At 35.6% G+C, this 64,060-nt stretch overlaps 3 protein-coding genes across 3 annotated transcripts; 2 read left to right on the top strand and 1 right to left on the bottom strand.

Annotated features, from left to right (window-relative positions):
- Positions 1-3,352: 3,352 nt before the first annotated feature.
- LOC138310562 (neuronal acetylcholine receptor subunit alpha-2-like) lies at positions 3,353-19,365 on the top strand. Its single transcript, XM_069251831.1, has 6 exons — positions 3,353-3,480; positions 4,376-4,521; positions 5,232-5,276; positions 5,759-5,859; positions 16,832-17,367; positions 18,458-19,365. Exons 1-6 carry the CDS (start codon positions 3,426-3,428, stop codon positions 18,895-18,897), a joined length of 1,323 nt encoding a protein of 440 aa, XP_069107932.1. The 5' UTR covers positions 3,353-3,425; the 3' UTR covers positions 18,898-19,365.
- Positions 19,366-24,560: 5,195 nt separating this feature from the next.
- Positions 24,561-39,538, top strand: LOC138310449 (LETM1 domain-containing protein 1-like). The gene is made up of 9 exons (XM_069251671.1): positions 24,561-24,696; positions 32,817-33,025; positions 33,811-33,923; positions 34,671-34,750; positions 35,099-35,288; positions 35,710-35,817; positions 36,553-36,687; positions 37,121-37,217; positions 38,563-39,538. Exons 1-9 carry the CDS (start codon positions 24,638-24,640, stop codon positions 38,679-38,681), a joined length of 1,110 nt encoding a protein of 369 aa, XP_069107772.1. The 5' UTR covers positions 24,561-24,637; the 3' UTR covers positions 38,682-39,538.
- A 10,407-nt stretch (positions 39,539-49,945) lies between these two features.
- LOC138310530 (uncharacterized) lies at positions 49,946-59,237 on the bottom strand. Its single transcript, XM_069251783.1, has 10 exons — positions 59,113-59,237; positions 57,142-57,205; positions 56,628-56,740; positions 56,061-56,176; positions 54,708-54,897; positions 53,943-53,997; positions 53,222-53,373; positions 51,980-52,097; positions 50,285-50,367; positions 49,946-50,000 (listed from the first exon to the last, which is right to left on the bottom strand). The coding sequence occupies exons 1-8, from the start codon at positions 59,113-59,115 to the stop codon at positions 51,993-51,995; spliced, it is 798 nt and encodes a 265-aa protein (XP_069107884.1). The 5' UTR covers positions 59,116-59,237; the 3' UTR covers positions 49,946-50,000; positions 50,285-50,367; positions 51,980-51,992.
- Between the last annotated feature and the right edge of the window lie 4,823 nt (positions 59,238-64,060).

The raw sequence follows: 64,060 nt of genomic DNA, 5'->3' as shown, positions 1-64,060 counted from the left end.
TGTAAAAAGATGAAGGACGACGGACAACGGACGCTGCGCTATGATAGCCTTCGGGCCATGTGAGCTAAAAATTCGAATAACTGTACACTGTAGTTGAATGCAAGGCTATGACGTTGAGGGTCGTTCTCTTTGTTTCTTCGAAGGAAGTCTCTGCATGCACGTGATTGGTCAGTTTTGTTTTCTTATGAACGATTATGTACGTGTCTGAACTTCTAATTGTGTCTAAGACAACTTTAGTCAAAGACAGAAACAATGTTAAAACCTTAGAGTTATGGTCTACAAAATGAGAATTCTGCAGTCTTACCATCTTTTCAGTAGTGTGTCAGTTTTTAATTGAACAATTCTTTTTAATGAATTCATTATCTTTCTGGATGCTAGGAAGTTCATCTTGTGTTCATGATAGAAATCTTGTATGGTGAGTTGCCGTATCGAGTCCATACCATCTTCTGACATTTTCAAATGTTTCCATCAGTATATATGTATTTATGTTGTTTTTTTTTATTTATTTTTTATTTTTGTGTTGTTTTTTTCTCACGATGCCATGTAAGTAAATTGCCCAAGTTTCCTTTTCCACCTAATTCACATTTTCTTTTTCGGGAGTGACTGAGTGTGTGTGTCAAATTGGTACTAGGTTGACAATATCAATTGTCATTTTGAGAATGTAGCATAAATCTTGGAATTTCCATTGATATCAAAAATGATTCCTTCCTGCTTGTTGAAGAACGTCATTAATAAAACACATGTAGCGCGCACATTACAGATAAAGTGTTTGGTTGATAAGCCTCACTGTCCTATTAACAGCTATGATTTGGGAGGCTGTGGTATAATTAACTGTGTTGTGTCTCCTTGTTCAACGCAAAAGTGGATATTAAATTTAGTTTTATAGCGGTAATAAAAATATCCATAACATCTATAACATTACACCATATAGGAGCTTGTGTCGCTCATATGCTATCCAACAAAAATGGTTTTAGAAGTATAGACAGCACGCATGTTTTAGAAGTATAGACAGCACGCATGTTTTAGAAGTATAGACAGCACGCATGTTTTAGAAGTATAGACAGCACGCATGTTTTAGAAGTATAGACAGCACGCATGTTTTAGAAGTATAGATAGCACGCACGTTTTAGAAGTATAGACAGCACGCACGTTTAAGAAGTATAGACAGTTAGAAGTATAGACAGCACGCATGTTTTAGAAGTATTGACAGCACGCATGTTTTAGAAGTATAGACAGCACGCATGTTTTAGAAGTATAGACAGCATTGTATATTACGTTTAGACTAAGTGCTGTTTACATGTTTGTCCCTGTATGTTTTGTATATTATCATTTTGTATTACTTGTTTATTCACTTTAGGCCTAGGTTTGAAAGTGTATAGTTGGATATTTCTCCGCTCCGCACCCGACTGTAATAAATCAGTATTTGTAGAAAATTTTATCTTTGGATTATCCTTTTCACAGACTACATTAGAGCTATTTCCCCAATACACTAGCTGTAGCGCTGTGAAAGAGTTCTGATAACTTATATAACACCTGTATCGATGTTAACAATTATCATGTCAAAATCTGAATGTTACCATGTAAATACATCACATACTGTGCACGTGGATAAATAATCCTTAATAGCTAAAAAAAGCCGTTACTACCTCCTGTTCACTTGTATCGAAGGGCACTGTTACCGTTTTAGTAAGCTTGACCTTATTTACCCCTACATTCCAAATATAATCCTATTGACGTTGGTACAAGTGTATCATAAAGATAGTCCCTGTTGTAAATTTTCCATATAAATCAATTTTATTTCTGTTATGTATCGTCATCAAATAGTTGTCAAACTTATAAATGTAAGTCGATAGTTTTATGGAAACAATATATTTCAATCAATAGTTTTATCTTTTTAATTATAGTGTCACGTAAGTTTATCACAGGACACTTAATTTGATATGTTCATGCCTTCAACAAACCGGACACTCAAATGAAACTGGTTTATGATATAACTTACAATATCTTAAAATCATGATCATTTCTAATACTTGCAATGTCGTATAAGGTATTATCAAATGAAATAAAATGTTTACGCTGCTTTGTCGAAACACCGACGGTGCTGTTTACCGCAATGCGTGTGTATAAGTCATGCTTGCGTGTTAATCCAACACTGACATTGACCTATAATACATGAATTTAAGCCCTATTTCTGTCGACTTATCTAATTACACTGTTTATGTTATTAATTTTCACCTGAAACTCTTTTTGTAACGAATGGTACTTAAGGCAGCATGATCCAATTACGAAGCCACAATGCGATAACAAAAACAATAATTTCGACGTTGCTCTGTTTGAACAATTATCTTATAACTTAATCTTTATTTTGCATCAATGTTGAAATATTTATATGAAAGTTACAGAGTAACGTATTTTATTGTTTTATTTATATAAGGTATTAAAGAAGTGTTTATAATAACATAAAAATTAATTAAATAAGAAGTTATAAGAAGTTTACATATCACGGAGAAAACAATTCAGTCAGTGCCTCTGTCGCCGTGAAAATACATTTCTTGTGTTTTGGTTGTTTATCCTATTGGATAATAAATGGAGAACTTAATCTTTATTTTGCATCAATGTTGAAATATTTATATGAAAGTTACAGAGTAACGTATTTTATTGTTTTATTTATATAAGGAATTAAAGAATTGTTTATAATAACATAAAAATTTCTTAAATAAGAAGTTTTTTTATCATTTTTGTGTGCTTTGGATGTAAAATGAAATCTCATGAAATAAACACTTAAGTATTTTCAACGACAAAGCTAAAACAACCTATATCAAAATTAAATAGTCAATCACATTGTTACATGATGTTTAAGTTAATGTATATACGTGAAATATAAATTTAATTATCGTTTTTTTCTTAAAATCTAGTTACCTCTCACCATGGGAGGACGAAAGCAATAGCTTAGGTGAGGCATATCTTATTAGCCATACATATTGTCCGGAATCATCCTGTAGTTTGAGAGGCATCTATAGATGCGTTCAAGGATTTTTTAAATACCGATATATTAACAAAATAATGTGAAAATGTATATAAAGTACTAATAATAGTACATATGGCTGTGTGAATTTCCTGAGTGAGGACACTTGATGTTATGTAATAATAAAATTTTTGAAGAAAAAAAATGATGTGAACCTAAAAAAAAAAAGGTTGATGTACATTGTATTTACAAACACATTGAAGTCGTGACCACTCACAGATGAATGTGTTAACCTTTTAAACCTAATTATGTAACCTCTGACCATAAAGCTTAAATCACAATTTCATTAATCGGGAAATCACGCGCTGTGACGCCATGATATAATCCATGATTAGAAACCGGTTAATGGTTAGTATAACACAGAGGTTTAAACGATCATATTGTGTTTTTACCTTTCAACATGGCCATACCCATACACAGATGGCGATTACTTGGAATGATATTGATCGTGCAATGTATGTATTCTATATTTTTTGTGACATCTTGGTTAGATGAAATAATTTGAAACTTTTTGGGTTAATCCTAATTGCAGTATATACGAAATAGTACTTTTGTGGTTATACAAAATAATTATATTTCATTTAATTATCATGCATTGATATCGGCTTTAAAATCTGTATAGTTATTGTTGTTTTGTATTTTGAAGTTTTTTATATAGCTCTTCGCTATTGACTAATGTCGGCTCATGTTTACTTTATGTTGTATACCCTTGTAATAGTGACACTGTTGCCTACATTATAGTGCTATATTAATGCACAAAAGTGTACTAGTCTGTTTGATCACATTATACTAATGCCTAGTCGCCGTACTGATTATATAATGAATACAGAATCCAGAGACTGTGTCATAGAATCGATTTTTTATTTGTTTTGTTTATATTTTACGGTTCATCGACAGCTGAGCTCATTAAGGACCGCACTTTTTTAAAGGTTCAGGAAAAAATTGGAGTCGAGCTTTAAAAAAATATATAAATAGTATTGCGAATTTATCATCAATTCGCCAGATAATAATTGCTATGAAAATAATGTTAAGTTTTAAGAAAAATTCTGCTATACAAAGTATTAGATAAAAATCACAAATTGTCGAAACGAATTTCTGAAATAACAAAGTAACAATGAGGCGACATCACCTTCAATTCGTTAAATATTAATAGCTATATTAAATTTATAGCAAATTACTAATGTTGGTGGTTTTTAGGGGTTTAAGAACACTCCTATAGTGCAGAGTAAATAAAAAAACAAAATGTCGAAATCGTACATATTAGCAAGAATAAAACTGATTGTAACGAAAAATTCCATAGCTCCTTGTGATCCATTAAGTCAATGTATTCTAGGGTTGGTTATTTTTCAGATGGGATAACAATGGCCTATGATACGTCAGTGGAGACAGATCTCCTCTCCAGTCTGTTTAATTCCTCCACGTACAATCGATTTGTCCGTCCGTCCTCACAAGTTAACGTTACAGTACGGTTTGTTGTGCTCTCACTTAACGAACTGGTAAGTGTGCTACGGCGTTTTTTAACCTCAGTAGACATAATATTAGGGAGATTATCGTACTGAATACTCTTTGTTTTAGAAAGGAGCAATGCTGATCCAGTTAATAACCGTAAGATATCGTATTAAGTATATATTATGAGATGTTATATAAAACATACAGGATATCTGATAAAATATATAATATTGTACTTTATGTTTATATGATAATGTCAGATATCTCATAATATAAGTTTATATGTATGAGATCTCACATGTAGGATATCTCACGAAACATATAAGATATCTTAAACACTACTACAACCACACTTTTACCTTATTTTAAATTAGTCATTAAAAAATCGATATTTTTGGCTCTCACATTTTTTATAGAGGATGAAACAAATATAAGTTACGATTTGATTACATAACCCAATCACCGCTGTAAACACTTTTGAACTAATTCTTCAACTGGAATAGTAGATTATTTTAAAAAAAAATCAGCTGCAAATGAGCTACGGTGCTTATTATCGAGAATGTCTTTTGTGCGATCATCGAATATGTATGTTCGTATTGAAGAATGATGAAGATGAAGAGGCTTGCCCTAATAATGGCAAACGAGATACATTTCATAGGGACATGCTTCATAAGAAAAGTGTTCTTTAGGTTGTACCCGCATGGTCCTGCATATCTGCATTCTTATCAATGTCGAGCTCTTTTTATTTTCATTGCAGGATATAAAAACTCAAACCATGGACATATCCGGATATCTCGAGGTGGTAAGTTCAAAGTCACTGACAATGAATGAATGTAGTATATATCGTTACATCAAACCATGAACATATCCGGATATCTCGAGGTGGTAAGTTCAAAGTCACTGATAATGAATGTAGTATATATCGTTACATCAAACCATGAACATATCCGGTTATCTCGAGATGGTGAGCTCAAAGTCACTGATAATGAATGTAGTATATATAGTTACATCAAACCATGAACATATTCGAGTATATCGAGCTGGTAAGTTAAAAGTAATATTTACAAACCGTTTCATAAAGAATCTGATAAGAGTGTTAACAGATATGACCACGTGACTGTAAATCATATGTCATACTACATGTCGACTTGTACATACTAAACGTTTGTTCCACTACCAGAGTTTATCACGTCAACTAATCCTTATCTACAGATATTCCTGTTGTTCGTTGTTGTTATTTACTTCTTTGTGACCTACGATTTATTTTGTCTGGAACTTTTCCAGGAATGGAATGACCCTCGCTTGGCCTGGTCCAGCTCGAATGTGATTGCATCCACTGTGAACGAGGATACAGTTTGGTATCCGCCCTTAACAATCGTTAACTCGTAAGTTACATTGCTATTCCATATATTACTCTTTGTATGTATGTTATAGAGTTATCTGCCCTTGTCGGTAGGTAATGACTGTGACGTCATGTGTTTTCGAGGCAACGTCAGACGGTGTAGAGAAAGCGACGTTCGTTCACAAAATAATGACTCGCAAGCGAGGTAACTCTGCAATATGCAAAAACTGAAAATTTGTTACGAAAGAAATGAGATTTCATTATCACTGACAAATATTATAATATTTCTAACGTAATATTTTTAGCATTTTTGTCTATGGTTTTATTGAATTAACGTTGTATGAACAGCTAGGATCATTTATGGAAGGACTTTCATGTATGCGGTGTGTTGCGTGGGTGAAGTGTGGTGTGTGTTTTTGAGAGACTGTGATGTATTTTATGGTGGCATATGTCTGCCATCGATTTGCCGACTTACGACTTAATAATGTCGACATCGTTAAAGCATTAAGTCGACATCATATCGGAAGATGTCGACATAAACAGAAGAATATGTCGACTTACCACATGTACATGCCCACATAATGATTCCAAGCTATTTATGTAGACAGTCGGTAACTCGGCGATTAATGTGTTTATGCTCGGGTGTGACACCGACTTGTCAGTTAATGATGTCGACATCTAAACTAAAAGATGTCGACATCTGGTCTTGAATGTGGAAATCAAAGGCCACCCTTTCATAGACCACTGTGTATATGCAGCAAAAGCCATACAGCAGAGATCGACGTTGATTTTGTTAATTCAAGTTTTTATTGATTTGATTTCAAAATAAAAAAAATTGTGATCCTGCACATCCCGGCCATGAAACTGTAGTCTGCGTGTACGTAGCTGTTAGCCCGAGCCAAGGAAGTGTACAACGAATTATTAATATATATAACCGTGGGTTGAAAATTCGTTTCAAAGCTGTGTGTGTGTTTTGTTGATTGGCATTCGTACCAAGTCCATGTAGTACATACCGTAATATACTATATTTAAAGAATGAATGAAAAAAAAAAATTAAAAAAAAATAAATAAAATAAAAAAAGATTTTTTTTATGTTGTATTTTCTTGTGAATCCCGAAAAATACCAGTTACGTAATTTAAAAGCCATAAAGGTCACAGTACAGGTACACAATACACATTGGGAAACCAGCTATACTTGTTAGCTTGGCCTGACCATATACAAAAAAATGTATATATACATAAATATTTACATCCCTCGATGCACTTATATAAAGGCACAACGAATTTTTGTTACGGTCTTAATGGTCAGATTCAACCTTTGGGCTAAAAATCCTCCAGGGACGCGGTTTTAAACTCTCAACTCGCGATACATCTGCATCTATTTTTCGTAGTAAAAACATGCGTTCTTTGTAGTCAAACGTAGTAAAAAAAAAAGTCACGTGCTTATACCTCATTCATGCCATTGGCCGGAATATACAATTGTGTTATGGGTAACTAGTGATCACGTGATTTTGTGTTTACTTCCATATATGGTGATAGTTTGCTTGCCATTTCTTCGGAGAAATTGATTTATTTAAAAATATTTAGACTCCAAAATGTCTTTAATATTGCATGCATGTCATTTTGACTTGCACATATGTACTGTTTTACTAAAAATAATGAAATGAAATGAGTTATAAAACTGACATTTCCACGTTTTATATATAAATGATATAATACGAATTGACCCATTCAATAGGTCTAACCGTCTAATCTAGGATTAGCGAAGATCGGCTACTCCCGGCTAAATTCGTAGAATTCTAAATCTATATTTATATATTTTATTACCTACTTTAGGGTTCAGAACATATATATATAACACAGAGAAAATAAGGCCAAATTATGTATAAATACCAGGTCAGAGAAATCACTCTATTTTGGAAGTAAACACACACTCATGTGATCACTAGTTACCCACTAAAACAATTCCATATTTATTTCGGCCAATGGCATGAATGAGGTATAATCACGTGACTTGTTTTACTACGTTTTACTACAAAGAACGCGTGCTTTGTACCATTATGGGGAAATCCTCCGCGGATCGTGGTTTCATTTCCACCATTTGAAATTGTTAGCAATACTATCATATCATAGTTTATTTTCCATATTATTTCCAAACAAATAGTTATAAGTTTCCGCATAGCCCACTTAGCTTTTTGGGAATCTAATACATACATGTATGTAAACATATACTATGAAACACGGGCTTATGCTTCCCGCCTGGTAAATTGGGACCTAGGACCTAACACATTATGCTTCGGTAGGTTCCGTACGAAAATGTATCATTTTGTTTCTTCATAGATTGAAAGGTCTCAAGGCCCACTACCAATATTGTGAATTTCATGGCCCTGGGGTCTCGGGAATTTTCCCCATGGGATAGGGTCTTTACCATAGTTTATATAGGGAAACACATTTATGAGCATTATTTGCTCAATTTTCATAGGAAACAGATGTAATGGAATCAAATACTCTTCATATATTAAAAGGTTAAATGGATATCATCACTGGCTGATTTCATGGGCCTGACAGGCCAATATATGGTGCTTGTATACAGTGTATGTATTTGTTTCATTCTGTATCCGAACTTTGGTGACCAATCAGAAAAAAAACATGCATGGCTGACAGGTGGCTATGTGTTTTGTTATTCCTGCTATATAGACTTCATTTTTAGTTTTCCCATGTTATAAAACAGAAAACAGGAAAGAAAAAGGTAAAAAAATTACAGAAATAGAGAAAAGATCCATCTTTAATTGGCATGATTTACATCAGTCAGTAGTGGGTACCAAGTTCATTAAACTTTTTAAATGTGCAACTGCAGGGGCGTAGGAAGGAAAGGGTCCTCCTGCACATTTTTTGTACTTCATTTAAGAAAATTTTGCCGCTTTGCGCGCGCATTTCCTAAAAGTTCAAGCACGTAATGTTCAAACCTTTAATAATAAAAATTCAATACACATGAACTAGACTAAAAATGTCCATCAAGGGATTCTACTATTTCAAAAATGTTTCTTAAAATATTAAATTGTTTATATGTCTAAGCAAGACAATTAAATCAATTCATTTTTTTTAGTTAAACAACAATGTGCTGATGGTGTGATGTCGTATGTTGAGATCGAGCAGGGTTGCATAATGATACAATCTGATTAAAATCATATCTTCGATTACGCTCTGATACTGGAGCGTAGAGTATCAGAGCGTAATCGAAGATATGATTTTAATCAGATTGATAATGATATGACGACATTCACAATTATAATTTCTAAATGCAGGTAAATGTAAATCGAAAACTTACCACGTTAAGAACGCATTAAAATCCTCAAAATACACCGTAAAACTCATCTTGGCCATTCCAAATCGTAATATTTTTCGCGGGGGAGACCCCCGGACCCCCAGAACACCAAAGTCCCGCGCATTCGGCGCTCGCAAAATCATCAAAATCGTATTTTTTTTTGCGGGGGAGATCCCCGGTCCCTCAAAACACCAATGTCTCGCGCATTCGGCGTTCGCAAAATCATCAAAATACATCGTAAAAATTATCTCAGCCATTCTAAATCGTAATATTTTTTTTCCGGGAGAGACCCCGGACCTCCAAACACCAAAATATCGACTCTTCGACGCTCGCACGCCATTTTGCATATTCATTAATTTCCTGTTAGCGTCGCCATTGATATGGATGTGTACAAGGATTATATGTAATGATTTATGAGAAAAAGTATATAAAGTATTATGGTTGTGTTGTGGTTGTGTGTAATCTCCTCCTGAGTGACCTATTGCAATTGTCTTTTGGCCGGCATCATCCAGTGTCTGTGGTAAACAATTTACAATCTTCTTAATAACCAAGAACCTCATACATGGACATGTTATTGGGCCATAGCATGCTGGGATGAAGGGATACAAAGTTTGTTCAAATCAGTGATCTTGACCTATGTGCCAAGTCACAGGGCTGAGACATATTTATTTGTTTGTTTAAAAGCAAAACATTATTTATAACTGTGCATATATCACAAAGAATTTTGTGATAAATTTTAAAGTGCTTTGAACTTTGCGTTAATAGTTGCTAAATTTTAACATCAATTATCAGTTAATACTATTGTGTGTAATTTGACATTCCTAAGGTTATATTCTTGATCATATTTACGTTTGTGACATTTGAGATAAAATCCTTATGTGTGATAACTGTGTATATCCTCTGGCAATTAAGTTCTATTCTATTACGTAACCGGATTAATGTCACGGCCATCCTAATTGCCTAAAGGACACTGACCACGGCTGATTAATCTGCCAATGAGCGATATCTGTCAATCATAATTCTGTAATTTTATTGTATGTACATTATTTAAGCATGAAATATTTTATTTGTAAAGCAGTTAGGTCTCCGACTTTGTACGGAACACAACGGCTATATTCTGGACACTCCAGAATAGCCATCCGTCAAGTCAAACGTATCATTATTAAATTCTAAAGTTAAAATTCAACATTCTTTTACGTCATCTTTACATCGTGACTAAACGTACGGAAGTTCCGTATGTTAATTGGTGGAGATAATCCTGGTAGTACCCACTTCTACGCTGGGTACGCTTTCCCGAAACCTCAACTGCCAAGCAAGTATTTCCCACGAGTGACTCAAAGAAGGACCAACTCTATTCGGAATCACATGGACTGGATTTTAACCAAGACTGTGTTCGCCATACTTTGGAGTTAACCAGGGTAACGTTTTGACTGTAACCATTCAGGATGGCATTATGCTATAGATGTGGAGGCCACTTCGCCCCAAACCATCCGATGTGTTGTCCAGCAAACGGATGTTACTGTTTCCGATGTGGAAACATTGGCCACTTTTCGAGAATGTGTTTTAATCGAACCGGACATTGTACTACAAATGTTGGTACAACAGGATATTATCCCTGGACCAGTCAGCGACAACTGCCTATCCATCCTGTTCCTGTCCCGAAAAACTCTTCGGACAGTAAGTCCGTTATTCGCACTGCACCAAAGAAAAAGGCCAAGTCAACATCTAAACGGCGGCGAGATTCTGAACGTCTCAGGAAATTCCGAGAAACCAAAAAGGTATTGTGTATTTTTCCATTCAGTGACATTGAAAATAGTGAACTTCAAAACGATTTCCAGAAATACTCTAACTACAGCAACCAGATAATTTCATTACAGTCAAAACTTGTTCGTACCAAAATTACCATCTCCAAAATATCAGAAAAGTGTGCAAAATTACAAAGATCAAACGAAATTCTAGAAGAGGAATGTGCTCGCGTCAAAAATGTGAATATAACCAATTATGTGTCTCAAATCAAAGAACTAGAAAAAGCATTGGACAACAGAAAGAAAATTATGAAAAGCAAAGATGAAACAATCAGTACATTACAAACAACCGCGAAACAAAAAGAACAGACGCAGCGACAGATTTCTAATTTAAAGTTCAGAATTTCGGAGAAGGACGAGGAATTAAAACAGAAACAAAACATAATCACAAGCCTCCAAAAACAACTAAGTTACTACAGCGCTCCAAATACTACCAGACCGAATGTTTTTCCCGGACCACGAAACCAACCACAAAATAATTCACGACGCCAGCGACCACACATTTCCTATGAACACCGAGCGAATAGACTCCATCAAAACAATGGACAGTTTAATTAAGACGCGGGACGCGTCTTTCCCGGAGCGGAAGGAAGTTATCACAAAGAATTTTGTGATAAATTTTAAAGTGCTTTGAACTTTGCGTTAATAGTTGCTAAATTTTAACATCAATTATCAGTTAATACTATTGTGTGTAATTTGACATTCCTAAGGTTATATTCTTGATCATATTTACGTTTGTGACATTTGAGATAAAATCCTTATGTGTGATAACTGTGTATATCCTCTGGCAATTAAGTTCTATTCTATTACGTAACCGGATTAATGTCACGGCCATCCTAATTGCCTAAAGGACACTGACCACGGCTGATTAATCTGCCAATGAGCGATATCTGTCAATCATAATTCTGTAATTTTATTGTATGTACATTATTTAAGCATGAAATATTTTATTTGTAAAGCAGTTAGGTCTCCGACTTTGTACGGAACACAACGGCTATATTCTGGACACTCCAGAATAGCCATCCGTCAAGTCAAACGTATCATTATTAAATTCTAAAGTTAAAATTCAACATTCTTTTACGTCATCTTTACATCGTGACAAAACGTACGGAAGTTCCGTATGTTACATATCGGAATTGAGGTGACTGTCAGACTTATATATCCTTATTGCCTTCTGCTCATTCTCAACTCTCATCCATTTGTAAACAATTCAAATTTTAACAAACTTCTTCTCCACAACACGGTTTTTCTCATTTTACAGCAAGTACAAACAACAACAATCAAATAACAATCATGAATATTTTGTATTGATATCATTTTTTTTTGCAAATTTTCAGCAAAACAAACATGTTTCAAATTAAATTAATACACATATTTGATTAATATATTTGATCTGCATTCATTATTGAATTTAAAAAAAAATGAAAAAAAAGAATTATATCATAGCAAAGGTACATGGTTTGTCATTTTAATCAAGGGAGATAAATCCGTTTTGAAGGATTTTCCACAAAGTGGAAAAGTTAAGATTAATTCACTTCCCATGCATTATTCAACCAAATTTAGCCTGGTACATTTCCTGGTCAACATCAATTATAATTTCAACACAAATTAATTAGATGATGTTTCAAGTAATTGTCGAGTATATATATACATGAACTTTGACATCTGCCATGGCACAACATGTAAAATCTTCAATTTATCAATGTTTCACAATCAAAGTCTACTCTAAGCCTTCTGTTTCAAATGGTGGAAATGAAATCACGATCCATGGGGGATTTTCCCAATAATGGTACAAAACACGCGTTCTTTGTAATCAAACGTAGTAAAACAAGTCACGTGATTTTACCTCATTCATGCCATTGGCCGAAATAAATATGGAATTGTATTATGGGTAACTAGTGATCACATGAGTGTGTGTTTTACTTCCAAATAGAGTGATTTCTCTGACCTGGTATTTATACATAATTAGGCCTTTTGAAGAAGATATTATTTTCTCTGTGTTATATGTATATGTTCTGAACCCTAAAGCAGGTAATAATATATATAAATATAAATTTAGAATTCTACGAATTTAGCCGGGAGTAGCCGATCTTCGCTGATCTTAGATTAGACGTTTAGACCTATTGAATTGGTCAATTCGCATTATATCATTTATTTACAAAACGTGGAAATGACAGTTTTATAACTCATTTCAGTTCATTATTTATAGTAAAATAATACATATGTGCAAGTCAAAATGATATGCATGCAATATTAATAACATTTAGGAGTCTAAATATTTTCAAATAAATCAATTTCTCCGAAGAAATGGCAAGCAAACTATCACCATATTTGGAAGTAAACACACAATCATGTGATCACTAGTTACCCATAATGCAATTGTATATCCCGGCCAATGGCATGAATGAGGTATAAGCACGTGATTTTTTTTACTACGTTTTTACTACAAAAAATAGATGCAGATAAATCCCGAGTTTGGAGCTAAAACCGCGTCCCGCGGGAGGTTTTGTAGCCCAAAGATTGAATCTGGCCATTAAGACCGTAACAAAAAATCGTTGTGCCTTTATTTAAGTGTATCGAGGGATGTAAATATTTATGTATATATATGGACAGGGCAAGCTAACAAGTAAAGCTGGTTTCCAAATGGGTATTGTGTATCTGTATTGTGACCTTTTTGGCTTTTAAATTACGTAACGGCTGGTATTTTTCGTGATTTGCAAAAAAAAAAAAAAAAAAAAAAATAAATAAATCTTGAAAAAATCACTGTAATATAGTATAGTACGGTATGTATCACATGGACTTGGTACGAATGCTAATCCACAAAGCACACACACACAGCTTTTAAACGAATTTTCAACCCACGGTTATGTATATTAATAAATGATTATGGCCAAGAGGATGGAAATTCGTTGTACAAAGCAGAGTCCTTTTGCACTCTAACTTCCTCAGCTCGGACTAACAGTTACAATGTGTACATATACGCAGGCTACAGCTGCATGGCCGGGATGTGCAGGATCACAATTTTTAATTTTGAAATCAAATAAATAAAAACTTTTCTGAATTAACAAAATCAACGTCGAACTCTCACTGTGGGTACCCGTACACGGGATATTGGTATCGACGAGGCGGTGGCCTGTCACAGCAAGTGGAAGTTTTGCAATATTTTCACAGTTCTTATGTAATTAATGTATCTGAAACTATTGGTCAGTTCAAGCTAAGTATATATCGCGTCCGTATGCGATCTGTCAACCCCCAGCGTCATATATTTATGGAGGAATAGACAGGAATCCAGGGTCACCTGTAGGGGGGGTACCGCAATGAAAACGACTGTGAACTATTATTCGTGATATTGAATTACTAGATTGTTCCAGGTTATCATTTTAGGGTTGTATAGACGGGTTATGATAAAGAAGTTTATATTTAGGCCAATTTCATATTGTCGTGGCCATGGATGTTTCAACAAGAAGACTGAAACTTTTGGTTTTGTACGGGGGCTTGCTAAACTGGTGTACGGGGACTTGGTTTATGTGATAAAAATGGTGTACGGGGGCTTGGCATAATTAAAATGACAAAATTCACAATATATTAAAAACAAATAGCGTTTAGTCGTCCAAAAGACATGTAAAGTTTTCTTCCGACGTCTATGTCTTCGTAGATCTCATGTAAAGATGTCCATGGAATAGTAGGCCTTCCAGACGAAGATGATGAATGTTGGTTGGTCTGTATATTCTGTATACAAGATCAGTTTGTTTGTTTGCTGGCAATTTTGTTAAATTCTTTAATGGAGGGAATCATTTTGAGGAAGGAATTCCTGTACTTGTATTACACAACCATAAAGCGCCGATTTCGATAAGAAATATAACTTCATCTGGTGGGATTCAAGTAATTCTACTTTTGAATTGTAAACCATGGCTACGAATACATATTGTCATAGAGTTGTTTTGACATCGCGTTTGTACAAGAAAAACTCCAATCAGGTATTTTCCACAATGCTCCAACACAACGAAGGTGAGTAGAATATTTTAGCATAGTTAATTGTAATATGTAATGATATTTACGGTGCAATGTTTGACAGAAAGTCTGTGACTCTCAGCAGCTGCAAAACTCGTAATTACAATTTTAAATATTGACGATGTATCATGCCAAAGAACTCTATAATTCGAGAATACAACACGGAACTCCAGTTTAATGCACACTTGTCCAGATGTCACCCTTTACTGATATGGTTCCGTTTCTTACATTTTCCGTTTTAATTTTGCATCCTATCCTTATTTGTCAGATTTATTGTTTATCATTTGCTGTTATTTATCTTTATCTGAAGAAAATGTTTTAATACGTTAATACTTTTAGTTGCCCAGACTTAAAATTAATTGAAAAGAACAGCTTTTGCCTGAATTGATCAAAATCAAAATAATTAATCATTCTACATAGCGTATCGTTTCAATCAGTAATTTGATAATCATATAGAACGCTATATATTGATATCTAGAAAGGAATATTTGGCTTAAAAAGCTCCGTTTCTCAACTCGTCAACCAATTCGCCGTACAATCTTCAACCATGCTTCCGTACAATCAAAATCCAAGCCGCCGTACACTTGATTGTTAACAACATGCAAGCCCCCGTACACAACGTGATTTTCACTGATTTATTTCGCAATCTTCATGACCTCAAAATTTGTCATCGGGGCGTGAGTTGCTTTCCTATATTGTGAATTAGCCATGGTAAATGAATTCCGTTTTCAGAAAAGCATTAAATATTCATATCAGTGATTTATTTTGAACCGCCTTTTTCACTGCGGTACCCCCCTGAATGTGACCCTGGATTCCTTTCTATTCCTCAATAACCATATGACGCTGGGGGTTGACAGATTGCATACGGACGAGATATATACTTAGCTTGAACTGACCAATAGTTACAGATACATTAATTACATTAAAACTGTGAAAATATTGCAAAACTTCCCCATGCTGTGACAGGTCACCGCCTCGTTGATACCAATATCCCGTGTACGGGTACCCACAGTGACTCTGCTGTATGGTGCCTTGCTGCATATACACAGTGCCCTATGAAAGGGTGGCCTTTGAATTCTACTTTCAATACCAGATGTCGACATCTTTAAGTTTAGATGTCGACATCGATAACTGACAAGTCGGTGTCACACCCGAGCATAAACACGATTAATCGCCGAGTTACCGACTTTCTACATAATTATCTTGGAATCATTATGTGGACAGGTTCATGTGGTAAGTCGACATATTCTTCTGTTTATGTCGACATCTTCCGATATGATGTCGGCAACTCGATGGCAGAAATATGCCACCATAGATAGCTAATGAAAATAACTGTGTGTATGTGTTTGTAGCTAGATGATATGGTGGCATATTTCTGCCATCGAGTTACATTGTAGTTTAGGTCGACTTAGGGTAACTCAACTTTGACTAGACAGTTATGTCGGCAAGTCGAGTTATAACATGACTTTTTGATATAGTTATGTTGACCAGTCGAGTTATAACATGACTTGTTGAGATATTTATATCGATAAGATGAGTTTTAACACGACAAGTCCAAATATTCATATTGGAAAGTCGAGTTACACTATCGCGACTGACTATCGTGGATCTCGTCGTTATAAGGTTAGTCAATTTTCCAGGATGTAAGTCGACTTTCCGTGATGTAAGTCGACTTGCCGACATAAATATCTCAACAAGTCATGATATAACTCGACAGGTCGACATAATTATCTCGGTTAACTTACGTTACATAACTCGATCTAAAATAACACGATGGCAGAAATATGCCACCATAGTATTTCTATTCTATTTCCATGACCTTGTATATAATATGATATGAGAGAAAACGTTTTTTTGTTTTATATTTTTTTCAGTATCGATGATCTGGAGATACTTTACGACGGAATAACGCCTATCCGTATGTTCTCCTCTGGTAACATGGAATGGCTTCCCTTGAGAAAGTTTCAGCTACACTGCGATACAAACCCATCTTTCTACCCCTTCGATACACAGGAGTGTCCTATTGCCATCACGGCCTGGTCTTACACCTCAGCACTGATAAATCTAGAGGCAGCGTCAGGCGACGTCTTCTCTCTAGACTTTTACCATAAAAACGGAGAGTGGGAGTATGTCAGTTCATCATCCACAACCGTGACCGTCCAGCGCGCAGGTCACGATACCACAACGCTTGTCATTACCGTCAAATTCAGACGCCGGCCACAGTTCCACGTGATCAACACCATCATGCCAATCATGTTACTGGGAATTTTGAATGGGTTTATTTTCGCGCTGAGTGTCGACTCTGGAGAAAAGATGGGCTTTGTACTCACCGTCCTGTTGGCGTATGCCGTGTATTTAACATTGGTGGCGGATCACATTCCAACCACATCGGACAATATGTCCATACTCAGTAAGTGCGTAGATAATCTATCACGCTATGCGACAAAAACACCCTTATAATGCTACAGTTAATGTTTTCCTATGGGAGTTTTCTTTAGTTAAAGAATGTTTGTAACACAAGGTCGAGATAATTCTTGTTTTCAAATTTGGTGATATGTTGCACAATATGCCCTTCGCGGAGCGGAAACACAATAACTACTGTGTGGATAAGAAAACAAAGGTATCATTTATTATCTTCCTAAATGGCTTTCTTCCTAAGGTCTCCCTTAACACCTCCTCAAGTTTGGCCGTTGAGTTCAGCGTTCGCTCCTGTGTTTGATTTTTTATTATCATTAACGTCCTATAAACAGCCAGGGTCGTGTTAGGACGGCCTTTCATATGCGGTGTACTGCGTGTATGAAATGTGGGTGTTTGAGTGGAATGCTTGCCCTTTTTATAATGCTATATCACTGAAGCATGCTGCCAAAGACATCGAGCAACATATCCCATCGGTCACATTATACTGACAACGGGCGGACCAGTCGTCCTACTCCGTATTTGATGATCTATAAGCAGGAGCAGAAACTACCACTTTTATTGAATTTGGATGAAGGTTAGATGGGTTCTCTCACCTGGCCGAAACACATCAGTCTATAAAAGTAAACGTCTCTTCTCCTGCTTATCGCTCAATATACGGAGTGAGTTGACTGGTTTACCCGTTGTTAGTATAATGTGACCGGGTGGAGTGGAGGGGGTTGCTTGGCGTCTTTTTTTTCAATTCTTTTTTCTTAACATTCTTAAGTGAGATAGCACTAACAAAGGGAGACAACAATAACATACTGCAGCCCCCAAATACTTACAGACATTCACACATTCAACACATTGCATGCAGGGGAGGTCGTCATTAAATGTCCTTAACGGTCAGTAAGACGTTAGGCCTGATCAACCAATTTATTGATTAGGTGATACAAGTGTACAAGTGATCATAAATTAAAAGGGGGGTAGGGGTCAATGGAGAGGTATGGGATGTTCAGACAAATTGATTAGGGCTCTTGAACTGTAAGAATCGGTAATAACGAAATTTGTATATTATTTAATGAGATATTTTATCTTTTCCCCAGGTGTGCTATTGTTGATGATTCTAATACTCTCGGTCCTTTCTGTCATCGCTACTATCTACGTCATCAGATTAAGTGGTCGCCCAGATGACGAACCAATATCGTCTATGTCTAAAAGACTGACGAAACTGATTGCTCGCGCCTCGCTCTGGAGAGGATGTCGACGTCACAAAAAACGAGCTGATGTAGTGCCCGGGAATGTCACAACATCAAAGGATAAAACAGACGACCAGGAACGAGAAAAGACGTGGGTTCAGGATATTTCAAGTGATCATGATGAAAAAGGGGACGACTGGGACAGCCTGACGTGGAAGGAAATAGCAGAGATAATTGATCATTTTTGTTTTCTATGGTATTTTATAGTGACAGCTATAGTAAGTGGTACTTGTCTGATCTTACTGATAAGTGGGTACGCAAGCTACCAGACATCATCCACCAATTAATAAGACTCTGTATCAAATCAATGATATGGTATACTGTAATCCACTTTATCGCGAGAGTTCAAACGCGACTGCAAAGTGATGTAAACGTGCTTATTCTAGTGGCAGTTTTATTTTTACGCTTTTCGCGCTCTCTTTCAAGTGCTAATTCATGTACAGTGCTAGAGCTTTTAAAATGACAATTTCAGTATTGAATTACCTTATTGCCATATTTCATATCTCAGCTCATAAATCATAATTTAAGATTTTTCGATTTGCGCTAAACTTTGACTGTGCTAAATTTAGTACATTGTTGTATTGTACAAGACGTTATATGATGTCTGAAGGTCTGTTAAAGGCCTTGGTTGCGGGATTTTGTATTTGAGAATATATATTAATATAATATTAACCCCACCCTCTTTTAATTGATGATTAATATTAATATTAACATATTATACACGAAATATTGTGGAATAAAAAATTGGTTTACAATTACTAGAGTAAATCTTTATATCAGAGAATCTTTATTTCAAATCGAAGTTTCGCGGTAAATAAATGAGGGTACAATTAAAATGAAGCAGTGGTCGTGTGTAATTTAAGACGCATTTATTTGATTATTTTGCCCTGCAGGTAGGGCGTAAGAATTGTACATGCTGCCCCTATTGCATGATCGTAAAAGGCGACTAAATTTAGAATCTATATTTTCTCTTCTTCCTAACTGACTTTATCTTTCCTAATGCCTCCCTTGGTACCGCCTCACTTTTGGCCTTGAGTTGAGCGTTCGCCCCTGTGAGGAAGGCTGAGGGTTCTGTCCCCTGGCCGAGACACACCAAAGTCTATAAAAGTGGTAGTTTCTGCTCCTGCTTAGCACTCAGCATACATGGAGTGGGACGACTGGTTCGCCCGTTGTCAGTATAATGATCGCGTGGGGTATGTTGCTTAGTGTCTTCGGCGGCATGCTTCAGTGATATAGCACTATAAAAAGGGCAAAAGTTCCACTATACAAGAAGACACAACACGTATACCGCAGTCTCCCAGAACACGCACCTCCAACAACATACACGCAACACATCGCATACATGGGAGGCCGTCCTTACATTACCTTAGCTGTTAATAGGACGTTAATTAATCAAACAAACAAACAAACAAAATTGATATTAGTTACGTTACAGGCAATGTTTACTGAAGTTGTTTGGCTTGTTATCATTTACGATCGTCTAATACCTATAGTTATTTAAGGATAGCGTATTCGCGTGTTTTAGGAGACTGCAGTATGTCTATATGTTGCTGCTCCATGTAATACTGGAACTCTTGTCATACCCAACTGAAGCATACTGCAAAATCACCGAGCAGAAGCCGTGTAAACCAACTCGAGGACAAAAATGAGCGATATTTTGGGAGATCTTAGAGAAAAATATATCACAAGAGAAAAATGTTATCCAATATGTAGTCGCATTTTATACCCCATGGTTTATCGAATTCTGACAAGCTCAGTTCAGTTCAGAAGCAATATGTCATTTCTAACTGATTATCAAAATAACTTAAACCCCAAATTTAAAGAAAAAGATTTTAATATGAGATTGCTATACTTATGGTAATAAGGAGACATTCTGTAAATCCTTATTTCTTCCTGTCTGATATAATGAGATAAAATTGTGCCTAACACTTGCCGGTGTCGCTTGCTGTGAATATAACCTAACTGCTACCTGAGTTAGGCAACCGACAAGGGGATCTATAAACTACCCGTAGACAGCTTCGTCACGTGGGTTACAACCCACTAGTCTCTAATCCACGACGTCCTCGGGTTGGTGGATCTACAGTGATAATCGATCACTGCTCGCTGTTAATTTGATCCCCACTTTTGCTAGTCTCATTTGACCATGACTAACATGATGCCCTCTCTGCCTTCTCTGATATGTTCTTTATATCTTTAACAGTTTGGATCTAAATGACTGGCTGTCGATGGGTCGTTAAAATTAAAAACAAATAAATCCTCCTTGCGCCCGCCTGTCAGACCTCTTGTAACAGTCGCCATGTTGATTATGCGGGGAGAACTGGCACAACCTCTACTGGGAACAATAAAGTGGCCTAGCCCACTCACTGCACTCTGTTTGCTCTTGGTATTTGGCTCACTTCCTCTCAAATCCTTCTTCCCATAGCGCAGTCGATCCCACCTTGATGACCATGGCGATCATATCACTAGGGTTGGCCTTTGGCTACAAATGTTTGAATGATCGTTGACTTTTCTCTTGAGGTTTTTACAAACTACTAGTGTGAGTATCCGCTGTTGCTAGCCTCTTCAGTCGTCGCTCTTTCTCAAAGATAATGTTAGCTAAGCCAGCTTATACTCGATCATATTGTCAACATTTTAATGAGAGCTACACTGTAGACAAACAGGATATTATAAGGTTTTAGAGACTTGATACGGGAAAATATTGTAACGACTTGTTTCGCTACGACCGTAATCATTAGCGTAGAGTAAGAATGATACAATTAATTTGTTTTGCTCTGGGTTCGACTGCCGCGTTAGCTTGCAGATTCCTATGTCTCGCTACAATATTCAAAGGTACTAGTGAGTATGGACAATGGACGACATCAAATTCATTTAACAGTTTATTAATATTTAACATGTGTAAAGGTGACAACAAGAAAATACCCGCGTGGCTCAGTGGGAAGTAGTGTGTAATGGACAGTTTTGCTGCTAATATTCTTACGTTTTCGCTATCAGAATTAACTCCTACCCATCAATGAAAGACCGAGCACGTGGCGCTACACACCGGGCCGATTATCGATAGTTTAACCTCCAATTTCACAAACACCGTTCTCCAGCGAAGATTCTCAAAATATCTCCTTAACGGTTAACTCCGAAACTCAACACAGGAGGCTCCCACTCTTTTCTCAACACAAGAGTGAAGACTTTTACTTACTATCGAAACCCGTCTAAAAGCGAGACATGCCAAGTCCGACATTGCACAACTTCACAAGTATTTCAAACTCAAAAATATAGCAAAAATATCGACTGACAGCGAAAAATACACACACAGTAATGTTAATGCATTTCCATACTATAGGATAACAGCAAATTAGGGAAAGGATGGGCGACAAATATATAAAAATTACATAGGATTCAAAAACACAATCCTCACCTCTCAAGGCCCGGTAGAAAACTGAAAGCCTCGGCGCAGTCCCGAGATCTCGTGCCCAGCAAATTCCCGCCAAAGTCCGGGTTAATATAATTTCCGGAAAATATAGCAACGAAGCGCACCACAGCTTCGTTACAATATCACCTCGCCCGATACAAGTTTATTTTGGACCAAATATTTTTTTCCGTATTAGGTCACTAACAAAACTGTGTAGCTAACATTGTCCATCTGTCGCAGTACAGGGTTGAAACCGATTTTCTACATATTCCCATCTACCCAGGTTGGCATGGGATGGCACTGTGCTATATGCTGAATTGCGGATGAATGAGATCCTCATGGGTTCCATCTTCAAAAGGTCGTTCCACATGAGATTGTGTTCTGCATGATTCCAGTTAGTTCCTGGTTGAACGCTCGCCCCTGTGAAGTTCCGGGTCTGTACCCTGAGACACATTTGCTCGTTATCAGTATAATGTGACTGGGTTGGGTGTGTTGTCCGGTGTCAGTATAATGTGACTGGGTGGGGTGTGTTGTCCGGTGTCAGTATAATGTGACTGGGTGGGGTGTGTTGTCCGGTGTCAGTATAATGTGACTGGGCGGGGTGTGTTGTCCGGTGTCAGTATAATGTGACCTGTGGGGTGTGTTGTCCGGTGTCGGTATAATGTGACCGGGTTGGGTGTGTTGTCCGGTGTCAGTATAATGTGACTGGGTGAGGTGGGTTGTCCGATGTCAGTATAATGTGACTGGGTGGGGTGGGTTGTCCGGTGTCAGTATAATGTAACTGGGTGGGTTGTGTTGTCCGGTGTCAGTATAATGTGACTGGGTGGGGTGTGTTGTCCGGTGTTAGTATATTGTATATTTGACAACTTAAAATCCTTACCCAGAGCGGATGAAAGATTCTGTTTGTCTCTTACCTCGAAGTCATGGGACAACCTTGTGAAGTATGGGAGATAACTCGTACTCGATCCACGTCGTTGTAGAATATTGAAAGTAACCCCGGCATTTTTGTGTTGACGGCCTGGAGATTTTGGGTTACAATGGATTTTGTTCGCAACAGGAAAAAGTCTTTTAGTAGAAGGTTTAATGAATATTTCCAATTTGATTAATTTATATTCCTTTCTTTCAAACAATTTAACATACATGTGCAGTGTATGTGGATACTTTCAGTATTCCTTCTAATCAATTACATATAGCACTATAAAAAAATAAACTTAAAAGAACGAACAAACATTTTACAATCATTTTTCTTATCCCACATTATAAATAGTGCATAAACACACGATTAGAACATATCAAGTCAACTATTAATATCATCTTCAAATTAACATGTGTTATTATAATTAAAACACGGATAGCATGCATGTCAAAGCAATAGTTTACAGACAGAAGCATGGAAAGCTAGATTTGATTAACTTTGCAAAAGATGTGTAGAATTGTTTGAATGTAACTTTCTCTTCAGGTAGAGCAATAAAAGGGGAAATGCATCTAAATTTGACTGTAAATTGAATTTTAATATTTCAAAATATATTCCTTTTATTGATGACAAATGATGCTAATCTTGAACGGATATTACCAAGATGCATTTTAACAAGGTTTGGCCATTAAATACATATCGATGTGGAAGATTCGTGTGTGGTTGACTCTCCCGGTCCTTTATCTAAAAATACATTAGGAATGCATCAGAAGCACCTAAAACAGGATTAACATAGCGTTGGCCGTAATGTGCACGCCTAATAAAAAATATTAACTTGTTTTCTTTACGGGTGATAAATATGAGCTTGTGTCTTCTCGCTTCGCCGCCAACATTTTAAATGTCACAGAATAGAGATACATGTACAATTTGTATGAGGAGATGGATTTTTGTGTATATGTACATGTATTTATATATAACAATATATATGCACGTTCGCCTAGGCCTTGTCTGTTTTTCGATACCTTTTCAAATTTATTGAAATAAAATTTCGAGAATATTACACTCAATCCCATTGACTAAAGAATAGATCTACATGTATATTTTTAAAAGATATTTATGTGTTTTAATTAAAATAGGGAATGCATGTACATATAGCTCTTTTGTTAGATAATTGATACTAAGTATGAAAGACAAATAACAGTTTTTATTTAAGATAAAGTAGATCTACATACATTTGCATGTACGTATATTTGCGTCCAGATTTTAAAATTTACGAGAATACGATAATAACAGAAACCCAGATACTTTAGAAGTATATGAAAAAATATATATGTATCCCAGTAGTAAGAGTAGGAATAACAAGATTTATAAGATGCTACACTGTATGTGTGCACATGCATGATATACAAGCCATTTCCTTTTCCACTAATAAAACTAAAAAAAAATAGTGCATTTTGTAGCCCTACATTAGATTGATTTTCAATAATAAAAGTACGTGAATGACATATAGATTATATAAAGACGTTACAGCGCCATGACAAAAGTATTTTCAATTACATTTTAGTCTTTTATTTTAAATACTTTACAGTACTGTATTTAGTGATAAATGCCCTCATGCACTGGCGTCGATCACGAGTTCCTCCCCCTTGTAGATAACTCTTTGCGGTGAAGGTTAAAAAAGTGTGTGCCGAAAGTCCTGCAGCTGAGAAACATGTTGTCTCGGCAAAGTTTGCTTTTGAATCCTTTTACGTGCAGGGCAACCATTCTAAGGTAAGCATGTTTCTTTTGTGAAATTGTCTAGGATCAAAATAAGAGAATGCCAACAATGACACAGCTTTACCTTCGTCGGTAGCCATGCTGTAATTTTGACCTTTGCAGACTTATACCGGCGTTTATTTTTGTTATACAACTCTCGTTTGACTCTGGATCTGACAACTGTACGACATGCAGCAAAACTTTTATATATTCAACTTACTTTTTTAAATGTCTGTATTCAATTGTAAATTAAATATACCGACACACAGTAATAGTTCAATAATTAAAATCCCAAATCGGCATACACCCCACCAGCAGGTTTGGCACATGTAAATTTATTGCTAATTATAAATTTAAAGCAAAGCCTCATAAGAGCGCAGCTACATGTAAAAGATTATAACATCATAACTCTGTATTGTCTATTTTTTGTACGAGATTAACAATAAAATATTTCACTGACATGTGCATATTATCGATAGCTAGAAAGAATACAAAATAATCCAAATGGAATAGTTCAATATACTTCAATCTTTTTTTTATCAGATGCAGAGAAAACTTGTAAACATGCCATGCTATCAAAAATACGCGCAAATCTGTGCCGTCATCTTTGGCGTCAGGTTTTGTGACGTCACTGCTGACGGTGCCGTGCGCTTGAGAACATACACAGTATATATTGGACCAGTACATTTATTGTGTTGTTCTTGTATACAGTGTAAATTAAAACTTCTCACAGTAATTTTAAAGCGTATACTGATAACACGTTTAGTCTAGTACAGAAATTTCAAATCTCGTCGTGCTGATAATGAGAATTAAAACACGGCTGCCTATGTGGAGGCGCAAGACTTTTCCCACGGGACACAATTTCAAAGTCCAAGGGGTACTGGAATGTATTGGAATCTGTATGCTCACACAGGTGTTATGGTAAAAAGAGCTTCGCTCTAGGCCATGCAGAGAGCTGCGCTCTTATTATAGCGATATATAGCTAATATAATTGTAGGCAAAGCCTATCTGAGAGCGCAGCAGTTAATCCATTCTTTTTTTTTTTTTTTTTTTTTAAATTGTGTAACTAAATAGAAATATGCCAGGTAAATAAAGGATTTCCAACGGTGAAAGAGTAATCTCCCCTGACCCATCAGTCTAATCGATGTTGACATGTGTTTTGTTTTTATTGCTTATTGTGTGCGCTGACTAACTGTACTGCTAGAAACAATTAATAGAATTATTAATTATTAGAATCATAGCTTTGCTGAATTACCGGCATTGAGCTTATAACAAGAAAAACAAAATTGAGCTCTGGATACTTCTACATTTTCTGCAAAAAAACGTGACTGCCGCTACAAAATATATCTCATCATTGTTCTCTGTTGCCAGACAGAAAATTCCGAAGCAAATGGTAACGTAAAAAATGGCTTTTAAAGCCACACTATACGTAACTATCAGCAAATATTCAAGTTAAACTCGACTCTGATATTGTTCGTATTTGTAGATGTAGTTAAAATTAAGATATATTAAAGAATATTTATAATGTTTTTTTAATAATTTTGGTACAACAGTTGTTGAAAGTCGATGCATCTAAACATGCTTTCATTTTAAACTGGTCTCCATAGAAGTTACGATTATTGCCGAACGGAAGTCGGAAAGTTCATGACCCATTTTCGGAAGAGTTCGAACAGACGTTACGTAGTTACGGTAGTCACATGACGTTCTCGGCAACGACGTTACAATGTCGGCTAACTTCGGCTTGTTTGACTAAGTGGGACCCACCTAGCGATGTTTAATATTTATTTATTTTTTATCAAAATATTCCGAATCATAATCGCTCATCTTGACTTCGATTTAGTCCTGTCTCTGCATGATTTACAACAGGATTTTTTTTTCAACATTCTTCTAAATCATGAAAAAAATAAGAAAGATACGGATATTGGTAACGTAAAAAACTTTTAAGTTAAGATTCAGGACAACATGTTAATGTTAGATTCAGGTATAAATTGGAATGTTTATCTTTCACTAACGTTTTCATTTTGAAATTTTCCAAAGTACAACTATAAGTTGTATGTAATCACGCGAGAGTGTGATTTTGTAATCACGCGAGAGTGTGATTTTGTAATCATGCGAGAGTGTGATTTTGTAATCATGCGAGGGTGTGATTTTGACAGGGATCAATCTAGCTCTGATTTATTACCGTTTTTAGGTAAATTTCCCCTCAAGGAATGAATTCCCCTCTGGCCTTAAATTCCCCTGAGGATTTAAAAATTCCCCATCTGAAGCTAAAAAAGGACCCTTTTTGTAACACAATTTCTCCTGTGACTTATTTTCATTAATTTTTAAACCTTTGTTTGCAAATTTCTCCATATTTATCATACAGCTACTGCATATTTTATGATAAACTTAAATTTTTAGCTCACCATCATCAGATGGTGGGCTATTCAAATCGCCTTTCGTCCGTCGTCCGTCCGTCCGTTAACAATTCTTGTTACCGCTATTTCTCAGAAAGTACCCAAGGGATCTTTTTCAAATATCATATGTAGATTCCCCTATGGCCCTAGTTGTGCATATTGCATTTTGGGACCGATTGGTCAACAAGATGGCTGACAGGCGGCCATCTTGGATTTTGATAGTTAAAGTTTGTTACCCCTATTTCTCAGAAAGTACTGAAGGGATCTTTCTCAAATTTCATATGTAGCTTCCCCTAGGACCCTAGTTGTGCATATTGCATTTTGGGACCGATCGGTCAACAAGATGGCTGACAGGCGGCCAAATTGGATTTTGATAGTTACAGTTTGTTACCCCTATTTCTCAGAAAGTACTGAAGGGATCTTTCTCAAATTTCATATGTAGCTTCCCCTAGGACCCTAGTTGTGCATATTGCATTTTATGACCGATCGGTCAACAGGATGGCTGACAGGCGGCCATCTTGAATTTGGATAGTTAAAGTTTGTTACCGCTATTTTTAGGTCATCTGACCCGAAGGGTCAGGATGACATATAGTCATCATGTTTCGTCCGTCGTCGTCTGCCGTGCGCCGTGCGTTAACTTTTCACATTTTGAACTTCTTCTCAAGTTCTACCGGTGCGATTTGGCTGAAACTTGCATGAAATGATCCTGACATGGTCCCGACAAAGTGTTGTTATTTTTCGGGTCGATCCGAAATCCAAGATGGCCGCCACAGCCGCCATCTTGAAAACACATTTTGAACTTCTTCTCAAGTTCTACCGGTGCGATTTGGCTGAAACTTGCATGAAATGATCCTGACATGGTCCCGACAAAGTGTTGTTATTTTTCGGGTCGATCCGAAATCCAAGATGGCCGCCACAGCCGCCATCTTGAAAACACATTTTGAACTTCTTCTCAAGTTCTACTGGTGTGATTTGACTGAAACTTGCATGAAATGATCCTGACATGGTCCCGACAAAGTGTTGTTATTTTTCGGGTCGATCCGAAATCCAAGATGGCCGCCACAGCCGCCATCTTGAAAACACATTTTGAACTTCTTCTCAAGTTCTACCAGTGCGATTTGGCTGAAACTTGCATGAAATGATCCTGACATGGTCCCGACAAAGAGTTGTTATTTTTCGGGTCGATCCATAATCCAAGATGGCCGCCACAGCCGCCATCTTGAAAACACATTTTGAACTTCTTCTCAAGTTCTACTGGTGTGATTTGACTGAAACTTGCATGAAATGATCCTGACATGGTCCCAACAAAGTGTTGTTATTTTTCGGGTCGATCCCAAATCCAAGATGGCCGCCACAGCCGCCATCTTGAAAACACATTTTGAACTTCTTCTCAAGTTCTACCAGTGCGATTTGGCTGAAACTTGCATGAAATGATCCTGACATGGTCCCGACAAAGTGTTGTTATTTTTCGGGTCGATCCATAATCCAAGATGGCCGCCACAGCCGCCATCTTGAAAACACATTTTGAACTTCTTCTCAAGTTCTACCGGTGCGATTTGACTGAAACTTGCATGAAATGATCCTGACATGGTCCCGACAAAGTGTTGTTATTTTTCAGGTCGATCTGAAATGCAAGATGGCCGCCACAGCGGCCATCTTGAAAACACATTTTGAACTTCTTCTCAAGTTCTACTGGTGCGATTTGACTGAAACTTGCATGAAATGATCCTGACATGGTCCTGACAAAGTGTTGTTATTTTTTAGGTTGATCCGAAATCCAAGATGGCCGCCACAGCCGCCATCTTGAAAACACATTTTGAACTTCTCAAGTTCTACCGTTGTGATTTGGCTGAAGCTTGCATAAAATGATCCTGATATGGTCCTAACAAAGTGTTTATATTTTTCGGGTTTATGCGAAATCCAAGATGGCCACCACAGCCGCCATCTTGAAAACACATTTTGAACTTCTTCTCAAGTTCTACCGGTGCAATTTGGCTGAAACTTGCATGAAATGATCCTGACATGGTCCCGACAAAGTATTGTTACATCTCTGGTTGATCACAAATCGAAGATGGCTACCATGACACTATATCTAATTAATTCCTATATGTTAAGGCCCTTGGGCTTCTTGTTTGAAATAAAATTTGTTGAAAGAAATTGAAAATGATCCTGACATGGTCCTGACAAAGTGACACCATATATAATTAGTTTTACTATTGCCAAGGTAGTCAGATGACCGTTAAGGCCCTTTGGGCCTCTTGTTCAGAAAGTACTGAAGGGATCTTTCTCAAATTTCATATGTAGCTTCCCCTAGGACCCTAGTTTTGCATATTGCAATTTGAGACCGATCGGTTATCAAGATGGCCAACAGACGGCCATCTTAGATTTTGATAGTTAAAGTTTTTTACCGCCATTTCTGAGAAAGTACAGAAGGGATCTTTCTCAAATTTCATATGTAGGTTCCCCTAGGGACCTTGTTGTGCATATTGTGTTTTGATACGGATTTGTCAACAAGATGGCTGCCAGGCGGCCATCTTGGATTTTGGTAGTGTAAGTTTGTTACCACTATTTCTCAGCAAATACCACTATTTCTCAGAAAGTATTGAAGGGATCTCAGCCATCTTGGATTTTGATAGTTAAAGTTTGTTATTGCTATTTCTTAAAAAAGTACTGAAGGGATCTCTCGCAAATTCTATATGTAGGTTCCCCTAGGGCCGTAGTTGTGCATATTGCATTTTGTAACTAATAGGTCAACAAGATGGCTGCACAGCTGCCATCTTGGATTTCATTGTTGAAGTTTGTTACCACTATTTCTTAGATAGTACTATAGCGATCTGTCTCAAATTTTATATGTAGTTGTGTTTGAAAAAGTTTGAAAAGCAGGGAAAAGATCCCTCTTTCCATTGTCAGACATAGATCATTCTTTGGTGGGCGCCAAGATCCCTCTGGGATCTCTTGTTCATTATTGAGCTTAAAATCTTGCTTTACTAAATCTAAAAATAAAATTAGTTATTTAACAGTACTTTTTCGTCAAAATGAATTTTAGACTAAAATAAGAAGATTCAAATTCTCCTATATTTTGCCAAGTTTTTCCCCTATTTTGAAAAGGGGGTAGTTTCCCCCAAAACCTATAGATTGATCCCTGTTTTGGATACTGTCTTTGCAATGCTGCATCTTATGTTGACTTCCGGTTTCCGGTTTACGAGAAATTTTTCCAACTCTACATATATTGGATGATTTACATAGAATAAAGTTACCAAGACACCACTATCACGAGAGAGTTCGCTGCGCTCTCTATAATAGCTATTTATAGTTATACAAAACTAGCGAAAAACAACATTTCTGGAGAATAAAATGCTTCCGCTCAAAATCGACTTCTGAAACTTGCAGTGGCTGTTTATAACAATCATTCAAACATATTGAAAGCAGTTTTGATGAGGTATAATTAAGCTAATTAAGTTAATTATTGCTCTATTGTTTCGAACGAAAAGTGGTTGCATAGTGTTCAAATTATCCTTATACACATTCCCTGCAAGTTTCAGGAGTCGGTTTTGTGCAGAAGCATTTTTATCTCCAGAAATGTTGTTTTTTGCTAGTTTTGTATGGCTATATATCGCTATAATGGCAATAAATTTACGTGCCCAACCTGACTATAGGGCTTGAAATCTGGAGTTCTCTTTCTTCTTCTTTAGGTATGACCATCTGTTAAAAGTGACGATTATAGGTGAGGTGATACAGCTCAGTTGCGTGAGGGAGGGTGTTATATACAGTGTTTTTTTTTTCTCTGGTGTTGGAATATATAAAAGTAGATAAGTTAAAAACATGATGAAAATGAAGTGTTTATTTGTTGGTGGGGGCTTCAAGGGCTACATTTGTTATGTTTGCCTTGAAGCCCTCCAGTGTAGTGTTTTGTACTGTTACCACAGGGAGGAGATTCCAGTGTGTGATGGTGTATGGGAAGAAGGAATATACTTAAATGTTTCCTTTGTGGCTGCGATATGTGTCTGTATAGATAGGAATGTATGTGTCTAGTGCAGGTGTCTACAGGTGTTGGAAATTGTTATGGGTTGATGGCAAGGAGGTGGTGTGTGATTTTATATATTAGGATAAGTCGTGATTGTAGACGGCGTGTTTGTAGTGTTGGCCATTGGAGTGTGTAACATGTCTGAGACTGAAGAAGTGTTATGATATCTGTTGTGTACTTATCGTGCTGCTCTGCGTTGAGTTTTTTTCTTTTTGTTGTATTTGGCTAGTATTGTGTGGGTCCCAGATAGAGGAGCAGTACTCTAGTTTGGGTCTGATGAGTGCTTTATATGCGTGTTCTTTAATGTGTGGTGAATTGATTGTGAGGTTTTGTTTTAGGAAACCTAGTGTTCTGTTTGCATTTGTGGGGATGTTGTTAATGTGTTTGTCCCATTGGAGGTTTGTTTTGTAATGTGAGGCCTAAGTATTTACTGTGTTCGAGTGAGTGGTCATGGAGGGTGTAGTTGTGGTGGATTTTGTTGCGTTTGGTGGTAGTGGAGATGATGTTGCATTTGTCAGGGTGAAATTGCATTAGCCAGTCGTGTTCCTATCGTCCTGCGTTGTCAAGGTCTTGTTGTAGTTTCTGTGTGTCTTCTTGTTTATGTGTGGTCTTGTTAAGTTAAGTGAATCATTCTGTGTATTTAAGGCCTAACAATAATTTGTCACAACCAGTGTTCGGTCATCTATTTCCGTATTTTTGAAAATCGTCATAAATTTCTGCCATGAGTATTTGCTTTCTTTAATTTGCATCAATTAGTTCTTTCAACGATGAATAAATGAAATTTCCATTTCGGGACGTATGATCACAGGTACCTGTGGTATGATTTTAAAGCAGATGATCAGGTTCATATTGCAGTCTTGCCACTACATATTTTTCTCCTCTCTTGTTACAAACTTGGTGCCTAAACTTTAATTGGTGCCTATCTAAAATACTCATAGTAGTGGTATACTACAATGTATAAGGACTTTTATGTCTTCGACGTCGAAGACTTTTAAAAAAGAAGGAAGGTCCAGGCCAGGGTGTGCCTTGATTAGACTGGGACAATCAATGGAGACCAGGTAACTTGGTCGGTTAAAGCATTCGGCTAGTGTTTTGAGGTTCGGGTTCCAATCCCAGTTTGACCGCTACATTTTTAGCTCACCTGGCCCAAAGTGCTGGTGAGGTTATGTCATGGCGCCGCGTCCCTCGTCGGTACGCGTCCTTCTGTCGTCTTTCCGTCAACATTTCTTTAAATTGCTACTAGTCATAGAGTTCTGCATGGAATGTAACCAAATTTGGCCACAAACATCCTTGGGGGAAGGGAAACAGAACTTGTATAAATTTTGGCTCTGACCCTCCGGGGGCAGGAGGGGCGGGGCCCAATAGGTGAAATAGAGGTCAATCCTATAAATCGCAACTTGTCCTAGAGTTCTGCATGGATTGAGACCAAATTAGGCCACAAATATCCTTGGGGGAAGGGAAACAGAACTTGTATAAATTTTGGCTCTGACCCTCCGGGGGCAGGAGGGGCGGGGCCCAATAGGTGAAATAGAGGTCAATCCTATAAATCGCAACTTGTCCTAGAGTTCTGCATGGATTGAGACCAAATTTTGCCACAAACATTCTTGGGAGAAGGAGAACAGAACTGGCATAAATTTTAGCTCGTTCTGGTGAACGAGCATTGATACACAATTAAACCATTCAAACAAAACCAAATTACTGTGTTGGTTTTTCAGGTGCTGCAGTGAAAAAGCAAAACATGTCGCACCAGTGCCTAATCCACATGAAATACATGAAGAGCATGACCGACCTCTGCCTGTTAAAAAGAAGATGAGCACGAAAGTCACGACCTCCTTACTTAATGTCATATTTAAGAGGTTTGAGAAACTAATGGAAAGGACTGTACCGCCTAGAATATTTAAGAAATACACCTGGGTTAAGAATGGTATGTGTTGGTGACATGTTAAATTTGTCAATTAAGTAAAGCTATTAAGTATCTCCACAATGTTGATATATTGCTATATGTAATGTACATTTTATTGTTGTTTCTTTAATAAAGTTTTCACCTTTATACATGTCATGATGAAGGTTTGCGTGACACAATCAAACAATCAGTTGATATTATATAATTACAGTAATTAAAAAAATGAAAAGTATGTAATTGTATAGAGTATATTTGTATGTTCAAAGATGGTGAAGTCTTAATAATCCTTTTTCTTTATGAAGTCATTTTAATTGCTTCTTTTAGTGGATTTGTAAGGCCAAAAAAAAAAAAGTCTGTGTAGGGTTACATTGGCAAAAAAATAGGGTCAGCCAGGAGATTTTTCCCCCTTTTTTTAGTGTCTTTCACTCTAAAATGATGGCCAGAACCAGAGTCTGAGATCAAAATCACAACTTTTAAAAAAAAAATTGTAGAAAAGTGGAAAAGAATATTTGGGTCGGGGTAAAAAATTAGGGTCGGTCAGGTAACCCTAAACACATTTTTAGGCCTTATTACGCTTCCTGTGTGTAGATGACATTGTCATTTTGATAAAAAATGGTTGGTTTGATAGAGGATGCATGCTCTCATAGCAAAATTGAGTGAAATCAACTCTTCACAAAAGGAAGGATTTTTTTTTGGTTTCAACCAAGTATATTGCACCATAATAATACATAGCAGAGAAAACATTTCTAATAGTCTGTTAGTCTGGTGTATGTAAATTTGATAACCTAGTATGTATCTATTAAAAGGAATGCTTGATCTGAAAGAAGACACAAGAATTTATTTTGATGTCAGCAAACGGATAGCTAATGGCGACGAATTTAGCACATTTTCCAGGAAAGAGCTATCAGTCTTTAATCAGGTATGTTGTATGCCTTTAAGGAAGGAAGGATGTCAGATTTTTCAGCATTTTCCCTAAACAAGTCCAATTATCATAATTTGTGATGCAGGGTTGGAATACCGACCAGGTACCTGAATAGGTAGGACATCCGGCTAGTGTTCTGAGGTCCTGGGTTTGAGTCAAAAGTATTCCCACTACATTTCTCCTCTGCTGCTATAAACTAAATGCACTCAAGAAAATACCAACAATGATAGTATAAAGGTCTTGTGTGTCCTACTGGCAAACACTTTGAAAAGAAGGGGGAAGTAGAGTGGGACTAGATAGGTCAATCATCAATGACCAGGTATCTCAATGAGTAGAGCATCCTGCTACTGTTCAGAGGTCCTGGGTTTGAGCCTATAGTCACCATGTTTTCTCCTCTACTGTTACATCTGTAAATTAGAGTCCATATTTCTTTGGTATAGTTACCCCAGGTAATTACAGTCCATATTTGTGTGTTGTAGTTACTCCAGGTAATTAGTCCATATTTGTGTGTTGTAGTTACCCCAGGTAATTAGACCATATTTGTGTGTTGTAGTTACCCCTAGTAATTACAGTCCATATTTGTGTGTTGTAGTTACCCAAGGTAATTAGTCCATATTTGTGTGTTGTAGTTACCCCTAGTAATTACAGTCCATATTTGTGTGTTGTAGTTACCCCAGGTAATTAGTCCATATTTGTGTGTTGTAGTTACCCCTAGTAATTACAGTCCATATTTGTGTGTTGTAGTTACCCTTGGAGATGAAGCAAGCCATCCCACTGATTGTTTTATGTGCTGCCCCATTTGGATTGTTTTTTCTACCAGCACTGTAAGTATGATTTGTTGTTGAAATTTTGATGTTAGTCAAAACATGTTTTCAATCCCTTTTAGTAGAGGTTGTATTTTCAAGTAATATTGATAGCCAAAATCAAGGTTATCATAATTTCCTGTACAAGATAATATGTATACATACATGTATAATATAATTTTAATACATGTATAATGTTTTCAAAATAGTCATAATTATATGTAGGCCTAACTCTGGTGAATACTAGCTGCCAAATACCTCTTGACTAGGGAGAACTTTACTTTAGCTTGATCGGTTGAGGGTCAGACTAGTACACTAGTTTGATCCCTACTGGAGGCAATTCTTATGAACGATTTTTGTGTATTGCAGATTTTTATTTCCTAAGTATACACTAACCAGTCACTTCCTGGCTGACGCAGAGCTGCGACACGTCCAGACGCGGCGACTGTACTGGAGACTCCACTGTTTTCCTATGAGTATGGACTGTCTGAAGATACAGATTCGACTGATAACTGACCAACAACAGGCTTATAATGCCCTCAGATCTATTATTGTCAAGGTAGAAAATTCAAATCTCAGTATTATTCCCATCAAACCAGGTGAAAATTACTTCGATCATTTGACAAACTTCTAAAAAAATCTAATTTAATTTATAAAGGCATTAAATTACTATTAAGAGTTATTATTAATTAATACTGTTGTCAATTTCTTCTTATCAATGTAAAATTCCCTCCGATTTTTTTTCTTCAATACTTTCATTATTAGCAAATGCTGCACATATGAACATTCAAAAAGTTTCTACATTTCTGCAGATTAACCATATTCTGTTGACATTTCTCAAACCCGGATCCTTGATAAATATAATGTTATATTTTTTCAATAAATGCATTCATTTTGAACCTTGTTTGGCCAAACTCATTCTCCTCAATATTGGTTTTAGCTGAGTTGAGAGTAACTTTCTTACCTTATTCATTTTGCAGACAGAAAACGGTGCTCAAGTTTATGCAGAGGACATTTTACCAGCTACAAGAGCATTTTCCATCGATCATTCAAATAGCAGATATTGGAGCCTTAAAAGACTTTACTGGGTATAGACTGATTGTTTTCTTAATCTTACAGAATAAGCACTACTTTATACAAAGTTAGTATGTATGTAGAAATTGTGAATCCCAACCTGACCGCTACATGTTCTCCTTTCCTGCTTCATAGTTACAGCTAGGTAGTAAAAAATTTGTAGACTTCATTCTTTAAAAATAAATACAATATCTTATCCAAGAAGGTTGGCAATAATGTTGAGCCTGAACATAGACTTCACTGTTATCCTTTTTGTGTGTATAAATCATATACCCGGTATTCATTACCTGTTCCTTCCACTGCAGTAGTAAAATCCAAAATTGGTGAGGTACTATAGTCGACTCTGTTTATGTGCATATTATGTGGATTTGACATGCATCACCTTGGTCAGGAAATTTTGATCTGTGTAATAATGAGAATCTGTTGAAGTTTATTTTGATTTACTAAAATTTAATGCTTTAGTTTTAGCCACAAATCACAAAAATAACTGATTATATGGTATACAGATTTATAAGACATTTCCTTACAACAAATTCATGGTTATGATGTAGTAATGTTATTCCTTTTCAGTGTTTCTTTTAGGTGTAAGTGTATAATGAACTATATAACAAAGTAATTTTAATTTGTTGGTTCCAAGCGGTTCGTTATAACCATGTTTTACTGTATATTTATGAATGTAGGAATTTTATTGATATTAGATGATAGTAGACGCAAGTTTTATATTTATTTTATCGTCTTCTTTTCTCTAGTGGCAATTGGCGAATTCATTAGGAATGGGTCGGAACCGTGGAAAAGTTTACAATCAGCTCATGGCAATACACTATATAGATCGATGTATTGTAAGAGAGGGCCTAGAAAACATCTCCGACCGTGATCTACAAACGGTAAGCAACATGTACGGATATACATGACAATAAAATCAGACCCAATTACCAGAGGTTAACAATGTAAAAGATCAACATTCAACCCTCAGGAATACGCGCATTTTTACACTGTTAGCCTGTGATAATTTGCATATTCTCTGTTTGCCTTGAGGCATGTTATGTAAGGGGGTTGAATGCTGATAAAGCTTTAACTATTTGCCTGTGATAATTTAGGTATTTATTGACTAATTAGGTCTCTACCTTGTTTTGTAAAGGTTTTGAATGCTGTTGCACTAAGTTAACATTTGACTTAATTAGCTCTTTTAATTTGATAATTTTGGTATCAACCAAGTGCTATGTGGGGGATTGGTTACTGCTGACTTTTGTTTGTATTTAGGCAGGCTATGTAAGAGGGTGAATAACTGAATAACTTTTTACTAATGTTTGTATTTAGGCATGTTATGTTCGAGGCTTGAATGCTGACGGTCTCACACGAGAGGAGCAGGAGGATTTTATGAAGGAGTGGCTGGAGGTCAGCCTTCACACTCACAGTAAGTACACATATATCACTGATCTGTCTTATCTTGTTTCTAGTTTTTTCTTTCTACCCACAATAAATTTGGTAGGTGTTAAGGCCAATGTAACAGTGATATAAAGTCCATAACAATTGTGGCGTCCGGCGTCCGTCGTCCGTCGTCCGTCCGTCATCGACTATTTATGCAGTTTATGTCTAATATAAAATGATTGAGGCCATGGTATTTCCATATAAACAGGATATGGGATAGCACCCATAAAGATGTCTTCCTTAGTAGGGTGGGGATTCAAATATTACCTCAAACCCTCCTTCTCTGACTAAGAGAGATAGCACTCTGGGTGGTGGAGTTTCTCAAAATGACAATGATGTGACTGACCCCCGCGGGATGTGGGGCAGTTGCCAGGTACTGACATCTTTTACTTATAGGGTGGGGTTCAAAATTGTACAAATGATGGGGGGTGACCCCCAGGGGGGCCTTCAAAAGGGGTCAATTTGGTATTTCCATATAAATGACTTCTTCTCTGAAACTAGATAGCAACTCTAATGAAATGGTAGTATCTTTATGGTTGGGATTCAAAATTGTACAAATGATGTGGCTGGGCCCCCGGGGGGCACTGAACAAACCTATTTGCACGTTCTTCATCTGAAACCATGCAGGGATACCACCCATAATGCCAATGGTAGCATCCTTCAGAGGGGATTCAAAAATTGTAACAAATAGATGGGGCTGACCCCCCGGGGGGCCTGAGGGGCGGGGTCAAAAGTGGCCCCAATTTGGCTATTTCCATTAATTACTTCTTCTCTTGTAAACTAAGCATGGTATAGCACCCATAATGCATTGGGTAGATCTTTATAGGGTGGGGATTCAATAATTGTGCAAATGATGGGGCTAACCCCCAGGGGGCCTGAGGGGCGGGGTCAAAAGTAACATAGATTTTTTCATCGCTCAAATGCATATGGTTACATCAATTGATTAAAATTTGTCAACTAATGGGGGCCTGAAGGGTCTTTAGACAGGTGAGCGATAAACAGGCCCTCTGGGCCTCTTGTATACTGTATATACCCTGGCATGTTAATAGGATGTGAAATTACACAATTCTGCAACAAAAAGTCTGATCATAGATGAAATCCCTTATTATCTAATAATCTTTAGACTAGAGTATATATATATTCTGTATATGTAGGTAAGTATTGATTGTGACGTCAGGGTAACGTATATTCAAATAAAACAACATGAGTTTTGCTCACAATGATGTAACAATGGATACCTATCAGCAAGGGAGGTTACTCTGTAATATGCAAAGACTAAATTGAAGCAGGTGCCCATTTTAACAATGATTATTAATTATCTCTGTCTACAGGTGGAAATATAAGTATGTTACTACACTCCGTAGTGTTCCTAAATTATGACGCTCCAACCAATGTTAAACTCATGCCCCGGTGGTTTTGGAAGAAGCGATTACGAGTATCGGAGCACTGATGTTCACCTGGAGACATAGGACGATGTGTAAAGGCAGAACAATTAAAATGAGAACCAGTTTGTGTCTGCAAGTGAATTCACTACTGTGATAAAGGTTTATAGACAAAAGCAAATTTGCTTCATAATGTACAATTATGTGAACATAATTTACCATTACAATGTGAACTTCTTTCTGTGAAAGCTTTTGCAAAGTAAAGAATTAACCAATCACTTCAAGAAAACTACCCATCTCTTCACCCCTGAATACAACTTTGGACAGGACCCAGTTGAAAGTGAATCAGTCCATTAAGGAAGTTACAGGGGTGAATGGGGTTATCAGGAGCAATGTAACTTGACACTTTCTTAATGTGGACATGCAACATAACTTGGGAATATGCTACATGCCAAAATATCCTGAAAGGTTATGATTACAGAGATAAAGCTTGTCTATATTATATATATATATATATAATAAGTCATTAGCACTATTCCGTGTTCTGATTTTATAGCTCCAAAAAGAATCAGTTGGAATTCCATACATTTTGGGTAACTTATTATGGTCATACTGTATTCCTATTCCCAAAGACCTGACATCTCTAATCTGCTGGTTTGAAATACAGAATACCATATTTGCTATAATTAGTGCCCCTCCCCTTTTCTGGATTGGAAATAAATTGGTATAACTAGTGGTGATGCATATCATAAAATCTAGAGGAATTTTATCATATTATGCTAAGAGAGATATCTTTGAGTTATGAAAGGACTACCGGTATGTGTGGACGAAAGGAAGAGAGAGAACTGTTGGATGTCAATCGTGTAGATTTGTTTTGTGTGATATTTGAGCTGTTATCAATTAAACAATTTAAAAGTATCAAAAAGTTTTTGTTTTCCATTGTTTAGTCTTTCAATTAACCTCAATAGCATATGAGGATTCTGCATAGGTGCAATATCTCTTCCAATGTGACTGGTACCATTCTTCTTCAAAATCCAAAAAAAGCATTAGATAAATACACCCTTCTACATTTGGAATTAAAAGTCTTAGCCATCCTTGCAAGAGACAGAATGATTGACATTCCAAAATGGTGGAGCGGATTGTCCTCGTGCAGAATATATTTTAACGAATAACATCAGCTAGGTACTTAATTCATATTGATTGTACAATAGTAAAATTAAAAGAGGAACCCTTCTAACTGTAACAACTGCTTTTCAAGTCGCCTGAAATGCAAGGGCTACACCTGGGCATCAACTGTAAGCGTCAGTGTCGGCGTCAGTATCAGTGTCCTCGCCGTCAAGGAAACGGTTTACGTGCGATAACTTAGTATTTATTGTCTGATTTCAACCAAATCTGGTGTATTGCTTTATATAAATGATATCTCAGAGTGGTTTGGTACTGGGAAAAATCCATCAATATTTGCAAGCGCTACAGGACATGATAACATCACCTAATTATTAACAATATATTCTACTGTAAATAACTATTTTTTGTGATGCTGTGCAGGCGACCTATCCACTTCTGCGGAATTATTGTTGTCTAAATATTTTTATGTTCTACAAGTTTGATTATATTCGCCAATGTCCTACCATAATTTCCTCCTCCAGAAAAATTCCAGGCGTGTTGACCTCTAGTCATGTCGACCCTGAGAAATATGGATTAGGTCTAGATCCTTATTATCACTACGTTTGAGAAGAGGATCTGACAACATCCCATTAGGGGTCACGTCCAGATGACCTTTAGAAATGGCAAGTTGGCACTACCAGAATCTTGACTGATAAACACTGCTGTTTTTCATGTACATTTTCCGTAGGGAATTGATATCGGAATGACCACTTTATCTATAACCACAAATAGTTAGTAAAAGCTGTCCGAATTATTTCCGTGTATGTAGTCATCTAACCCAAAGAGCACAACAATCAAGCTTAATGTATATGTATACTGGGACAAAATGGCATTATCAATTGACGTAGCAATGCATAGACAATGTATGTGATCTGAAGTACATGTTGTAAAAAATTAAGGTCATCCGAACATGACCCTTTATGGGATGTTGTCAGATCCTCTTGAACAGAGTGGTTATAAGGATCTGTATTTTAATCAGATTGGTCTAGATGAGATACAACAGATATCATTAATAAGACTTCATGCGCTTATAAAGCAAATAGATATTTCCTTTACAAGGGGTCACTTGATCAGGTAATTTACCTTAATGTAAATAGAAAATTTCTATTTTCTCAAGAGTCATATCGCATTACTCCAAGATGAGCTTATGCCCCGTCATTCTTGTCAAAAAATTACAAATTTGATTTTTGGTTGTATTTGTTTTGTCTTAGGCTAGTATGTGAATACTGAGAAAGATTCCAATTCTCATACCCACGAGATGTGCATTTACATCTACTTGAAACCATTGCATTTTCGCAATTAGGAACAAATTTTGTGTAATTTCATGAGAGTGCTCAAATGCGAATTAGAATTTTTCGTCAATAATTATATAAACGTATCATATTTATTTTTTAATGAAAAATTGTCAATACAAGCCCTTGATTACAAACCTACCTGTATTACTATGTTATAATAAACAGTTGTTTATTGGGGTTGAGGGCAACAGATGATTTGTTGGACCCAAGACAAACTGTTGCCCTGGGAGGTCCAACAAATCATCTGTTGCCCCAAAACCCAGTCAATAACTATTTTGTTATACCCCATTGTGACGTCACTTCAGTCAAACAGCACATTTTAACAATTCTTTGGACCACTTGACGGAACAGTTCATTTATTGGCATTTTTGCCAATAGAGTTTATATAGAAACTATGTTATAGGAGTATAACAATACTATTTGTTAATATGGTGGACACTAAATAATGTATTTTGATAAAATAAAGTAGTTTACAGTCCGCGGAGTACATGTATAGATGGGCACGAGAGAAAATACTAGACATGCTTTTCATCATTCAGATTTTAATCACAATAATCACTTTTACTCCTATCACACATAATCACTTTTACTCCTATCACACATAATCACTTTTACTCCTATCACATGGTTTACAGCAATGATATTAAATAGACTTTCCCAGTTTTTACTGGATCTGCATCTCCTTCGTAATTAAGTAATTCTGACTTGTGGCCATTGGGAATGTCATGCGCTTATCCAACAGTTTTCTGTAAAAATAAGAAGTTGATTATAGTAAAACCAGTTCTGGCAAAACCTATATAAACATGAAGGCATCAATATCTCTGACAAGCTTTTTTTAACATTCCTTTGCTTTCTGTAGGTCTAATTTGAAAATTATATATAATAAACAAACCTTTTCTATAAAGGCAGACACCAAAGGGACAGAGCCAAATTGTCCTTTATATACTGTTGTCCTTTATGCAGAGGTTAAATATATGTATTTTCTCACGTAGCTGACCATGTAAGATAGAGTTGTCCCTTGAAAGACAGCTATGTAAGATCAATCTATCTTACATAGCCGTGACGTCACAATTGAAAAACAATGAGATGAGGTCATATCACGGCAAAGTTGGCGTCATTTTTCTTCTATTTCGATTGATTTGTCGGATTTCTTTACCTTTCATGATCATTTTTTTAATTTGCATTTCAAACCGTTTACCTAAGATTTTTTGTTTATATTTGTAATAGAAACCGAACTTTGATGAGCTCTTTTGAATGGCGCTCTTATTTTTAAAATTGATCCATTATTTAATGGCTGCCTCACCTTTCGTGCAAGTAAATCGACAAGCAATGTGAGAAAATAACCCTTTCATATTTAAATTATGTAGGATAAAACTATTCCACCCTCGACAAGCCTTGGTTCTGACCCAAAATTCTGTACCCTCGGATGGAATAGTTCTATCTATATATGTACATATGAAAGAGTCATATAATCTATAGTAAATTGCCTAAATTGGGATTGATGAGTCTGTCCTTCATTAACAGGTGTCCTTTTTATTGCAGGTTTGAATGATGCTTTATATTGGGTTACAAAAGATGTACATAAAAAATATAAACTTAAGTGTCCACTTTCAACCACACTGTAGGGGCTATTTCCCTACATAAATTATACGACTCAATAATTTATTTCATGTATTATCTGATTTCCAACCTGAAAAATAGATGACAATGTTAACATACGACCAAATATGCTGGTTTCATATACATGTCTATGAATAAGCTGGTGATACACCTGATACAATTACATAGAATTGACATTTCTTGTGAATTATTATAGCTAATACTGCAATGTTTGATACATGAAGATTACTTGATTTTTAACTAGAAATTGAACTACGAAGTCAATACAAATTGTTACCTTATAGCACTCTCTCTATCAGGGGGAATACTTGTTGACATCATACTCCTTGTTCTGTGTGTGGGGGGTTTCAACAACAATGGACTCTGATTCCTTATTGAACAAATTCAATTTGTCTTGAATTTACAGGAACTACGAAGTCTACATTTGTTACCTTTTAGCCACTCATAGGGCTTGTTGACATCATATCCTGTGTGTGGGGGGTTTCAACAACAAATGTCAATAACATAAAAAACATGTTACCAGCAGAATCGGAGTAGGTCGATCATCGGTGACCAGCTGCAGATAGCTCAAACGGTAGAGCTTGCCAACATGTTTCAAGCATTAAGAGTACATTTATCAGGGGGACATGGAAACCTGTAAGTTGTTTGTTGTGTATTTGTGGGCAAAGACTTGGAGGGAGGGAGGACTGTAGTGGAATATGACTGGGTTTATCATTTGTGACCAAATAGCTGAATCAGTCCCCATTTACAACTTATGCTAATAGAAGAAATTAATGACTTCACAAAATATATTATTATGACTTCGATATAAGAGGAAATGCGGAATGAGAAGCCAAAATTACATTAAATTTATCACATTCTACATGATATATATTGACTTTGCTATTGTAATGTTACATTATAATGTAGAGTATATATCTTGCTCTATGCTTGATAGGTATGGCATATGATTGCGACCATAGGCTTCATCTGAAAGACAATTTTAGACATTTAAGTACATTCTTGAAGATATCCTATATGCATTCAGCTAATAACCATTTAAGATTACAAAATTACATGTCTAATCCATTATTACATTTCGGTAAGTATATGTCTTGGCTTTGCTTGGATAGGTATGCATATGAGCGACCGGCTCATAGAAAGACATTTTAGACATTTAATTATATCTTGAAGATCTATATGTATAGATCCACATCAATTTAAGATTAACAGACGTGTCTTCTGTATTTTATCTTTTCTAGTCTTGACTCGCGTCAGTCTGCCCAGTTGGCTTGAAGGAGTAGAGGGCATTGTAGCCCTTCACTGCCTGGGGTAACTGATTGAAGCCTTGAGCAGTCTTGCGTTTGGCGAGCATTCTTCGGAGCTGGTCCCTGTTTAGAGCCCCTGTGAGGCGGGCATACACAGAGTTCTCTCCGTCCTCTTTTAGCAGTGGATGAACCAACAATAGTCCAGTTTCCGTGACAACGTCAGTGAACCTTAAAATTAAAAAAAGATGTTTTTGACTAACAGGAAAGTTTTATCAGCAATAATCTGCACTTTGACATATCCTATATCTTCTCAAATTGGTTACATTACTTATAATGCACTGTGAAGAACACTTTCTCAGTACATGAAGTGCACTGTAATGTTGGTTAACTTTGTATCTTAAGAAAACTTTGGGATCTGCATGTTATGCTCTTTGATACTATACTTACAGGGAGAATCTAACAGTAATATGCAACACTGGTTTTCTTTATCTTGTTCTTTCCTTTTTTTTTTTGCAAATACTTGAAATTAACTTGAATGCAAATATAGCAAAATTCCCCATGAATAAAAGCTACAATAAGAAACAAGAGATCCCAGAGGATCTTAGTGCCCACCCCAAAGAATAATCTATGTCTGACAATGGAAAGGTGGGGATCTTTACCCTGGCATTTTCAAACTTTTTTACAAACATAGCTACATATGAAAATTTGAGACAGATCCCTACAGGATTTTCTAAGAAACAATGATTACCAAACTTCAACGATGAAATCTAAGATGGCGGGCCTGTTGGACCATCTTGTTGACCGATCAGTCCCAAAAGGTACTTATGCATAAATTGGGCAACAAGGTGAACCTATGGTATGGAATTTGAGAGATCCTCTTCAGTAATTTTCAAGAAATAGCAGTAACTATCAAAATCCGAGATGGCTGCTTGGTTGGGCCATCTTGTTGACCATCAGTTTACAAAATGCAATATGCCACAAACTAGGGACCCTAGGCGGAACCTACATATGAAATTTGAGAGAGACCCCTTCAGTGCATTTTGAGAAATAGCAGTAACAAACAGCAGTTAACTATCAAAACCCAAAAAAAAAATATCAAAGACCCGCAAGACGGAAGCAGAATCAGCCATCTTGTTGACCGAGAATCAGTCCCAAAAAATATAATTATGCTCAACTAGGGGTCCCTAGGAAAACCTTACATATCAAATTTGAAAAAGATCCCTTCAGTATACTTTCTGAGAAAATAGCGGTAACAAATGTAAACTACCAAAAAAGTCCAAGATGGCTGCTTGGCGGCCATCTTGTTTGACCAGATTTAGTCTCAAAATGCAATATGTCACAACTAGGGCCCCAGGGAAACCTACAAACCGTCATCTCAAATTGTAAAAAAATCCCAATAGTACTTTCTCTGGGAAATAGCGGTAACAGGAATTGTTAAAGTGACAGAACAGACAGACCACGGACGAAAGATGATTGTGAATAGCCCATGGTGGGCTAAAAATACAGTCATTATATTATAGACTTTCAAACTTATAGCAAATGTTCATTTCCAATGCTGTACTCACACTCTCCAGATAGATTTGAAAAGATTTCTCCGTTCCTTCTCAAGGGCGGCCATCTGTTCGTGCCACATTGTCATATATAACTCACATTGTCATTTCTCATCAATCCAAGAAGCTTCATGTAGGAGATGATGAAACTTTTCCTCATCTCATATACCCAACTGTTCATCCACTTAGAATGACCTTCCCCTGCATCGCTTTACCCATATCGTAAACCACATAGTAAGATTAGCACTAGAGAGTAAGGAAAGAGCAATATTCATAAATTATCTTGGAATCGCTCTGTTAAATTCGTAAAACACACATAGAATATTAGCACTAGAACAGTTAGATAGGCCTAGAGAGAATTTTTATTTATACAGAAACATATTCAAATGAATAATTATATAACCATCATTTTTCTAATTCGTCCCTTTTTAGATCCATTAACATTATGAAAATGGAATATTCTCGAGGTTTGATAATTTAGAAAGTTGTTAAAACAGAGATAAGATATCTAGTTAAATGTACCAGAAACATAAATAACGTATACATGTTTCCGCTTATCTACATATGTATTTAGCCTGATTTCAGTTGTAATATTTCCTATTATATATATAATTAAATCGTCAACATAACTGTATAGTGTATATATATTTGAAAAATTCTCGTAACCCCATTTCAGGAATACATATATGTCCCCTTTTTGCTATAACCCCACTACCAAACACCCTCACTGCCGTTGTCCTCGTGACGTCACATCCTGTTATTCCTCAAATCAGCGTGAGCGGCCGATTCCCTGATTAGCAGTCGATATACAGGTAAAAAATCGAGCACTTCGGAGGGCTGTATCTCGGTACTGAAGCGGCCGATTCTGATGCGGTTTTCAACATTCTTGTCAGGAGATCAAACAGAATAACATATCTAAATATTATTTTCCGTTCCGTGTACACTTTAAGTCATTCGATGAAGTGAAAAAATTAGTCCTGAATCACTGCAGTAAATATTTTTTGTAGTTATTTTGTTTTATGTTTCAAGATTAACTTGTTTCACTAATTGGTAATGACATAATATGGAAAAAAAATATGGTCAAAAAAGAAACTTTATAGGGCTTTGTCTCGTTAGTACAAATTTCTGTTTGACCTAATACTTTTCCATATTAAGTCACTAAAAAATAATGTAAGTGATAATGTGGATATAAATTAATAGAATACGCTCTACAAAACATTGGTCTGTTCAGTGTTCTGCCCTAGAATACGCCCTACAAAATATTGGTCTGTTTAGCCCTAGAATAGCCTCTATTAAACTCTGTTCTGTTCAGTGTTCTGCCTTAGAATAGCCTCTATCAAACTTTGTTCTGTTCAGTGTTTTGCCCTAGAATAGCCTCTATTCTGTTCAGTGTTCTGCCTAGAATAGCCTAGTCTATTAAACTTTGTTCTGTTCAGTGTTTTGCCCTAGAATAGCCTCTATTAAACTTTGTTCTGTTCAGTGTTTTGCCCTAGAATAGCCTCTATTCTGTTCAGTGTTGTGCCCTAGAATAGCCTCTATCAAACTTTGTTCTGTTCAGTGTTTTGCCCTAGAATAGCCTCTATTAAACTTTGTTCTGTTCAGTGTTGTGCCCTAGAATAGCCTCTATTAAACTTTGTTCTGTTCAGTGTTGTGCCCTAGAATAGCCTCTATTAAACTTTGTTCTGTTCAGTGTTCTGCCCTAGAATAGCCTCTATTAAACTTTGTTCTGTTCAGTGTTCTGCCCTAGAATAGCCTCTATTAAACTTTGTTCTGTTCAGTGTTCTGCCCTAGAATAGCCTCTATTAAACTTTGTTCTGTTCAGTGTTGTGCCCTAGAATAGCCTCTATTAAACTTTGTTCTGTTCAGTGTTCTGCCCTAGAATAGCCTCTATTAAACTTTGTTCTGTTCAGTGTTGTGCCCTAGAATAGCCTCTATTAAACTTCTGTTCTGTTCAGTGTTCTGCCCTAGAATAGCCTCTATTAAACTTTGTTCTGTTCAGTGTTGTGCCCTAGAATAGCCTCTATTCTGTTCAGTGTTCTGCCCTAGAATAGCCTCTATTAAACTTTGTTCTGTTCAGTGTTGTGCCCTAGAATAGCCTCTATTAAACTTTGTTCTGTTCAGTGTTGTGCCCTAGAATAGCCTCTATTAAACTTTGTTCTGTTCAGTGTTGTGCCCTAGAATAGCCTCCATTAAACTTTGTTCTGTTCAGTGTTCTGCCCTAGAATAGTCTCTATTAAACTTTGTTCTGTTCAGTGTTGTGCCCTAGAATAGCCTCCATTAAACTTTGTTCTGTTCAGTGTTCTGCCCTACAGTAAAACCCTGTTATATCGCCACCTTCTGTTTTCTAGATTTTGGCGATATATCGAGTTTGGCGGAAATCTTAATTAGGTACAAGTAGACCTCCGGGGCTGTACTGCAACAGACTTTATAGTACTGTACCGCCACTTCGTATTTTGTAAAATGAATAGTTCCAAATCAAAGTAAATTTCGATAGTAGGCTTTCAACAAATATGTCAGTTTTATGTGTGTAAAATACGAAAACCGAACTTGTTTGTGTTACCAAGTATTGTACCATAATTGCCAGTTAGCTGGGATTTTCTCGGTTACATGATATTTTTATCCTTGGAAATCCCGCCCAGAAACAAAGAATAAAGTTATGAGCAAGCGCAGTGCGGTCATGACCTCACTTCCGTGCACATGTCTGCAAATATCAAAACAGGTACTCCGGTAATAAACGGCACTCGGACGACGATTCGATCTTACGAAACGGCAATTCTTCTGCATGTACGTAATTTTTATATCGCTCTTGAAATTGCTAGTTGCATTTGATGGTCCAATATAAACGAATGGCGATATCGAGAAAACAGACTTGTGGGTTCCTTTTCGTCAATAGACAACTAACGTTAATAGTACATAAAACACATGTACAGAAGTGAGTTTTATTCACCACAACTTGCGACACCTACCTGTAAAACAATAACAAAGGTGTTCCGATATTATTAATTGATTTCACTGTGTACACACGGTCATACATGCAGCCATAGTGTGCGTAGCTGATTACCTGTCAGTTTGCGAATGAGCACCTTACGAAAACAATGTTTCCCTATTAACAGAATTTGGCAATATTAACGAGGTCATTATAGTGTTATTTTAATCATTTGTTCCGCGAATGTGATGACAGATGGCGGAAGGTGGGTTTGGCGGTATAACGGGTGTATTCATATGGAGGGAAATCCGTACTGAATAAATTCATGGCGATAAGTGGGTTTGGCGGTAAAACGGGTGGCGATATAATGGGGTTTTACTGTACTTACTTCTGGTTTCTTTGACAGTCTGGAAGGCGATGTACTGCTCCACAAGGTAGCGGAGTCGTTTCTGTGGCACGACCATTGCCTTCTTGATCAAGGACACAGCCATCTATAAATAGATCAAGTTTGAAATAAACAAGAAGCCTAGATGGTTTGAATTAATTAAGGTTAAAAGGTCAGAGGCAAAGGTCACGACCATTAATTGGCTGTGGTTTTTCCCAAAGTAAATATTTTTTGATACTTCTGATGCCTATCTAAATTACTGATTGGTTGAGTTTGAAGGCAAATTACTCACACCATTATATTCATTTACTAAAGCGACAATTTAACATAGGTCCAAGATTGTTGTTAATCTTCTCAAGAAGGATGTGTGCGCTCCCACTTGTGTTAATCAATCTATACATTGTAACAGTTACTACATGAAATATTGGGAAAAAATACTGTTTGCCAACTTTCTTTCACAGCTACCAAATTTTGCAATTTGTGCACCAAGTTCACCGTGATTAAGTATTTCTGCTATTATGTTGTTATGAAATCTAATTTCAAAGAAACAAAAGGGATCCTAAATGTTTCATAAAATTATTTCCCTTCAAGCATAAAACTCACTGAATAAAGATCCCTGGAGATTTTGTTGTCATCGAAGGCTCTTTGTAAAATGTCTAGATTCTTCTTTTGATCACCAATGGTCATCTTCAACTGGGCTTCGTTTGTTTTCTTACTCTGGATGAAAAAAGGAAGAATGAAAGATGTGTAATTATTACTCCTGACCCTTTAAATTTGTTCAATTACTACCAAATTCTTGTCATGTTTCCGTTTTCAATGTGTGATGATATAGTGCAATGCATTAAGTAAAAGTCCCTATCATTTATCTTTTTACAGTTTAAGCAAAGAAAAACCACTACAAGTCAATAATATTAAATAATTATAGATAATACCATACAAGCCTTAATCTCAGTTTTGAGCTAGATTTTCTAAGAAACCATGACACTGACATTGTCAATTAACATGCGTAAGTATGGTAATACCTATATCATGTCATCTGCTTTCCACAGGTAACATAAATGACTAACAAAATGTGTCTATAAATAGCAACAATGAGGATTAAAGAAATCTACCTCCTTAAGGTCCATCCTGATGGAAGTCACCATGAAATCTTCTCTCTCCTTGATTTGCTCTTCTAACGAAGACTGGAAATCGGATTGGCTGAAAATTGAGATTTATGTTACAATAAATGTCATGTATCAGATTGACTGCATGGATCTTATTATTACATTAATGTTTTTACCAATATTCTAATTCTAAACACTATCGAAACATTAAGAAATTCATTAGATCTACCATAGTTCAAAGAATCCTCGGATTCGTGAACCATGGAATTTGACCTCCACAAATGAGCCCTTATTGGAAATTATGAAATTTATACTGACCTCACAAATTAAAAACAAGTATAATTGATGCACTCAGTAACTGAGATTTCCTATACATACAGAACATCCATATCCTTCTGTAGGCGGTTGTACATCTTCCACACCATTCGGTATCGTTCCAACAAAGCCAGGTACTTCTTATCCTGTAACCAAGGAAACAAAAATGTTTCAAACAAAAAAGTAGCAAGATACATATTTTGGGGAAACCAAAACATACCTCAGATTTCACGTAATCAATATTTAATATTAAAAATGGATTAGATAAAGAATATTTCATATTATGAAATATAATTATTCCACTATAACGACAGAGTGGTACTTCAACATTGATTGATAGCCCTTCAAAATTTTCTTCACGTAAAGTTTGAAGCCTTCTATTATATATTATTATACGTCATGTTTATAATAGTATCTGTGGTTAGTTGAAACATGTCACATGACAGGGAAATAAAATGTCGTATTTCCCTCGGGGGAAATAAAATGTCGTATTTCCCTCGGGGGAAATAAAACATTGTATTTTCCCGGGGCAGGTGACCCTATGGTCTTTCACACAGAGTTATCTCCCCTTCCGACTGTACAACAATGACGGACAAAGTTTTTAACTCGTAGCGAATTTTCGGTATAATAAACAATTTATGTCCCTAGTGGCAGTGTGATATGAAGGTTAATTTACCCTCAGATGTAATATTCCTTCAGGCAAGCACTCTGGAAATTTAACTCCTTCGGGTAAATAACCTTCATATCACGAGGGCCATAAATATTTTACTCCCAACTTCAAATGATCTTATTTCATTGCATAAAACAGTTTTGTATAGGTCAAAGTTAATTGTTAATATTTTTATAGCTGTCAGTTTCTACCATTTATGGTTTCAAATATTTAAATAGAATGTATACATATATACAAGTTTAAAAAAACTGTGTTAAATTAGACCTGACAGTGCCCACAGTAACACTAGAAATATCTGTAAGCCTCATTACAAAATCTGGACATAATAGAACAAAACGGGACTTTCACCAATGTCGAGGGACAGGGCTTAAACAAAGTCCAGCCAACTTCGAGTAAAGAACAAAGTCTACTGTATTTCTAAACTGAATGTCACCAGGACGGCATAATAGGTTGGTAAAGCCAGGTTTCTGATTTATACAGGTTTCAATTAAAAAGGAAAATTCTGTAAAATTACACTGGTCAACAGATGTGTGGATTAGACAAGGGTCGGTTTGGACAGGTTATACTGTACTATAATCATCATTACACTAGTTTTACATTATCTATAACTATATACCAACTAAGATTTTATAATATTATTAGAATAGTATAATACGTTTAACAAAATTCATATTGAGGTAGGATAGATAACTTTTTCTCCCACCATTCATTGTTTTGTTACTGGTTTTAGCCATGAGGGTATGACAGCTCCAGTAAAACAATTACGTGACGGCATCACGTCATGCGGTGTACGTAACCGTGACGTGTATCAATATTGATATGCCATTGCCAGAACCAGGTTCATGTCACAGTGAAAATGTTTCTTTTAAGGCTATTTCCTCAACTTTTTCTTGTGTACATGGGACAAAAAGAATCATTCTCTACCTATTAGGGTGTGACAACGAAAACCCAATCCTCAGGGAAATTCATGAATGTCCAACCACCCTCTGCAAGCCCTAGGTTGGAGGTTAATTAATTACCCCTCTGGTTGGGATTTCACAGTCATACCCTCTTGGTAAGGAAAGATTCTATTTGTCCTTTGCACTTACCGAGGAGGACAGATCAGAGATTTCCTCGAACTTTTCTAGTCTTTGTCTGGCCTTCTTCAGTCTGTAGGACAAGCGGCGATGTCTCCATTTTGGCCGTCTGGACATGTTTGACACGTGCCTACAACACCACAAAACATTTATAATAGATAATTTAAAAAGATATCTGTCCTTCATACACAAAACATTTATAATAGATAATTTAAAAAGATATCTGTTTTTCATTCACAAAACATTTATAATAGATAATTTAAAAAGATATCTGTCTTTCATACACAAAACATTTATAATAGATAATTTAAAAAGAGATATCTGTCTTTCATACACAAAACATTTATAATAGATAATTTAAAAAAGATATCTGTCTTTCATACACAAAACATTTATAATAGATGATTTAAAAAGATATCTGTCTTTCATACACAAAACATTTATAATAGATAATTTAAAAAGATATCTGTCTTTCATACACAAAACATTTATAATAGATAATTTAAAAAAGATATCTGTCTTTCATACACAAAACATTTATAATAGATGATTTAAAAAGATATCTGTCCTTCATACACAAAACATTTATAATAGATAATTTAAAAAGATATCTGTTTTTCATTCACAAAACATTTATAATAGATAATTTAAAAAGATATCTGTCTTTCATACACAAAACATTTATAATAGATAATTTAAAAAGATATCTGTCTTTCATACACAAAACATTTATAATAGATAATTTAAAAAAGATATCTGTCTTTCATACACAAAACATTTATAATAGATGATTTAAAAAGATATCTGTCCTTCATACACAAAACATTTATAATAGATAATTTAAAAAGATATCTGTTTTTCATTCACAAAACATTTATAATAGATAATTTAAAAAGATATCTGTCTTTCATACACAAAAACATTTATAATAGATAATTTAAAAAGATATCTGTCTTTCATACACAAAACATTTATAATAGATAATTTAAAAAGATATCTGTCTTTCATACACAAAACATTTATAATAGATGATTTAAAAAGATATCTGTCTTTCATACACAAAACATTTATACAGAGATTTGCCTGTTACTAAATATACACAACATTTACACAGATATTTGCCTTTTACTAAGTGCATAAAACATTGATACAGATATTTGTCTTCCATGCACAAATACCAAAATGAGAAAAACCATTTATAAAACAGTAAGTTTTCACTAATATGCAGAAGACACACCCCTATTGAGACTTTACCTTTGACTCTTCTTCCTTCATACGGTCGACTGAGCGTGGCCTCGTCAGCTGTTGCTGTTGAGCAAGCTCTTTCTGGGCCTCCAGAGCTCCTTTGACAACCATACGCATCGCCAGGAAGGCATTCGCCAAGGTCAGCTCCATTTTGTGCATGTCTAAAAGTCAATTACAAAACTAAATCACTTATGGCTATTTCAGTTAATTGTTCAATATATTATAAAAATACAAAGATTAAAATGTTTCAAAATTCTCAACAGTTAGCAGCCTAACAAGTTCATACACAGACAGAACCTGCATTGGATTCAACAAACTCTCTGTCCAATATATCAAATAAATATATAGAAAACTTTCTCAATTAGAAGTACAGTCGAAACTCGTTATCTCGAAATTCAACAGACCAATGAAAATAATTCAACTCATCCAGAATTCCACTCAAACGTAATGTTATTAGGTTTGATCAGAACGTGGTTTTTGTAACAATTTTTTTAAACTGAGAAAAACACAATTTTAGTGGTTTTAAACTGCTATCTGGATATAACTGTTTAGTATTACTTGTATGTGATTCAATCAATCATCAGCATTTTATGTATAAAATTTTCGCGACCGTATTGCACATGATGTGTCATGTAATCGCCAAAACATAATTTCCCACAAAAATAACCAGCTAATACAATACCTGGTATTTGACAAAATCATTGAATCATTTTCATAATGATAGACTTACATTCAACAACATTTCCCACCAATAGAGCCAGCATTTCTCGTGGATCAGGCACAAGCTATAGCAGGTGTATCAGAGAGGAAGGAGAGAAAAGAGGAGAAACAGATGTTAGTATGAAAGGAAAGAGGAAGAAAGCATTATTTAGTAAGAAAGGAGTCACTACCAAATTAATGTAACAGGGTGCAGGATTTACAATCGGAGCCTCTGGATTACTAGTCTGACGTTCAAACGATTGAGCCACGGAGAGGTTCTTTCTAGCTGAGAGATATATTGCGGTTAGTTTTGATCAGGGTCACACCAACACATGGTTCCTACCAGAGGACTTTGCTAAAATTTCACATCGAAAGTGCATTATACAATGTATACTGTACAAAAATGTGTATGACCAAATAAAGGTATCCTCAATACTCTAGGGGTTACCATCACTGTCATTGTGTCTATCCTTGGACTATATGTCAGCAAAAACTGAAGCGTGTGTTCAACAACAGATGAGGCAATAAATTTAGGTTGCTTAGTCATTTGATATACATCAAAATAATCAAATGATAGTACAATATATGTTATACGACAGTGATAGTAATCCCTGGAATATCAAGGATGGACAGCAGGAAGTAGTGAATGTTGGAAAGTTAATATCAAGTTGAAGCACACAAAAAGATAAATTATTTGCTTAAACAGGTTAGAAAAAAAATCTAAAAAATAAAATAACTAAGGGAAGACAATCAATTAAAAGCACTCTACATATCAGATGAAATAATGAATTGTCACCTTCTCTGGGATAAGGGTTGGTAACTGTGTCAGAGCAAACGCAGGCTCCTTCAGATTCTCCTTCTCCAGGATGTGTATGACATGGTCGCGGAAGTGTATAATGGCGCGAAGAACCCTCAGGGTGTCCTTCTGTATAGCATGGAGATGGTCTTTATGGTTGTTCTCCACACGACGTACTGCTGCTATATTTCTGTAAAGATAGGATATTAGTCATTTTTAAAAACTAAATATGTCTGATTGATCAGCTGCTGATTACACTCAGTCTATTGATTTACTGATTATATTCATCTATTATACTATAATTGTACAAGGATTAGTGTAACCATTACCAAGCTTTATTAAAATCCCTCCAGTAGTTTAAGAGGAGTAGCCATCTTACATTATCTGCATGTGTAATAATGAACCTGTTGGAGCTACAACAAAATAACAATTCAAAAATACTGTATTCGACCCAATAAGTGCCCATGTCCCTATAAGCGCCCCACCTCCTTTTTCAATTTCAATTGCCATATGTTAAGACCCAAACTTCACAAATCTGTATAATTTTGCAATCTTTTCGTCTTATTAAGCACCTTTTTATTTTTTTCAATTTCTGAAACACACTGGGCGCTTATTGGATAGAATACGATTGATTAGAGTCTGGGTTAGTGTTATTTTGGACTGAGAAGGCCCTATAGTGGCTGAATATATATTCCATAGAAATGATTTTTGATTTTACTTTGAATTCATTTTGGCCTTTTATTTCGGATTATCAATATACTAGCTTTATACCGTTTTTACCTCATTATGGGCTATTTTCAATATTAGATTAAATCAGATGTCAAAACCTTCCGCTTTCTACTGCTTCTTAAGATTTCCAAAATTGGCTTTGGCGAAGGTTTAAATTACATAAATCTTTGATTCCTTGCAATACTCTGGTAAAAGTCAAATGCAATTCAGACAAGGTATTTCCCAGTTACCACTCAAACCTGTACCCACCTGTACTTATTTCTCATCTTGATTACTCACACCTGTACTTATTTCTCACCTTGATTGCTTACACATGTACTTATTTCTCACCTTGATTACTCACACCTGTACTTATTCCTCCCCTTGAACACTCAAACCTGTACCTATTTCTTACCTTAATCGCTCATACCTGTACTACTCTCTCACCTTGATCGCTCACAAATGTACTTCTTTCTCACCTTGATTGCTCACACTTGTTATTATTTCTCACCTTGATCACTCACACCTGTACTTCTTTCTCACCTTGCATTTGATTGCTCACACCTGTACTCATTTCTCACCTTGATCACTCACACCAGTACTACTTTCTCACTTTGATCACTCACACCTGTACTCATTTCTCACCTTGATCGCTCCTTTTTCAGGAAACCCTTGAGTTTTTCTATCTCCGTGTTAAACTCGTTCTTCATGCCTGACAGTAGTGTCTTGTAGTAGGCAGAATCTTTTTCCTGGTCTTGCTGCTTAAAATAAAACCAGTCTTACACTGTGTAATACACTGCATACCAAGCATTGTTATAAAATATTTGATTATTTTAATATTATACCTTATAACTTTGGATTCAACGTAAGGGAAAATATTATACCTTATAACTTGGGATTCTACTTCACACAAAAAGTATTTATAAAACAATTACCTAGAGCGGGTCCCCAAAAACACACAAAATATATATTATAATATCCTATAAAAATTATCTTTTACCGAGGCCTATTTTTCACTAAATAAAACTTATAAGGCTTAACAGGGCCTCTATATTACAGTGTAGCCTTATGCCTTACCGGGGCCTCTACTTTATAGTGTAGCTTTATGCCTTACCGGGGCCTCTACTTTATAGTGTAGCATTATGCCTTACCGGGGCCCTACTTAGGAGCATACCGGGGTCCTCTACTTTATAGTGTAGCCTTATGCCTTACCGGAGCCTCTACTGGCATTTCAATCATATTAATAGTATCTGGCATGGCCTCCATCGCCTCCTCTGCTGCCCGCTCAGCTTTCTCAAGGTCAGACCTCAATATCCTCACTTTTTCTACAAACAAAGAATTTTTAATTTCTGTAAGATATAAGTGTTTTAAGAGATTTAATAAGAGATTTAGGTAGGGATCAAACTCAAGCCATCTGGCATACTAGTCTGATGCTCACCTGATTGAGCTAAAGTTAAGTTCCCTTTCCGATTTATTGCAGCTAGTATTCGCAGATATTATAAAAGAAAGGCCCCCCTTCATATGAAATCTTATTGGGATGTCATAGAACAGATATGGATAATACTATATGCCCCATTATTTCGGGTACATGAAATAGAACAATTTTAAGGAAACATGCATAGCACAGTTTGGATGTTATAATTTGATCAAGATTTTATACAGATATAGAGTCTAGCAATGTTATTCAAAGGGGTGATAATAACAAAAATAATGATCATAATTATACCTTGTTCATGTTTCAATTGTCGATCAATTTCCCTCAGTTTTTCTCTAAGAATTTCTATTCTGTCCTGAAAAATAAAGGGAAAAAAGGGGTGAAATTTCAATTTTAAATTTGTGACAAGCTATTTTTATCAATTCAAAGCTTTTAATGTTCATCTACAGTCAAACCTCGATGACTTGAATACTTCGATGGATCGAAATTTCCTCGCTGTATCTGACGTTTTTGTATGGCTCCCGAATTTCTTCACTATATAACATTACTAACTAACCCATGTATGAATCGAGTTTTATGAATCGAAGTTCTCGATGTATCGAAATTTTTTCATGGACCATTTGTTATAGAATCATAGGTAACTGACACTCGATGATTCGAATAAAAAATTTACCTGTACAGATCAGGTGTTCGCCGATACCCCGCAGCATGCTGTCACACCTAGCTGTCTCGCGACGGCCCTTCACCGGACAATAGGGATTATGACAGCTTGTGTTGCTAGCTTGATATCATCAAGATAATTAATATCACTAATCAGACCGATACCCGGTGCTTTGTTTTTTACAAGCTGCGTTATTAAATCATTAGTACGGCAAAGATACGGTTAGTCGTTTTTGATATTCGCCGCCGCCATTGGTAGCGGTTTGTAGAATTTACGGAAAGGTAAATAGCGAGCCACATTATAAGTAACTCATACTCAAAAACTGTTACATTGCACAACTTTGGCATAAATACTGGAGCAAATCGATCATTCTAAATCGAAGTATTTTGTAGGTGTTGTAGCGCTTTCGGTTCCTCCTTTTTAGTTTCGTTTTTACAACGTGTTTTCGTTTTTATATTCATTCCGTAATATTAACCATCGCTTAAATAGTCACCAAACGAACACTTGTACATGGGTTAGGCCTAGTACACGTAAGTCTTGTTTATAATATACGTATGTATTGCTAACAATAGCAATACATGTGATTAATTGCATACTTCATTTTTATTTTGTTTTGCTTGTGGTAAATACAATGATTATAAAGTTTATGGAACGGAGACGACATGTACAACTACCACAGTTGGTCATGGTAAAAAAAACATCGGTCTAATTTCAACCACGAATAATTCGAAGTCTCGATGTTTCGAAGTTTTTCTGGCGGTCCCTTGAACTTCGATACATCGAGGTTTGACTGTACATAAAATCATGTAACTTTCAATACTATGCTAAAATAATAGTTGTATCTAAATTACTTTAGTTTCAAAAAACATGTATACAATTGAATTACAATCAAACCTCTTTTAAATGACTGCTGAAGAAGACAGACAGACTACAACAGGTTATTTTTTTATGTCACCAGTAAATGTAAGTTTTTTATGTGCCAAGATCCAGTAAATTTTTTTTTATGTGCCAGATATCCAGTAAATGTAACAGAACTATTTTAAAATGCACAAGAAACCTGATATTGGATAATAATATATATATATGTAATATCATTCATAATTGTAATCCAATTCCATATAGAAACCACTGACGGTAGTACTAGTTTAAGAATACAAAAGATATATTTGAAGATATTTTCCCACAATATCTGTCTTCAAAACTATCAAAAAATCAAGATGAAAATTATAATATATTATCTTGCAGTACTTTACTGTGACCAAGTTATCGATAGTGTTGCGAGAGCGTGCCAGGCAATAGTGACAGCATGCTGATGAAGTGATCAACCGAAACTGTTCACACTATTTTTGCGTCGACAGTAAACATTTCTTCAAGTGATCAGATAGGTTTTTATTGATTGGTAAGCATAATGAATAGATTTCTCAACCAATCATTTCAATCAGAAAGGAATGATGCAGCTAATTTTAAAATTTCCCATGATTCCAAAATCACATCTTGGTTATGATTTAATATCCGATCTGGCGCCTTTTCACAATCACGACCAGCCAGCGTCTTATTGAACCAGCATAATCATTCAAGTTAATTAGGTTTCAATGACTTACCATTGCTTCCTTCAACTTGATTTCTGTTTCATCTAACTTCAACTGAGTAGAAGAATCAACGACCTTGATGACCTCTGTAAGGTAAATACATCTATAATTATACTCGTTAAATATTAGCAGTTGTTGTAACACGACTCATATCTAATTATAAGATCAGGTCTAACTCAAGGCATTTATTCATGGTCATCCAGGCACTTGTACATAGATTATAAAAAACTTAGGTATCAAGCGTTTAGATGATCTGAGGTCTAACTAAACAACAAGTACATGTAGTAACTATAGGCCAACTTCCTGAATATCTAAACAGCTATAGGCACTACATGTAGTTAATAAAGAATCTTAAATGAGTAATCATTTTATATAAGATTAAATCATTTTATGAAATGAGTCTAGGAAGTTTTTATTGGCATAAGTTCGTTTAAAAGGACCTCTTTCACGAACAATGGAAATTTGCCCACGAACCAATTTTATTAAAACTAAATGTTACATGTAGCAACATTAATGCAAACCCTTGAAATACGTTTAAAAAATTCAAAAGGTCCCAGGGGCCTGTGCTGTGGCCAAATTAATGTTGCCCAGTAGAGGTGTATGACAGGGTTCCCTTTTTTTATCCAAAAAGGTATCAAAATAATGTTTTATGTCATAAAACTGTATTATTTTCTGAAGAGTATAAATAATTACATATTATGATCATAAATATGTAGGCAAAATGTGACAAATAAAATTTTGGCTACATTTTAAAGACATAAAATATCGAAATTTTGGGTGTTATTTTCGGCCATGTCAATTATTAACAATGGTGATTCACCCACTTCCAGTTTGAGTGCACCAAAAATATTTTCTAAAAAGTTGGCTCATTACCTGAAGTAAATATTGTGAAAATTTCAGAAAAATTGTTGGACCGGTAAATTTGTCGTTTAAAGGTTTTAATATAGCAAGGTCTATTTTTAGTAACGTTACATAATGCTATGGATATGCTTATCTTGGATCATTAATCAAGAATCTAACGGTGTCAACATTAATGTATAATCCAATACTCATCTGTAACGCTTGATATGATTTCAAATTGATTTATTTAGTGATACTTTGCAGAAAAATTAAGTTTTACATAATCAAAATTACAAAACATTTGGGTGTTTTATGACCACAATAAGCTGTTTTGCATTTGAAGTAGCTTCACTAATATGTCCTGTTCTAATGATTTATTTTGTAATTATAGAGCATATTTACAGTGAAAATAGTGATTAAAATGGGATTCTGTAACTGTGTGGTTTGAGAGGGAAGAGTTACCAGGTGATATGGGTCATGTTACAAACCTACAGTAGTTCAATTATTTGCAGGGCTAACACTTCTAATAGATTAACATTTATGTTGATTCATGCTAACAAATGGAAATCTCATCACTTTTACATATTGTATTGTTTTAGATTTTAAGTTTAATTTGGTCGGGGAAACTCATTTATGTATCATTTCAGATTTAGATACATTAATGGCAAATACTTCTTTAATCTTAAGATAACTAACTGAATGTAGCAGTTTTAATAATAAAAATAGACGTTATCTGTAAGTAGATCATCAAAACGTGATTGTATCTTTATTTTCAATAATCATATTTGAATTCCATGTTAGTATTATTATATAATTAGAAAATTAAACAGCTTTACTGAGTATTAGACACAAAAGAAAGGCTTCGATCACAGTACATGTACATGGTGTATATCCCTGTGGTAAAGAGTGTGTGGCGATGAAACCGTTTTATTCCATACTATATAAACTGACTTTGAGATTTGAATTATATTGAATTTTATTAGTAATTCTGAAGTAATCCTTATGGACAAAAACATCTCTAAAAATGTTAATTGGCGGATATGGTATTAATCGTACAGAGATAATGGAGAAACAGTCAAACAGGAAATGAGAGTGTCTGATCAAACTGGAAATCATTTAAATGCAGTGTATTACATATACTGTATATTACTTAGCTTTGTGTCACGTATAAATTAATCTATTTGGATCCCCTTGACATGTATAATGCAGGTTGTGATAACCCAATTTCTTATAAAATCTAAATTTAATACCTGAAATGATAAACCTTATGCCATTTTGATTGATAGTATGAAGTGTTTTACGATAAAACAAAGCTAATAATGAAAAATCAAACTGTGGACTTCAAAAACTTTTGACTGTTTCATTAGCCATAAAAAATGCTGTTATTTTTTTAACTGAAAAAAAAATTCTTAGTTAATCTTTAATGGAATTCATGAAAATTCTGAAAAAAAAATCAAAAACTCGAAATCAAACTTCAGTTGATTGATCACAAAATGTTCTGAACAATCTAAATATTAAACTGCTAAGAAATACTTAATATAGTAAAATTAATACAATTTTGAACGAAAAAAAAATCAATTTGTATATGTTTTTTTAAACAAAAACTTGTATGTAATGGTGTGATTTGATGCCATTGCCAACACTTTGAAAGCACAATATTTTGAAAAACAACAACATTATACATATATGTACTAATATACTGGATGTGTGAAAATTGGTAACAACTTGATTCTCTTACATAATAATCTACTCCCACCCATTTTTTTCTAAATTTTGTTATTGTTTTGTTATATATGCCTTTCAACTGTAAATAAAAAGAATATTTCTGAGAATGCAGTTGCAATCATCATCTAGCTTGAAAAGTGAACGATAATGCCCTAAAAATTCCAAAATACTTTGTTATTGTGATTCAATATTTTGATTATTCTACAATATATAGGTTATAAAATCATATATTACTTTACATTTAATGTAACTAATGAGTATTAAATAAGATTAAGCAATTACTTTCTTTGTTTTCTCAATTTTAAGATTGAAAAGGGCCGTGGTGCGACCACAGTGTAATACTGCTAAAAATAGACCTTGCTATATTATAACCTTTAAACGACAAATTTACCGGTCCACAATTTTTCTGAAATTTTCACAATATTTACTTCAGGTAATGAGCCAACTTTTTAGAAAATATTTTTGGTGCACTCAAACTGGAAGTGGGTGAATCACCATTGTTAATAATTGACATGGCCGAAAATAACACCCAAAATTTCGATATTTTCTGTCTTTAAAATGTAGCCAAAATTTTATTTGTCACATTTTGCCTACATATTTGTGATCATAATATGTAATTATTTATACTCTTCAGAAAATAATACAGTTTTATGACATAAAACATTATTTTGATACCTTTTTGGATCAAAAAGGGAACCCTGTCATACACCTCTACTGGGCAACATTAATTTGGCCACAGCACAGGCCCCTGGGACCTTTTGAATTTTTTAAACGTATTTCAAGGGTTTGCATTAATGTTGCTACATGTAACATTTAGTTTTAATAAAATTGGTTCGTGGGCAAATTTCCATTGTTCGTGAAAGAGGTCCTTTCAAAAAAATTAACTTCGAATTTCATAAAATCTCATATGAAATGACACAAATATAATATGTCAAAGAATTTCACGTAAAATGTATAATGAAAATGCAGAGGAGAGAGCCATTTTGTCCCGCCATCCTCAAAATTCTGTCTTCAGTTTATTGTTTTTGTTACAATGTCAGTCGTCAGTTTATTGTTTTTGTTACAATGTCAGTCGTCAGTTTATTGTTTTTGTCACAATGTCAGTCGTCAGTTTATTGTTTTTGTCACAATGTCAGTCGTCAGTTTATTGTTTTTGTCACAATGTCAGTCGTCAGTTTATTGTTTTTGTCATCAATGTCAGTCTTCAGTTTATTACTGTCATCTCGTTTATTTTTTGTTACAATGTCAGTCTTCAGTTTATTGTTTTTGTTACAATGTCAGTCGTAGTTTTATTGTTTTTGTTACAATGTCAGTCGTCAGTTTATTGTTTTTGTTACAATGTCAGTCGTCAGTTTATTGTTTCTGTTACAATGTCAGTCGTAAGTTTATTGTTTTTGTTACAATGTCAGTCGTCAGTTTATTGTTTTTGTTACAATGTCAGTCGTCAGTTTATTGTTTTTGTTACAATGTCAGTCATCAGTTTATTGTTTTTGTTACAATGTCAGTCGTCAGTTTATTGTTTTTTTTACAATGTCAGTCAGTTTATTGTGTTTGTTACAATGTCAGTCATCAGTTTATTGTGTTTGTTACAATGTCAGTCGTCAGTTTATTGTGTTTGTTACAATGTCAGTCGTCAGTTTATTGTGTTTGTTACAATGTCAGTCGTCAGTTTATTGTGTTTGTTACAATGTCAGTCGTCACGTTTATTGTTTTTGTTACAATGTCAGTCGTCAGTTTATTGTTTTTGTTTACAATGTCAGTCGTCAGTTTATTGTTTTTGTTACAATGTCAGTCGTCAGTTTATTGTTTTTGTTACAATGTCAGTCGTCTTTATTGTTTTTGTTGTTACAATGTCAGTCGTCAGTTTATTGTTTTTGTTACAATGTCAGTCGTCAGTTTTATTGTTTTTGTTACAATGTCAGTCGTCAGTTTATTGTTTTTGTTACAATGTCAGTCGTCAGTTTATTGTTTTTGTTACAATGTTAGTATTATTGTTTTTGTTACAATGTTAGTATTTAATTTATGGTTTTCAAATAAGTTTTGCCTTTAAAATGTCATTTTGAAAACTTTTTTAAACGTTTTCAAAACTTTTGTACATACAATAACAAGAAATTAGAGGTGGTCGTTGAAAGATAAATTTGGTGTTACATTAAGTAACTGCATACATCAAGAGTAGTTTGTCGCCTATTTATTTATTCGAGATGGACAACAACATTTTCATTTGACAACCTTGTAAATTTAACAAATAAAGTAAAGGATATGAGATTTCAACAAATTGATTTTTTTGATGTGCCAATAAGTATACATTGTAATTACCGGCGAGCAGATTACATTTTTAATACATACATACGAGTACAATATAGTTCCTTGGGAATGATCTGAAAATTTTAGCAAG

The sequence above is a fragment of the Argopecten irradians genome, chromosome 16 (assembly GCF_041381155.1).
Source record: "Argopecten irradians isolate NY chromosome 16, Ai_NY, whole genome shotgun sequence".
Lineage (NCBI taxonomy): Eukaryota > Metazoa > Mollusca > Bivalvia > Pectinida > Pectinidae > Argopecten > Argopecten irradians.
The sequence above is the reverse complement of the archived record's forward strand: the minus strand, read 5'-3'. Positions and strand labels throughout refer to the sequence as shown.

Excerpts from the sequence above, each read along its gene's own strand:
- LOC138310562 (XM_069251831.1), top strand. The coding sequence starts at position 3,426 with ATGGCCATACCCATACACAGATGGCGATTACTTGGAATGATATTGATC. Across the intron at positions 3,481-4,375 it reads AATGATATTGATCGTGCAAT|ATGGGATAACAATGGCCTAT; the intron begins GTATGTATTCTA and ends GTTATTTTTCAG. Across the intron at positions 4,522-5,231 it reads TGCTCTCACTTAACGAACTG|GATATAAAAACTCAAACCAT; the intron begins GTAAGTGTGCTA and ends TTTTCATTGCAG.
- LOC138310449 (XM_069251671.1), top strand. The coding sequence starts at position 24,638 with ATGTTGTCTCGGCAAAGTTTGCTTTTGAATCCTTTTACGTGCAGGGCA. Across the intron at positions 35,289-35,709 it reads TCAGATCTATTATTGTCAAG|ACAGAAAACGGTGCTCAAGT; the intron begins GTAGAAAATTCA and ends TTCATTTTGCAG. Across the intron at positions 36,688-37,120 it reads CCGACCGTGATCTACAAACG|GCATGTTATGTTCGAGGCTT; the intron begins GTAAGCAACATG and ends GTTTGTATTTAG.
- LOC138310530 (XM_069251783.1), bottom strand. Across the intron at positions 53,998-54,707 it reads CAACCCTTATCCCAGAGAAG|CTTGTGCCTGATCCACGAGA; the intron begins GTGACAATTCAT and ends CACCTGCTATAG. Across the intron at positions 53,374-53,942 it reads GGTGGGAAATGTTGTTGAAT|ACATGCACAAAATGGAGCTG; the intron begins GTAAGTCTATCA and ends ATTGACTTTTAG.